Source organism: Dermacentor silvarum, chromosome 7 (assembly GCF_013339745.2).
Source record: "Dermacentor silvarum isolate Dsil-2018 chromosome 7, BIME_Dsil_1.4, whole genome shotgun sequence".
Lineage (NCBI taxonomy): Eukaryota > Metazoa > Arthropoda > Arachnida > Ixodida > Ixodidae > Dermacentor > Dermacentor silvarum.
The window spans coordinates 140,977,492-141,049,580 of record NC_051160.1 but is presented as its reverse complement, the minus strand read 5'-3'; the positions used below and the strand labels follow the sequence as shown (position 1 = coordinate 141,049,580).

General features: G+C 46.5%; 1 protein-coding gene and 1 long non-coding RNA gene across 2 annotated transcripts; both read left to right on the top strand.

Annotated features, from left to right (window-relative positions):
* The first annotated feature begins 40,391 nt into the window (after window positions 1-40,391).
* LOC125947000 (uncharacterized) lies at window positions 40,392-44,410 on the top strand. Its single transcript, XR_007468060.1, has 3 exons — window positions 40,392-40,530; window positions 42,190-42,290; window positions 44,183-44,410. It is a non-coding gene; the product is annotated as an uncharacterized LOC125947000 (long non-coding RNA).
* Window positions 44,411-59,612: 15,202 nt separating this feature from the next.
* On the top strand, window positions 59,613-62,505 carry LOC125947229 (translation initiation factor IF-2-like). The gene is made up of 3 exons (XM_049671635.1): window positions 59,613-59,684; window positions 61,287-61,446; window positions 62,144-62,505. Exons 2-3 carry the CDS (start codon window positions 61,344-61,346, stop codon window positions 62,503-62,505), a joined length of 465 nt encoding a protein of 154 aa, XP_049527592.1. The 5' UTR covers window positions 59,613-59,684; window positions 61,287-61,343.
* The last annotated feature ends 9,584 nt before the right edge of the window (window positions 62,506-72,089 follow it).

Below are 72,089 nucleotides of genomic sequence, written 5' to 3'. Positions count from 1 at the left end.
GGGGGAGTGTAAGGTAGAAGAAGAGGAAAGGTGGGGATAGAAGAAGAGAAAGAAGTTACAATAAACAAGGATGGCGACCTTGTCATAGTGATTATCTCAGTTTTATTAACCCTAACAGCGGCTGTTTATTTCTGTGCTATGCCTGAGTGTCCTGTGTGTTTCAGGAGAGTGTCGATATTACTAGCACTGTGCTTTGCTCCGGGGAACATCGAGACCTATGCCGGCCCCAAGAGTGTCCAAGCTGAGAACCGGTCACAGATTTTCACGGTATTTCACAGCATTTGCGTGACATAATGAATCAGACACGGAATTAGCCATAGTTCAAGTGACGAAGTTCGCTAATGAAGCAAGCAGACTCTGGAGGTAGAAAATAATGCCATGAATGGCATTATTTGCGAATGAATGGTGGAATAATTGTACAAGCCTGAGTTTAGAACCGCCGACCTTCGAGGTATTGAAGAAAGCGTGCACTTATTTTAAAGATTATGTGCGTTTTTGCTCGCCACAGCGATGACTTGTTAACAGATGAATGACTTTGAGGGCAGGTCTAGCAAGATGACAAAATATTGCACGACACGAAGAAATAATACTTTCACCGCGATTCGATGCTAATTTTTCTAGTGGGAGCGTAGAGCCTGCACATCAACTTGGTGGCTCATCAAAAGCAAGTCTACACCAGTGGTAGGTTGTAGGCAAATAAAAAGTAGTGTGCGGCACTCAAAGTGAACATTGCAAGCAGTTCTGCTTTCTAAGACTTTTCACCCACTCAGCCAAAAGCCCAGAATAATTACTAGAGGCATTCCGAGGAGGGCTAAGTTTCCAACCTTACCATCATAGACCAATTATTAACAACAAATCCCATATCTATGATCAGTCAACACTTCGCGTGATACCTGTTCTACGATGACACCATGAGCTAATGTCAGAACAATTCTCGAGTTAGTGATAACGCTCGTGGAAGTGCTCCGAATAGCACGCTCAAATCGAGCGGCAACGTTGCCTAATATTATTTCGCAGCGCAAGCCGTCTTAGCAATAACGGGGGTGGAGATTGCGCACACGCCGCTTCTTATTTACCTCTTGTAGTGATTTTATTGCGATAAAACGGTCGCAGTCTTGAGTAGCACTGACAATTGGGCGAGTTGGTACGGATGCATGGTCGCAGTGTTGCCCGAAAGGCGAAGCATCAATTGCGATAGCAAATTTACTAGTAGAGAACTATACGGAGTAAGGGTAGTAGTTTTATCGGCTGCATAAACTTGGAGTCAGCGCGCACAAACAAACGTGAATAGATAACACTCAATGACCGCACACAAGCGCTGTCAAAACGCTGGGGTGAGCAAGCGCGTTCAAAAAGCTGGCCTGAGCAAGCGCGCCAGCAGCAGCGAGCGAAGGTTCCTGCGGTCTATCGCTTCAACGGAAACTGAGCTGCGAAAGCACAGCACATACAAAGGTAAGAGCCGTGTTGCAGATCGCTTTCAAGATACTGTGCGCGCGACCGCCCACCGCCGCGCAAATTACAAGTGCACAGTTGCTCGCAGAGCAGAAGCCGCACACTCTCCCTCCCGCGCTGCCTTCCCGCTTCCCTCTTTTCGCCTGCGAGATTCCTGTTCCCCTTGCGCCCAGTCGCAAGATACGCATTTGATGCCGTAGCTAAACGTCGCCTCCCCTCCCTCCCTGCCTCCCAACCCCCCTCGGCCTTTCGCACGACGGAAGAAGTGCCGTTTGCTCTCCTCCGTGTGTTCGCTCTCCGTGAACGCGCGATTTCATTCGCACATACAGCATACAGCGCGCAGCGACGACCTTATCGCCGTTGGACTTTATACGGAACCTCACGGCGATGACGACGGCAGAAATGCGCTTGGAGTGTCCATATAATTGCATCGCCATAAATTTACAGATACACTCACGCAACGTATAAACGTTTTTCGACAAGCAAGCGTGCTTCGCGCTGACGCTCATCCTCGTCACCAGCGACTAGTTGAGTGAACGCTCTCATGTGCGTCTTTTTTTGGTGTGTGGCACCACCCGTGTTTGTAAGTGAACAGTTTCGGTAACTTACATGCTCATCAAACCGCGAGTCCTATTTCGTGTAATAGTCTTGTGCAATAAGCATTAAATAAAAATCTTCAGAGAAGTTCAAGTTGTCACTAGATGTCACTTTAAAGGGCCCCTAAACCACGTCAGATATTTTTTAACATTACAAGTAAACACGCGCATCGAGTTCAGAATGCCGTCACGATCAACGATGCCAAACGCTGCAGCGCTAAGCGCAGCGGGAGCGCCACAAAATTAAAAAAACAATGCCGTCCGCTTCCCATCAGCTTTCCGGTATCCCCAGAGGTCGTCACGATGTCAGCAGGGGGAATCTGGTGATGTCAACTGCGGAAACTATGTCCATTGGTCGAACAAGGACCTACGACTTCCGGTTTGTCTGCTAGCACGTACGCGCTCCCTGCTCTCCCTTGTGTTGCTCGCTTGCGCGCCCTTGCGAATCGGTAATTAGAGCCCGCAACGCAAGTGCCAAATCCCTCGCGTTCCAACACAGTCGTGCTTACCGGTCTGATTAGCTGCGCGAACAGAGTGCGACAGTGGTGGCCTTTCTAGACGAGCGCGCAACACGGTCTATAGCGGCACGCTTCGCATGAACACGGGCGGGCACCGCAGCAACAGGGGCCGAGAAGCGCTTGAGTCCACGTCCCCGTTACCGGCACGGTAACTCGCCGCATGCCGTTTGCCATTCACGCGCCGCCGTTCGACAGAATGTGAGAAGGGGTGATGTATCCCCGCCGTTCGACAGCGGTTTTCCTCGCGAACGGCGAGATTTCCTTGCCGTAGAGAGGATGAGACCAGGACCCATTTGTGCGGTAGCCTCACCGCCACCGCCGCCGATCGCTCGACGGCGCCGATATCGTCGCTAAGCTTTTTCCGGCTCACTTCAAAGCTAAAACGGACAGCGCTTCGGAATGAATTACCGACGCTCAATATTTTCTTACCGTTGTTATTGCTCTTCACAATAATTGTACACGAAGGAGAAAACACGCTTGTATTAGCGGCGCCGTCGGCTGCAGTGCGAGCACAGCCGAGCCGGTCGTCTTCCGTCGGTAGCCGTGCACGGCTGCAGCTGAGCTCGACAAGTATCGGAGCTCTCGAGTTCCTGTTTAGCGTTTGACAGTGGATATCGTTCTTCATAAAATGTGCAATTTACGCATCACTTTATCTAGGAAAAATATTTTGCTTGGAACAGAAGCTGCAGCCAATGTTTTCGTCGCCCGTGGCGGAGGCGCGCAGCTTCGCAGTCGTCGATTGGCCCGTTGATAGCGCTTCGGGCGGTGCGCCTGCCGAACTACCATCTACTTTGGACACCTCTCGCGCGGCAGAAGTTCTAGGGCACGGGAGGCCGGTTCGCCGTCGTCATATTTGCCGCTAGCGTGGACGTGCCTTAACCGAAAGTGTGAGGCGTTTTCAGAAGAGCGTTGGCGATGACGTTTGTCACGTGACATTTGGAGCAGCACTCGGCGAGAGGAGAGACCAGGCGACAAGCAGAGTAGCGAAGGAAAGAGCGAAACGAACGAGGGCCGTTTTTCGATCATCAAAGGCGTGTAACTCTGCTATTACGGCACCATTTCCAAAAATTCTCGCGGCTACGTGTTCGTTCTAGACTCATGCGCAACTGCAATACCACAACTAAATTTCGACCTCTAGGTCGTTTAGGGGCCCTTTAATGTCAGCTAGGCTGACATTAAAAGCAAGTAAAATAAGTTTATTGTCATATCACATTGCAGATTAGTCTTTACTGCCGAAACGTCATATATAAAATGTTGACACGTGTATTTGTTTATCTTATTCCGGTGACCGTCTTTAACCGGCTACCGAATGTTAAAAATTATCGCGCAGCGCAAGCCGCGCCTTTCTGCACTGGAAGTTTCTGGAATGCTATTAGCCCCGAGAACGACCTACAGGGGTGCTGCGAGCGCCGCTCGCGTGACGTCAGGGCACGGACTCGCGCCTGTCGTCTGCTGCCGTTCGGGCGCTGTCCGGGCACCTTCTGCAGTGTTTCCGTTTGTTCGCTGTCGTTCCTGTGCCTGATGACTTATGACGGTCATCTCAAATACATTTTACGACGTCTTCATTCACGCAAACTTATTCAAAGAGCTTATTTCCTTGACGACAATTATTTCTCAAGGACAACGCTGCAGTGCCAGCCGAAGGAGCTCAGACAAGCCCATTGCGTGTTTTTCATGCGCGGATGTAGACTTTGCATATTGAGGGACCAATAAAAAGCATAAATAGCACGTGACTAACAAAAGCAAACGCATAAACATAGCACATAAGAATCCAGTTAGGATACCATACCTACATATGACTGCTACATTTACCTTGATTTTAACCATTTAAAGCGTGTTTGCTTATGACGAGTAGCTCCTGATATAATATCTAATTTTTCATTTCTTCCAGATACGCTCGGCAGTAACACGACGGAACTGACAGTGCAGTTTAGATTCAACCAGCACCACTTGTTCCTTTAACTGCTTCTCAAAATTAGGCCGTTCTTCAACGGTTAATTTCAAGTGGGAGTAATTTGAAGTAAACCTAATTGAGGCTACAGCTATTTACAGAATATGCAAAGGAATGTACCAATATTTATTCACTGTTTCGTGCTACACGTTCAACTCACTTGTGCAATTTACTGCTGCTTGTTTTTTGAGGAAGAGACATCACGAATCTGTTTGGCGAACTGACACAGGCTGCTCGGCCCAAATTTTTATTGAGATATGTCTTTTGGACCGTATGGCTGCAGCTAGAATAAAGCCGAAGCCTCATTCATTATCAGTATGAGGCTTATTGAAGATATCGTTATTCCCCTGTGGAGGTCAAAATCAAGTGAATTCATTTGAGGCTTGTGGTGTCTTCCCTATGAGGCGGATATGTGAGGTTCTCTTTTATGCACTCACGAAGCAAATAGTTCTCAGTTTTTGTAGTTAGACAGCGCAGGATCGAGATATGGTGAGGCAGAAGGCGTTTGAATTTGCCTCTTCAGCGCAGCCTAAGCTGTGCTGTATAGCCTCGAGTATACCTTAGACATTGCAATTGGCTCTTGAAGAACTGCTTCATGATTTTAATCGAAGTTGTAGTGAACTGATGGGTTTCGCGAATAATGCGTGCCTCGCCATAATCACAGTCGGTAGATTTAGTTGCGTAAAGGCTGTGCCATGATGTCGATAGAGGCAACTGAGGATCACTATGAACATTTTCTCGCGTGCAATTGATAGGCTCTCGATCTTAACCACGAAACAGTTGTTTTAGGTGATCGCTGTTATGGTATTCGCGAAGTATATACATACGGCGCCGTCGTGTTAGCAGCCATGTGCAATTCGTTTTCTGGGTGCCTGTTTCACAGAGCAATGAAAGCATTAGCAAACGTTTTCATGCAAAATGCGCGCCTAACTCTTCCTTTTACGCATTAATAAGTAGCCATATTTGCCTAGTACAACTCACCATAGTAAAGAATAAGGCTAAAAGATTCGTTGTGCACTTTCCTTCTGACACGCGTTTATAATATTGACATCAATACCAATGCCAAGATTTTTCTTCCGTGTAAAATGCAATGTCTCTCATAGCGTTCATAGGTAAGCACTAAGGGAAACGGTAAGTGTTTTGCGGAGCATCATACACAACTTCGTGTGTTGAAATTGCAGACATTCTTTTTGCACAAGGTTTAGGGACAGACACTGGGCATATACGCATTGCAAAACCAGTAGACCCTTCAATGCTACATAGCTTGCGATATCCATGCCACAAATTTTCACGACTCGCGGTTTTGAAGAAGAAACTGCCGTTCAGGCATGACAGTAAAAAGAATTAGGCGCATCCTTCAATAAGTATGACTCGAGCCACGAGTACTCCAAGCATGCACGAAGAGAACGAGCCAGTGTTGCCAGGTTTGGCTATATATAGCCAAATTGGGCCACGGGAAATTTTTTTTTGGCGTCGACGGGGACTTTTGGCGTCGACGGGGCTATGTGTCTATATTTGGGCCACTGAACATCTGCGACTTGGCTGTGTTTGGGCTATAAGTGCCGCCCTAATCCACGCTCTAGAGGTGGCTCTGACGGGTAAAAGCAAATCTCGAAGGCTGTGTTTTAGCTGTCTGGGCCGGCCGCGTGGCTGTGCGTATGTGCGTGCGCGAAATGACCCCCCCCCCCCCCCCCCCCCCCCGTCTTTCTTCCTTATCTGCGCTGTTGTCTGAGCCGGTGGCTTTAATCTTTGATGCACTTAACTTACACCCTGGTTGACGCTAGGCACCCGATCTCCGGGCGTCGGGATGAACATGGGAGTAGTGGGTTTTTCGCATTACACTGTACTAACATGGCTATGCTCAGGAAGGGAGAGCAATAACATAGGGTCGGGGCCGTCGGGTGATTACGGCTCCGACATGAAAGAAGGGAAGCACGGGTGGATGACACACTCCAGTGGGTTCAAGGCCATGTCTTCGTATAAAGTATCGCGCAGGGCACCACTTTCGACCTACCCCGCGTTTCTGACGCCACACTTTACTGCCATTTTCCTTTTTCTGCTAGATGAATTTTTCTTCGTGCTAGATTCGAGATTCATTTCGATAGGTTGGACGTGAGGTCGAATCCCCCTCAGAGAGGCGAATCCAAACATGGGGAAGGGGGCCAAGTATGCGAGAACGTATAAAAAGAATGGGAGCAAGACCCCGAGCCAAAGGTGGGCTCTGGTGCTTGTACTTCTAGATAGTTTGCCCGTAACGTCAGGGATGCAGATAATCATTCTGCCAATATCGAAACATGTTTGCCACGATGACATCAGTGCACCACGTCACATAAACTTCACCCACCGTGTGAGCTTAGCTTGTGAGGTGTCGTGCTGCTGGATCGATGACGCGGGCTTGATTCCCGGCCACAGCGGCCGCATTTCAATCAAGGCGAATACAGGAACACCCGTGTACTTAGGTGTACGTAAAGGAACCGAAGTGGCCAAAAATAATCCGGAGTCCCCCACTGCGTCATGCCTCCCAATCATATCGTGGTTTTGGCACGTAAAACCCCAGCAATTATTAGAGTTTTAGAATAGCGGCCTCAAACGTATTGGGGCCCCAAATAAATAACGTCGAAGGCACTGCCCATGCGCAAGACGGAAACTTTGTTTGGGTTTTGCGTCGGGCACGCTATTTTATCGATTTAGTGGGAGGCCTAAAAGCTGCCCCGAAAGCTTTCGTCAACAAACATAGCGGTGCCCATCGAATCAACGGCTCTAACCTAGCACAAAACTGGGCTGGATTTATGGTAACGCGTGAGGTTTGTAAGCTAGAAGAAGTGATTGCGGTTATCGCTTTCTCTCAACTTACATGTGTAATGAAGATTGATTCATTATGCACCGCTGATTCCTAATTCAATTGCCGATTTCATGGCTCGTAGGCCTATCACGGATTGACTTGCCTGCGTGAAGGTGCGTAAGGTTAGTCACTCAAAACTAAGCGCAACAAGCTGCATGCTGCTAATAGAATAAGTTCTAAATTTTCATTAACAGCGAAAACACGAAAGTCTAAATTGCTTTTTTATCATAAAATGTTGTATTTTATTTTAATATTTACAAAACTTTTTCTTTGACGCCGTAGTGACGCTGCAAACGCAACACGCATCCGCAAACGCAAAACGCCGATTCCAAAACTCTTCATTCCTGCATGCCCCAATGCTAACACCCGCAAAGCTTTTTGGGGTCCCAAACTTTAGGGGCCCTTATTCCAGAACTTTATTAGCCATCAACATGGTTTGCTTTTTGACAGTAACCAGTTTTCACAGCATTACAACTGTTATTAATTTGTTGTTTACCATTGCTCTTTGTGCGCCGTCGCGGCTTTTATCATTTCGAGCGAGTTAGTTCGGGACGTGCTCGTCACCAAAAACGACTGCGCGCTTCTTACACAAGTGTGCCGGTTTGCGCAGTAATCGTTTAAAGCTCCGCTTACACCGATTCAGACAGTGAGGGGCATCTGTTGCCTGTCCCTTTTGTTATCGCATGTTCTTGGCGTGCTAGAGACTTAAGATGACGGCCAGGTTGATGTAAATTGACACTATATAGGTAGTGTGTTCCCCAGCTAATCCGCGCCGAGCTAATTGAAAAAAAAATTGAGAAAACAAGATAGGACCATGAGACAAATAACGCGAGATATCACAGCGCGAAAGACTTGTTTTAGCTCATAAAAACAAGAAGCCGTGAGCACGTCGCTGTCGCAGATCGCTGGACAGCTGAACTTCTACGCCATAGGCAGAGATAACGTGAGAGATCGATGACGCTGAACATTATTTTGTGTTCACGACAGCTAAAAAGCAGAGTTCGTAGTTAATATTACTGCAAATAACTAAAATAATAACTTGGTACTATCTGTCATAAAATAAAAGCACTTATTCGCCTTCTGCAGCAATTCGCTGGAACTTAAGACCTTCCGGGGCCAACCAAAAAGTGTTCTGTGCAAGCATGATGTCGCTATTGTTTATGTAAAAGGCCACCGTCACGGCGGCACAGACATTTTGTTACGACGGGTTGTGCAAAAAAGTCGAATGTGAAAATGTCGAATGTGAAAATGTATACAGAAATAAAATTGAAAATAAAAATGGCTTATTTGGCTACGAAATATTTTGCACTTTTTTCTGTTTGGCTACATTTGGGCTACAACTTCTCTAGCTTTTGGCTACGCCGCCTCGTCGGACCTGGCAACACTGGAACGAGCGCGCGCGGCAGCCGAGCGAGCGCCGTCCTGGCCGTGACGTCACTCGTAGAGGGCGCCACTCCAACTTCTCGCCGCTAATCGTTGATTTTATCTCTTTATGTTGCTGCCAAGCCTTGTGTGATTAAATTGTGTATGCGGCGAGAATCAAAATCAACGCAAACGGAGTTTACTTACTTTGCTGAAAGTATCACAGAAAAACGCAATCTAACAGTTAATTACCGGACTGCAAGCAATCAACAAAGATTCGCATGCGGCCTACAAGAGCATTTGAGGCGCAAATTCGCGCGTAAAATTTCGCGCTACGCAAGCTTGCTGTGCAAAACGTGCTCCATACACTTCCAACCGTGCTAAGCACTCAAATACAGTTGCAGAACCTCAAGCAGCTAGACCTGGCTAGACCTTAAAGCATATAGTTACATTGACACTAGGAAAACGCTGTTTTCACAATTACTTAACTCTTCGAACAGCAACGATCCATCTTTTTCGTCGTTCTTGCTCCCATGGGCGGCCAGGAAATCGGTATACAATTTCACGCATGGCTGGCCTTCGTTACTGTGGCAGTTTTTTACGCAGCACTACCGGCACTTGTTCCTCATCCTTTTCTGTACGCTTTCAGTCGATGGATTCGAATTAGTTGAGCTGAAGGATGACATTGTCTCAACGCCAGAAAAGAAAGACCGAACAGCACCATCGATGCCGCGCCTACGAATACCCCCGCGCGCTTTGGGCGTCTCATTATTGTTGGCGGCGCTGCGACAGATGGCGCAGCAATCGCAGCAAACTTCACTGAGCGGAGCCTATAGACGTTTTCGCGAAGGCGCTTCCGACGGTCTGGCGTCGAGAGTATGTGTCAGTGTTGCCTGTTTGGTCTGCACCGTGAGCTTCCCTTGCGCTTGCGTTGCGGAGTGGTAGCTTTCCTTCAATGTTTTCGTTTATTTTTGTCCCGAATGACTTGCGCTCGTAAATAATGACATATACTCATCAAAAGGCTACAGGTCAGCACTGTGCAGTTTATGGGTGCACAAACAACCAGCGGAAAATAACGATTTTGGGGACTATAGTGTGTCCACAACACAGCACTCCGCGAGACCACTGTCGATGTGGTATGTTCACGCTACGCCGGTTTCCTGCATCACCTGAGGACTTAGCGTTTCAGTCTAATATCACTTAAATAACACATCAGTTAAATAACGCATTTTGGTAAACGATTTTTGGCACATCTCATTATAGGTTGCGAGAAGTGTCAGCTCTTCGATGCAATATTTTCTCGTATGTAGTGGCAGAAGCTACATTTGTTATTCTTTCAAACACGACTTCATTCCAGTGCCTAATACGCGGGTCACACGGCGAACTTTTGATCGTGATCGAGCCCGATCTGGGTCAAACTTCTTGGTCGGGATTGGCTTCATTGCTCAATCTGCGGAAGGAAGCCAATCGCGGTCGAACATTCCGATCCAGATTGGGCTCAATCGCTATCAAAAGTGGCCGTGTGACACCGGTATAAGGCAAATTGAAGGACTCTGCGAGAGAACTAGTCGGTAAATACACTTCGCAACGATCTGGAAAAATCGTGTCCTATGGAAGATGTATGCAGCCCCTGTGTCCACCAAAACATTGTCTCTGCGTTCACACGCCCCCTGCGCGGCCCTGCCCATAAAGGTAATTAACTTCAACAGTGTGGTGCTGCATGGAGCTCACCCATCTTTGAGCGTTGTCTATGTGCTTGGGCAGCAAGTGAATGCAAAAACTAACGTGTCAACCTCATCAGCGCGGCCTAGCTCCAGTGCTGAAGTTCGGGAACCGTGATGCGCTAACTATGCGTGGCGTAGAAACGCGCTAAATGAGCCCGCGCAAGTAATAACGTAAAAAAAAACGGTATTCGCCTAGGTACGCGGACGATAGCATCGTGCTTGCAAGAATAACAGTAACGAAAAAATAAATTTTTCGCACAGTCGATCAAGTTAAATACTTACGCGCGTGCAGTGACCGCTTCGCTGATCAATAAACGCTTTTCACTCACGGTCAGTAGTGGTTTACAGTCATATGCATGCGAATTTATTCGACAATTGTTAAGCCTCGACATTTCTGTATTATGAACATAGCACAGTGAGACGGTTAAGGGAAACAAGAGAGAGAGAGAGCAGAGATGGCCCTAATGCCACAATATTATTGGCTTACTTCGCTTCAGAGATAGCGCACACGAACAATTCTTGCCGTACGCCATATCTTCAATACAAACTTCGCGCGCGATATACGTTAAGGCTCATCGTGAGCGAAGCTTGTTTCAAATTCAGACTTACGAAAGAAGAGCTCTTCCAGGTAAACAAACGTAAACAATAGGTAAACAAATATATATTAAAACAAGTCTTGTTATAATCTCTATTGGGATTGACAGTATGTATAAATAAATAAATACTAAATACTAAAAATAAAAATAAAAATCTAGCACCTGGGCTGTATCAGTTGCGCTGGAATCTGTGATCACTGTCGCGCGTCGGTTCGCTGCGGTTACCGCGCTGCTCGATCGCCACGCTTATGCTTTGATATTTGGTTATAAGCACCCTGCACAGCACCAGATCCAATAAATTTTGCATTATTGAGCTGTTCAGTTGCGTCGGAAGCGTATGGAGTAACCACCGCGTATCTACCAACCACTGGCACGCGTCGTCGGGTCGCCGGCGCCTGGTTCTAAGCATTGCCCGACAGCTACGTATACGCCTGCTTTCGCTAAATGAGGCAACCCTCAACCGCGAAACGTAATGGTGATCAGATTCAATCGACGATACGGTCACATGTGCCCAGCAATAACAATGAAATATACCGCTGATTAGCACGCCAGGTCTCGACGAAGCAGACGCGGCTGCCGCCGCTACCGACGACGAAACACTAGATCCACTGGCTGGGCTTGTTGTTGCCATGGCACACCACATTGAGCGCTCACGAGAGCACGTGAAGCATGTGACAAGTCAAGCGGCACAAGACAAGTGAAAAGGAAGAAAACAATCGAAATAATGTGCGGCGAAGATCACACAACTGAAGTGCGGCCAGCCTGTTCTCGCAAGGCTCACAGTCCACAATGGCAGCATAACATGTTCTGACGCTAGACGTCGCCCGTGTCGGGCAATGGCGCTACTCAAACGTCGGTTTGTGAAAAGGTATATAGGCCAGGCAACATGGAGGAAGGAAACAAAACAGGAGAGGCCCTGACGTCACTTTTTTGAAGCCGGAAGTGCAGCCATGTTGGTGTGCCACCTCTCTTTGCGCCTCCAATCAGGGGTTCTGCAGCTCGCCGGAGCAGATGGGCGCGAACTTTGAACTTGCATTGTTACGACCCGCCTGAAGTGTGTGCTTCTGACGCGCGTCAAAACAAAGCCTACAAAGCTTCTGTAGCAGTTTTAGTGAAGCAGACGCGCTCCTGTGTATTTCCGTGGCACGTTGAAGAAGACAACGAAGACCCGCGCCGTGATTGCTTGAGTGTATCTGTTGCTGGCCGACACTCACACTCACAGACCCAAAACACAACTTTCAAGCTTACACACCACACTCCAAAGTCAGCTTTTCTCGCGAACAAAAGGTGCTGCGGGAAAGGCACCGGCGGAAAAATCTTCCCACTTTTCAGAGACCAAGAGCAGCAGCGAAAGCTTCAGGAGTGCGGTTGTCATGGCAACCTTGACATTTGGGGCACCCGTCCCAGTGCTCCTTTGCGAAAAACAGCACGTGACTTCCGCCACACCCTCTCCAATACGTTCGTGCTGGCCAGGGCCTCTCCTGGGGTTTTCTTCCTCCATGCCAGGCAACCTAAACTTTGCCCGCGCGGCACCAGCGCCAATACTCCCCTGGCGGAAGGATAGAAGTGTCGAAGGTCGCCGCTGGGCCAGCACGCGCCCTTGTTCTCTACGGCGCGAGCGATCGTGCGCGTTTTCGCAACGGCGAGCGCGACCTAATCAACCAGGAAAGATGGCGCGCAATACTGCTGTGTTGTTGATTGCCACAAGAGCCTCGAAAGGTCGAAAGCCGCCCGTGAAGTCCTACAGAGGTGGTCCAAGAAGGACAGACGACAAGCGTGGATAACTGCGGTGCGCCGAGTCAAGTAAGTGACGTACTTTCGCATTCGCGTGCAACATCACGGCCGCTCGATTAAAACGCAATAGTAATGTGCCTGTATTTAGCGCATGGCCGATTGTTTAGACGTGTCGCGTAGTTTAATCGTACAGTGACATCCGCCATACAACGTGTAGCGCCGCTAAGCTCGACGACGCGAGATCGATTCCCGGCCACGGCGGCCGGATTTCGATGGGGGCGAAATGTAAGAATGCAGTTATCACCATGTACTTTGATTTTTGTGCTCGTTAAAGAACCCCCGGTGGTCAAATTTATCCCTGAGACCCTCCATTACAGTGTGCCTCATAATGATTCGTGCTTTTGGCGCGTAAAACCCGCAAATTTCATTGATTGTACTATTCGTTCACTGCGATCGGCAAAGACGAGCTCAAGATAATTATATTATTTTTCCAAACGCTGTAACTTAAATTCCTAGTTGTGCAGGCAACAAAAGGGGCTGCACGTTACTTGTCTTTTGTGTGGTGGCAATGCGTATTTAATGCAAGCTGCGGTCATCGCATGCTTCGGTAAGCGGGAGTTCGCAAAGCAGCTGCCTGAGACGCGCGCGTTGTGTTTGTTGCTTGGCCATGCTTTCTAGGTTCACATGATGATGTGTGGTGTTTTATGGCGCAAGGGCGAGTTATGGCCAAAGAGCGCCATGCCAGTGTTTGTGAGTTTGCAGTGGGGCGATGAATTCTGAAAAGTAGATGAGCGTGGCTGTAAAGGGGCTTAAAAATACTCGCTGTAAACTGTGTAAAATATACATGTACTAAGATCATGGCAATGACTAATGAGGTGTACTATGAAATGAAGAATGCATTGAGAAAGAATGACACGATATATAAATATTTAAGATGCAGTAATTGGCAAGAAGCACTACTGCTTAAAACAGAGCCCTTGAACCACAAGGGCCTGGCGGCATGTGCTGTAAGAAACTACTATCACAGCGGCATCCTCTGGAGAGAGGATGCGCTACGAACTTATTGGGCTAATAACATGCAGGACCACCTCGTTTAAGAAATCGACAACTGCTTTGGCATTAAAAAGCGGTTCTTCACCAAGAAACATAATGGGATGAAGAGGAAGATGATATTGGTACGCTTGTGGAAAATATTTCTTTCTCTCTGTTTCGACTTCCCGACACTCCAAGGACATGGAGGACGGTCAGCCTCTCACCACATCTACCAGAAGTTGGTGGTTCAGCGCCAGTCAGCAAAAAACTGTGGGTGCCATATGTATGCCCTATTCTTAGACGACAGAACACGACATCAGTTCGTCGTGTTTTCGTTACGGGAGGGCCAGAAACCTAACTGTGGTTTAATCAAGTGAAGCTTATTATTTTTTTCAGCGTCCCACAAGTGCTGCCAGTGGGCTCGCAGTTTCCTTCGCAAAAAAGGCTTCAGATGTGTGGGAGGAATAGCAGCCGCAGGATTAATAGTTTCCGGCGTAGTTGATGTGGCTAACTGGTCTGCGAACTCATAACCCTCAATGCCTCTATGGCCAGGCACCCAGCATATAATCACATGCTGGTTAGATATATACGCTCTGCATAAAATGGAGTAGAGCTCAGTAAGTACAGGGTTTCTATGTTTACACAGTGACTTCAATGCTTTCACAACACTTTGGGAATCTGTAAATATGATAGTCTTTTGAAGTGTTGACTTCATTATATACTTCACTGCCGATAATAGTGCATAGGCCTCAGCCGTAAAGATACTTGTCTCCGCGTGCAGTACACCGTATTCCGAAAATGATGGACCGATGGCTGCATAACATACCCCGGCATGTGACTTGGAAGCGTCTGTGTAAAACTCTGTACATGAGTATTTAGATGGGAGATCTCGGAAATGCATTTTAATGTGTGCCTCTGGCGCATGTTTCGTGACTTCTATAAATGATGTGTCACAATCTATGAGCTGCCACTGCCACGGCGGTAACAACTTTTCTGGGGGCATGAGACGTTGTTCAAGGAGTGGTACACCTACTTCTTTGCTGAGGCTCCGCACACGCAACGGGAAAGGTTCTCTCGCTGCAGGTCGATTGTGAAAGAGTGTGGTATTAGTCGTGTCATTTATGGTCGAATATGCCGGATGTTCATAATTGGCGTTTACCTTTAGAAAATATGTGAAGCTGGAATATGTGCTTTGTAGGTGTAGTGACCACTCATTTGCCTCTACGTAGAGGCTTGCCACAGGACTTGTCCTAAAAGCACCTGTGGCCAAGCGGATGCCTAGATGGTGCATGGGGTCCAGCATCTTTAGCGCGCTCGGCGTAGCAGACTGGTACACAATAGCCCCGTAGTCTAATCGTGTATGTATAAGGCTCTTATACATACACGTACATATAGGTTCATGAGGCATTTCCTATCACTACCGCACGTTGTGTCCGACAAAAGTTTGAGAATGTTCGTTCTCTTTAAGCATTTGTTCTTCAGATACTTTATGTGTGGGATGAATGTAAGCTTGGTGTCTAGTATTATGCCTAAAATTTTGTATTCGGTACTTACAGGTATCCGCTGTCCATACAGTTCTATGTCAGGATCAGCGTTCAATCCTCTGTTTCATGTAGAAAGAACACAAGAGCTTTTATTCGGGTTGAGCTTAAAGCCATTTTCATCAGCCCATTTGGAGACTTTGTTGAGACCAAGCTGAACCTGTCGCTCACAGATTGCCAGGTTGCACGACCGAAATCCTATCTGTACGTCATCTACGTATACCGAATAAAACATACTGCGTGGAATGAATGCAAGGAATTCTTCTTTACAATGAAGAGCGTACAACTAAGTACTCCACCCTGTGGAACCCCGGTTTCCTGAATAAAAGGTCTAGACAGAGTACTGCCAATTCTAACTCGAAAAGTAAAGTTAGACAGGTAGCTTTCTAAAACACTAAGCATGCTTCCCCGAATACCCATCTAGGACATATCCCGCAATATTCCAAAGCGCCACGTTGTGTCGTAGGCCCTTTCCATGTCGAGGAATACGGACAAGAAAAACTGCTTATGGACAAAAGCGTTTCGGATATTTGCCTCGATACGTACTAGATGGTCAGTTGTTGAGCGGCCTTCTCTAAAGCCACACTGATATGGATCGAGCAGTTTGTTTGATTCGAGGAAATGCAGGAGACGGCAGTTAATCACTTTTTCGAATAGCTTACACAGGCAACTTGTGAGCGCTATTGGGCGATAGCTTGTCACTAAAGAAGAGTCCTTCCCCTGCTTCAGAACCAGAACGACAATTGCTTCTTTCCATGTAGAAGGAATGTACCCAGCAGCCCATATTTTATTAAAAAGTGTGAGTAGAGTCATTTGGGTGTCTGTGTCAGGACCCGGAGCAGAGCTCTGACATTTCTTTATGGAGGCTCTTCTTAACTCGGCAATGGTAAAAGGGCTATTGTAGGGTTCGATCCGTCTGCACTTACGATCTAATGGCATGCGTTCTATTTGTTCCTTGCGTATAAGGAATGACCGCGTATAATTCATTGAGCTAGATACGTACTCGAAGTGCTCCCCGAGAGCGTTAGCCTGGTCTTTCAAGCCATTTCTATAGTCATTTACCAGAGGCAAAGAGTGCGTTGATTGCCCTTTAAGCTTTCTGAGTCCATTCCACACTTTTGTTTCCTGTGTATAGGAATTAATACCCGAGACAAACTTCTTCCAGCTGGCCCTCTTTGCTTGTCGCCGCGTCCTTCGCCCCTGTGATTCAATCTGGTGGGCTTGGCAGCAGCGCTTCGGGAACGATGCTTCAAAACCCGTTCTGCTTCTCGGTGCAGGTTCTCGCTGCCCTGGTCACAGTATGGTCACCGCACCTGGCTTATGCATCTGACGGATTTCACTGCCACAATCTTGGTGACAACGTCATCAGGGTATCAGTGGATGGTGACATGTGCGAGATCAGCGAGAACATCACGCCTTTCATCCTGACATCTGCGCTTGCGCCTTCTTCTGTGACGTCTCATCACGTGGGACTTCCAGCGGCTTTAAAACGAGTCGCAGTGCAAGTTACCTCCTGTGGGCTTGGCAGCAGCGCTTCGGGAACGATGCTTCAAAACCCGTTCTGCTTCTCGGTGCAGGTTCTCGCTGCCCTGGTCACAGTATGGTCACCGCACCTGGCTTATGCATCTGACGGATTTCACTGCCACAATCTTGGTGACAACGTCATCAGGGTATCAGTGGATGGTGACATGTGCGAGATCAGCGAGAACATCACGCCTTTCATCCTGACATCTGCGCTTGCGCCTTCTTCTGTGACGTCTCATCACGTGGGACTTCCAGCGGCTTTAAAACGAGTCGCAGTGCAAGTTACCTCCTGTGGGCTTGGCAGCAGCGCTTCGGGAACGATGCTTCAAAACCCGTTCTGCTTCTCGGTGCAGGTTAGTTCTTACTTACCTACGAAGTGCTATCGTAGTGACAACCGTTTCCTGATGCTGCTGCCGTGCCCACTGCTGTTGTCTGATATGCTTCCTTTTGTATTGAATCTTTTATCATGTGGCGATATTGAGGCAAACCCAGGTCCAACTGAGAAGGAGCTTTTGATGAAGCTACTTGATGGGCAGAATAACATGATGGCCACTATGAATAGCCTATTATCGAATCAAAATAGAATGGAATTAGATATAACAGATATGAAGGAAAGACTAAGCGGTTTAGAGGCTAACTCGTCTGTTCTGCAATCTTTGGAACAAGAATTTAAAAATATGAAGTCATCCGTCGCTACTTTGCAAACACAGGTGTCATATTTACAGAATAAGTTAGATGACCAAGAAAACAGAGGTAGACGAAACAACCTGATCGTTTACGGGATACAGGAAGATGACAACGAAACATCGGATAGCCTAACGAATATGCTAGAAAACGATATTTTCAAGGATAAGCTGGGACTCAGTGTTAGTGGCATAGAGAGGTGTCACAGACTAGGCAAAAAGAGCGGAAAAAACCGCCCAGTGATAATTAAATTCTTGGATTATCGTGAGAAACTAACCATTCTCAGATCTTGTTCAAAGTTAAAAGGAACAAAGCTTTCCATAACAGAAGACTTTTCATTCAGAGTGCGTCAAATAAGAAAGAAATTATGGCTAAGTGCGAAACAGGAAAAGGAAAATAATGCTAAGGTGAAGTTGTTCTTTGATAAGTTAAGCGTGGACGGCGTAATGTTTGGATGGGACGAAGCCAAAGATAAGCGCTTTAAACTTACTAAAAAGAAATGAATTCACAAGATAAGCAGTAGGCCCTTCACAATTCTTAACATGAATTGTCGCAGTGTCGTGAATAAGACTGTCCAGCTCGAAAGCATGCTTTTTTCGCTAGACCCCGACGTAGCCGTACTAACCGAAACTTGGTTAAGCGAATATGTATTTGACAGTGAATTCGTACCAAAGAATTATAAAGTGTTACGTAGGGACCGGGATAGAAGAGGGGGGAGGTATTGCTGTACTGTATAAATCTTCCATTATGCTGCAGACAATGCCTGATGTTCCCGATGTAGAAAGCGTATTTTGTAAATTATACGTGAATAATTTTAGATATATCATTGCAGCTTTGTACAGACCTCCTAACTCCACTGTTGATAACTTGGAGCGCTTGTCAACTTATATGCATTCATATGTAACGCGAGAAGATAAATTAATACTAACCGGAGATTTCAACCTGCCAAATATCAATTGGGAAGCTTTTTCTTCGTATCCAATTCAGAGTGCAGAAAGTGTTATGACTGATATAGCTTTTACCTTTGATCTACTACAAATTGTGAAGGAGTTCACAAGAATTCAAAATGATTCAAGGTCCATTCTTGATTTGTTTTTTGTAAGTGGCGCCATAAAAGACTGCGTCTCATGTAAAGTAACATCCGGTATTTCTGACCACAAAGCAGTTGTCCTGACGTTGAAAAGTGCTTTAGTCAATCGAACCAATAAGGTTCAATATTTTCCAAATTTTTCAAGAGCACAGGATGACTGTATAATAGATGTGCTAGCTTTTAACTACGATCACTTTCAGGGCCTTGCTTGTGACGTAAACGACCTCTGGCTTTTTTTCAAAGGCCTCATTCTTGATTGTGTGGAACGTTTCGTTCCTAAAATCGTGAAGAAGTCCGAGCGCCGTAACCCATGGATTACGCGGGAGACGTTACAGATGAGGCGGAAACTTAAGCGATTAAAAAAGAAACGCGCCAAAATAAAGGACGGCGAAGAACTGAAAGCCGATATTGATAACTTGTCCGAAAAACTCCACGAAAAGATTGTCAACGATAAAGAGTATTATCACAGCACATTACTACCAGACTTTATCAGATCATCTCCCGAGAAATTCTGGAGGGTTGTGACGCCGGCCTCTTCATCTTCCGACACCTTTTTATAAACGGTGAAAGTGTGCGGGATGAGAAAACAGTGTGCTCTGCTTTCAATAACCATTTTAAGAGTGCTTTCACAAGTGATGACGGCTGTTTGCCATGCTTTTCTGCTGAGCTGCCTTCCCTTCCCGAAATTGTTGTTTCAGAACAGGGCATTCTAAATTTATTGTTAAAGCTTGACATTAAAAAATCTCCAGGGCCAGATGATATTCCGAACTGTTTTCTAAAGCGTTATGCTGAATGGTGTGCCAAATACCTGTACATTCTATTTGCGAGGTCAATCAACCAAGGATCATTACCGGAAGACTGGAAAATTGCTAGAATAAAACCTTTACATAAGTCAGGGGATAAATCTTGCATCAAAAATTACAGACCGATTTCATTAACTTCAACATCTTGTAAGCTCTTAGAACATATAATTCATAAACATATAACTGGTTTTCTAGACGAACATAACGTTTTTACAAACATGCAGCATGGTTTTAGAAGTGGCCTTTCGACGACTACTCAACTAGTTGAAATCATACATGACTTTGCTAGCACTGTAAACAAAGGGAAACAAACAGACGCGATATTCATGGATTTCAGCAAGGCGTTTGATAGGGTGTCTCATGTTAAATTGCTTCATAAGCTAGGAGCTGTGTTTAAAAATGATAAAATATTAGCATGGATTAAAGCCTACCTTACAAACCGCCATCAGTTTGTTACTGTAAATAAAACAACCTCTGATATTGCTGCTGTCAATTCCGGCGTCCCACAGGGATCCGTTCTTGGCCCCCTTTTCTTTTTGATATATATAAATGATATTGTCACTAACCTCTCTGTTAAAATCAGGCTTTATGCTGACGACTGCGTTCTGTACAATGAAATAACAACGGAAGAAGACCAACTCAGGTTAAACAGGGACTTTAATAAGGTAGTTCAGTAGTGTAAACAATGGCAAATGTGCATTAATTTCGAAAAAACAGTATATATGCGGATAACTTTAAAAAAGAAGCCACTGCTATATCGCTATGGCACAGACAACGCTTTTTTGTCAGAGGTAACGCAATATAAGTATCTTGGCTTGTACATAACAAAGGATCTTTCCTGGTCAAAGCACCTTGACACAGTAATAGCAAACTGTCGCCGCAAATTGTTTTTTCTAAGACGCGTATTAAAATCCTCCACACCAGCAGTACGTCTATTGGCATACAAAACACTCGTCCGCCCCGTTTTAGAATATGCTGTAGTTATATGGGACCCGTTCACTAAAAGCGATATTGAAAAGCTAGAAAGCTTCCAGAAAAAAGCAGTCCGATTCATCTACAATACATATGGGCGTAGTTCTGTTACTAACCTTTTATCTCGGAGCGGCTTGCCTTCTATAAGTGCTAGAAATCGTGTATGTCGTTTAAAATTCTTTTACCAAATAATCAATGGTCATTACAACATCGACACGTCTCACATTATCGCCTATACAACAGGTTATGCTACAAGACAGCGACACTCACTATCTGTAACTCCATTTACAACACGTGTAAACTGCTTCAAGTATTCATTTTTTCCTAGAACAATAGTAGATTGGAATAAGCTGGCCGATAAAACTGTAACACAGGACTCATTATCACTTTTCGAAACATATCTTTAATAAAAATCATTTTGCAGTTGCTGAAATTGTTAGTGATAGCACTGTTTCACTGTTTGATTAGAAAATCGCTGAAGTAACGTTTCTCTTTCCGTCTTTTTTTTTTCCCTTTTATCTGTTCGCTTGTGTGAAGCGCTTGTTTTTGCGCTTGTTCTTGCGCTTGTTTTTGCGCTTATGTGAAGCGCTTGTGTGAAGAAACTTTTGAGTGCAGTTCCCAATTTTTGTACTTATTTTCTTTTGTATGTAAAATTTCGTGTACCACGCTGCTAAGATCTTGCTTAAGATCGCAGTATTTATAAATAAATAAATAAATAAATAAATAAATAAATAAAATAAAATACCCGAGACAAACTTCTCCCAGCTGGCCCTCTTTGCTTGTCGCCGCGTCCTTCGCCCCTGTGATTCAATCTGTTTAAATTCGATTAGGTTTCCCGCAGTAGGACATTTCCGTAGTTTGCCCCAGGCTTTATTTTGTCTCCTTCGTGCCTGTCTGCAATCGTCATTCCACCAGGGAACCCGTCTTTTGAATGTAGTCCCATTTGTCTGATGAATGAACTTCTCAGCTGCGTCAATGATACAAGCGGTAAAATATGATACGGCATCATCTATACTAAAGTTAGTTATAAAATTTTGTGATAGGTAGATGGATTCCTTAAAACATTTCCAATCAGCTAAGGCTAGTTTCCAGCGGGATACATGTGGAGGGGAGTCACGTTGCATTACCAAGTTTAGACTTAATGGGAACTGGTCACTTCCATTAGGATTTTTGATGACATGCCATTCTAAATCAGAGAAAAGGGAGACAGAGCCATCCGATAGGTCTATTGATGAGTATGTATTGTGATGGAGATTATAATAGGTTGGCTCCTTCTTATTGAAGAGGCACGCACCGGAGTTTAAAAGGAAGTTTTCTATGAGTCGACCTCGCGCGCCGCATCGCGAGTCTCCCCACATCGTGTTGTGGGCGCTAAAATCACCCACGAGCATGTAAGACTCGTGAAGCTGATCAGTAAGGTTATGAAGGTCTGTTTTTTCAAGATGATGGTTCGGGTGGTATATAAATGGAACATACCGTGACAAATTTGTTAAAAAGGATAGCCCGAACAGACACTGCTCAAGGGGCGTACGAAGGGCGACGTGTCGACAAGCTACGGACTTGTCGGCAACTATTGCTACACCGCCGGAGGCGTTAGCCTCGTAACGGTGTTTTCGGAAGATGGTGTAGTTATGAAGAAAGTTTTTGTTTGTAGGTTTCAGAAGTGTCTCTTAAACACACAGCAACTTTGGATTATGTTTGTGTAGGAGTTCTCTTATATGGTCGAGGTTGTGAAAGAGTCCTCTAACATTCCATTATAGTATTTGTGTCTCCATAATGAAGAAAGTGTTTATGCTGTGTGTTCAGAAGATGAAGACTAGCTCACGGTGCCCTTTCCAGGCGCCGTGACACGAGGTTTCTCTTTTCTGGAGCGGTCGAGAGATTCCCGCCGCTCCGTAGGCGCTGGCGGCGCCGTCTGGCCGGTTGTTGTGTCCATCGCCTCTTGCGAGACGCTGAACACGCGCTCTTGCGAGCGGTTTGTTTGACGTGACGGCCTCGTCTAGTGGGACGAGACCCTTGATGCCACCAGCCCGGAGGTCGATGGCCCCATGTTCTGAGATAGTGGAGCAGCGCTAGCTGCAGCCGCCGAGGGGGCGGATGGCGTCGCTGGCGGCTCACTGCGTGTGGGCCGGCCAGCCGCCGGTGGCCGTTGTGGCGCTGCCCCCTGACGCGCCACTTCGGCAAAGCTATTCTTCGGCAGGTAGAACACCCGCCTTCGCGCTTCTCTGAATGATATGTTCTCTTTGACTTTGATCGTTACAATTTCTTTCTCTGTCTTCCAAGATGGACAAGACCGCGAATACGCGGCGTGCTCCCCATCACAATTCACACAGTGTGGCACGTTCTCACAAGATTCAGACGGATGTTCATCGGCACATTTGGCACAGGTCATTCGGCCTCGGCAGTTCTGAGAACTGTGGCCAAAGCTCTGGCATTTGAAGCAGCGGAGGGGATTTGGGATATAGGGCCTGACTCGGATCTTTACATAGCCTGTCTCGATAATTTCAGGAAGCACACTTCAGCCGAATGTTAGGATTAGATGCTTGGTTTGAATCTCTTTACCATCACGCCTCATCTTAATTCTGTTCACATTGATGACATTCTGGTCACTCCATCCCTCCAAGAGTTCAGTCTCAGTTAGCTCCATTAGATCATCATCGGAGATGACACCACGAATGGTGTTCGTAGAATGGTGTGGGGTGACACTCACTGGAATCGTCCCGAAAGACACAAGATTGGGTAGGTTTTCGTATTGCAATTTATCACGGAGTTCAAGAAGTAGATCCCCGCTTGCCAACTTGGAAACTTTGTAGCCTGGGCCCAAAAGCTTCCATCAGTGATTTCGCAACCAGGAAAGGTGAGACGATTCTTGCTGACTTTTCTCCTTTCTCAGAATGTATAACATGAAATCTTGGGAAATTATCAACTTGGCAGCCAAAAAACTTAAAAACTTCGGTGCGCCCTCGTTTATGGGGGCGATCAGGGAATCGGGGGAATGACGAAAAGCCATAAAGGTAATGATAATTTCGGCAGCTATGCCAGCCGTCCACCCCCGAACCCAACAAGGGGACGCTACGAGACCCGAAGGAGACGCAGACGCCAGCTGTACATAGCCAGTATAACCTAATGTAATAGACCCAAGGTTGGATAAATTTCACCAGGTTAACCCTTGCTGCCTGGAAAATTGGAAGTAAAACGAAGCGAGGAGAAGACAGGAGAGATGGAAAGAGAGAGAGAAAGACGAAGGTTGGAGAGAGAGAGAGACAGGAAAAGGCAACTACCGATTTCCCCCGGGTGGGTTAGTCCGGGGGTGCCGTCTAGGTGAAGCCGAGGCCAAAGGGGTGTGTTGCCTCCGCCGAGGGTCCTAAAGGTCCACACACTCAGCATTGGCTCAACCCCCAGGATCCACTTTTCCCTGGACACGGCTAAGCCGCGCAAGGTTAGACGCGCTAGGGTCCAACCCTCGTGTGCTCGGGTACGTAGTGGCGCAACTCACCAAACGCCTGCTTGCGCAGACACCCCTGCGGGGTTCTAGGTTCACAATATCCAAGCATATTTTAAAGTAATTGCCACCTTGCACATTCTTCCTGCTGGAGTCTTCCTGCCAACCATCGGTGTGAGCTTACTTTAGCTGCGGCGGGGCCATTCGCCCGACGAGAAACTAGATTTGCTGTGATGAGGCATGTACCGCTAATTATTGCGACCGTGCTGCTTGTCCCAAGGTAATCGCCGGCTACCGTGATCTGGGTTCATTTCGCGGAGCAGTTTGTACGAGTGATTTCTCGTGACCAGTGAAAAGATACCTTGCTCAATAATGCAATGAGTTGCCATGACTAACATCTGCATTGAATAAGGCATGATATACATTAAATATTTATACAGGATGATATAAGGCATTATGCACATATGTAGTACTTACATCGTTAATAAATTTTATTAGCTTATTGGTGCCTAATGCATGCGTTCTTTCTGTTCCGACAGTGCTGATGCCACTCAGAGCGCTCAGCGACCAACGAAACCAACCGCAATCGTCACCGTCGCTACACATCTCTGCAAGTATGCATGACTTTGTGACTGCAACCGCTTTGCAGCCGCTTTGTGACTGCAACATAGAGAAATAAAAGTGACTAAATCACTCAACTCGGTGTGTACCTCTAACTCGATGTCGTATAAGATCTTGTTGGAGACCTCCGACACGCAGTTGGCTTTCACTGTCACATCACCGCCCACAATTTGTTGAACACCATACACGTGCGGAAGCAGACGCCACTCTTTCTTGAGGTTGCCGCCATGAAAAAAGCTGTTGGCGTCGGCAACCGTCTTGAAACCGCACTGCAGTCTTTGCATCGCTGTTCAGCAAGCAGGCGATCTGCCGCCGTCGAAAACCGAGCGCCGTGAGCACGAGCAGCGAAGGAAAGCGCGGGCCAAACAATGTAAACAAAGCGGAGACTGCACCACGGCGCGACCGCGCTGCTTGAAATTTCCACATTGGGGGCGCTGTCAGTAGGTGCATCAGCGCCTTCAGGCGATCGTTTTCTCGTCTATTCGCGACTCCAAGTAGTCGGTCACTAACGGGCGGCCGCGCCGAGAAACAGCCGATCCAGGTTCAAGCTTCAAGCTAAAGAGGGTCTCCTATTGCGGCATGCGCTGAGTGCCTCGTAGTTCTGAAATCGCCGTGGTGCCGCCGCGCTCAAGCCTGAAGGTGAAAAAAATATGGAGGCCTCTTGAGCTTCGCATTTAAGAGTGGAACGCGATAATGTTATCGGGCCCCGTTCGCATCGCATTTTTCTTTCAGTAGGCTTCACTGCAACACAGTACGTGGGAAAGCCAGCTTACAAAGATCAAGCTTACACCGATCCCCTTAAAGTCGGCTTCACTTTTAAGCAAATGCATTGCTGGGGAGACGTTTTTCCAGGAGTAATATCAGTCGTTTATATTGAAATGTGTAGGCCCTAGCACATTTTTTATTATTTTATTAATTGTTTGCGATAACCTCGACGCGCGCGCGTGTCCAAAATGCATTAGGCAGGTGAAATATCAATTTAGCCTGCCAAGGATGCGAGCGCCATCTGTATAGCATTTTCGCGAGTAAACTACCCGAGCGCGCCGCTATTGGTTTGGTAGAAATGCTGGAAAAGGTGTTTGTGTTTGAGTTTCCTCGTAACAGAATTACGTTTTCTCTTACATTCAAATTACAATCCAACGCCACCATATCTGTCGACTGTGGTTAAGTCGTACTTTACTATTTTTCTGACGGATTTCACTGTCAGAAATTCAATTTTTGTTCACCAAAACCTTGCGCCACGCGGAGGGCCTGCACGGTCGCGGTGGTTGGGGAGTATTTTCTCCGCCACGGACGCCGAAGCCGACGCCGGATTTTCTGCGACACGGGGCCCTTAACGCTTTCGCGTTAAAAGACGGATGTCGAAAGGCTTTTAAGGCGAAAGTCTTACATGCCCCATGAAGTGGAAAATCCGGCGAGCGCCCAGAACTAACATCCGATGACTAGAAAACCCACGTGACCAAGCGATCGACGACGTCACGTTCCCGGCGCTGGACCTGCTGCAGCTCGCACTGCGAAATCCCACGGTGAACAGCCACGGCGTCGCACAGACGCCATTGCCCAAAACCCCAAAATTGGCGTATGCCAATTCGAAAATTGAGTTGACCCCCGTTAAAAACTGCTCTGGCCCGCTCCAGAAATTTACTTGGCCCACTCCCCAAAAAATTACCCACTTCAAAATCGACCTTGCCCACTCCCAGAATTGACTTGATCCACCCTTAAAATTTGGGTAGCCCACGTTTAAAACCGACCTGGCCCACTCTCAAATTTGACTTAACCGACCCCTAAAATTTGGGTGGCCCACCCCCAAAATCTGCCCCAATTTGAAAATTGAGTTGACCCACGTTCAAAACCAACCTGGCCTACTCGCGCAATTAACGTGGCCCACTCCAAGATGTGGGTGGCCCATCGACAAAATTGACTTTGCCCAATTCGAGCCCATGACCAAGTGATCACGTCATGGGATAGTCGCATGACCACCGAAGGACCTTAAGTTACAAGGCCACATGACCAAGTGATGACGTCATGTGACAATGCCACGTGAGATGGACGTCTATATAGTCGACACACCCAGAATTCTTTCGCATTCAATGCACATAAGGAGGCTCAAAGGGAGACTAAAGGCAACTACGAAGTCGACGTGAACTGTTTAAATACCACTACAGAAACCTCGCAACGCCTGTTTCGTGCAAAGAAAAGACTTAGTTTACGAGAAAAGTTCATCTGAAAGGTCCAATTACATTTATGGAAATTCAAATATCCCGCGACGCCAACTGGGGAGTTGTCCCGCGAAGCTGCATACGCTATCAACGCCCTATGCGGTCGTGTGTGAGTCAAACGGCGCCCGACAGACGGCGGTGTGTTGTGCCGCTGCAGCTGCTTTTGGTCAAGTGGCTTGAACGGTTCGGACATCCCGCGACATCACATGGAAGCGAAATTCTCTGCTACTTGCAGTTTGTGCGAGTTTCGCGAGCCAGCAAAGCCAACGCAGCACAACGCGATAACGGAACTACTGAAACGCGAAAGCGCGGGCGGCGCAGAGTCGAGCGAAAGCGAAGCCTTTCGACCAGCCGCGTCGTTGTCAACGGTGTATTGTAAATGAGTTCTATACCTAAAAATGAAATAGAACTGGTCAAGTAGCATTTTATTTCGTCTTATAAAGAATACAATGATCTTTTTTACGAGTGGGTGAGTAATAGTGACAGCATTTAAATGAGGAGTGCCTTCGTCATCGGGCAAGTAGTTGAGTTTCCCGGGTGTGTCTCTAATCGTGTCCTGCATTTGCCTCAATTTCTCGATTACTAAGGCTCTGTTCGCGATAATATAGGTGCCTGAGAGATACTCGAGCACTAATCCATCACTTTAGCTTGACTCAGTATTCTCCTTTAGTGTCCCTTTAAGTGCCTTTGTAACTTTTCGCTCTGCACCATTATGCGTGTCATCGCGGTATAAGGACGGCAATGTATGATTTCATCTTCCCGAAACAAGCAGACGCGCATCGGAGAGCTACTTGGGTAAGAAACTTCTGCATTGGGAAAAGGTGACTGCTACTAAACCGGTTTGTTCGAAACTCTTCATTCGGGATGACTTGTTTCGTCTCGGCTAGTAGAGCATTGCTTTTTTTTTATTTATTTTAAAAATCTTGCTGGAGTTTCAAATCGCTGAGTTTGCGCTGCTGAGCACGAGGTTGCCGGATCAAATCTTGGCCACGGCGGCCACATTTTTTTATGCGGGCGAAATGCGAGAACGCCGGTGTACCGTGCATTGGTCAAAATTAGTACGGAGTCCCCCACTACAGTGTGCATCATAATGAAATCGTAGTTTTGGCACGTAAAACCCCAGATTTCAAGTTAATTCAAATCGCGGAGTGTACTTTGTTTAGGCAGGCGATTTAATAAATTATAGTGATGTACGCTTAAGCTCCATTTGATTTTGCTTGTTTGCAGTTTTATGTCCCAGCATCAGTGTTACCCATGCCTTAAGCAGCAGGAATATCCTCGCTAATGAACTTATGTCTGCAGGCACGCTAGCAGGAAGGATAACTACCTCGGAATGTCTGACTTGATAATGACACATGTTATGCCGCGAGGCAACATATCGTTTTCATAGCACGCTTTAGCTTAGCGGTGCAAGCAGAAGATGCTGTTTTCTCACTCAACGCGTTGAGTTGGCAGTTTATTTACTCGCAGGAAATTTAGAAGCAACAGCAAACAGCGCTCCTTCTTGCTTTGGAGCGTTCGGCTTGCGCAAAGCGCCGCTAGTTTGTTTTCTGACAATGTGCACACAGCAATATTCCATTACAACTGGTTCGATTCCTTTCCAAGTCCTGCATTTACAGTAATACAAGCGACTATGCTCAAAAGAAAACGTTCCTTAAGTTTGCGAAACCTGTTGGAAGAAGCTCAACTTGACCTGATTGGTTGTTATTCATCTCTCGCGTTTCACCAGGCTTGATTATTTCTACGGGCGGCAGGTGTCTGCTGTATTCACAAGCCGGGGCCCTACCTCGAACACATTGCGCGTACTACGAGTACGAAAAAAGCGCCAGTCAACGAACGCAGACGACCTTGTCACACGTATCAGCTAACTATAAAAATAACCGCGCACCCCGACTCGCAAAAGGGAACTCTCATTTGTTTTTATCCCAAGAAACACTGACTAGCTAACTTGAAAAATTTTAGCTTCGTCCTATCAATGCAGAATGTGCGTATTTTTAGTTCCGAAAGCACGACGGATGTTAATGCGAGAAATGCCGTGTGTGATATACCACAACACGAGTCGCAGCGGGGAGTTGCCTATGAAGGTCAAAACACTCAAGTATCGTACCAGTGGATCAACGCCGCGAACAAGTGCTTTCGTAGGCCTACTACGCACAAACACTTCATTTTTTTAACCGCCGGCTCGCTTGAAAGGCTCTTGGTCTTTAAATAAATCTGATGTGGCCCGCTGGGAAGGTCGGCCGTTTGCACGCACAGCGCAACTATTTCCGTGGTTTCAACGCTAAAATCCGCGAGACCGATCAAAATAAGGTGATCGGCAGCAAGGAACGTTCCGGCTTCCACGAAACACCTCGAATCAACATCACAAATTAGAAACGTGGGCGCAACACCAAGCAAAGCAGCCGCCGTGAACCTGGAGGTCTTAGCTATCGTTGCGTATTTGGACAGTGTTGCCAGCACAAGTAACGGATTCTGCATTTGCCAGCTATTGTTATAAGTGTTACTTGTTCTGCTGGGCAAAGGTTCACCCAATAAAAAGTTGAATTTGTAACTCACATTACACGTTCTGTCTTCACCATCACTACAACCTGACATTATTCGAATTGTGTTACAATACTCTTTCCATGACAGAAGGCATGCCAAAGAGCGGTTAGAAGCTTTTGTAAAAAAATTGAATTTTATTGTATGTTTACGAGGAATCTGTGCTTTTGGAAGCCTTCTCTGTCCATCGTCTACGCCTCTTCGTGCCGTCAAACAGCACATGAAATATTCATATTCACATTATGCCTATTTTTACCTAGGTCAACGCTAACAAACAATTAAAATTTTTCATAAACAGTGGAATGTGCTAAAAGGTACCTTAAGACACCGAATAAATATGTTCGGAATTACGGGAGCTTTGTTTATTGAGAAAGATGTGCAAACGTACAGAACTTCGTACACCGTCTTAATGTGGAATGTAGCAGCTAGGTTGTCAGATTCGTTTGGGCGTGATCGACGGCTACTGGATGACTATAGTCTTCACTAGTTTGTTTTGAGGAGCCGCGGGCGACGTATAAAAACAAAAGCATAGCTTTTACTGTTTCCAGTCGATGGCCCAATAAAACGCGGTCGTGCAGGGGAAGTTGGAATTACTGAATGGTGCTAGAATGCGTCCGAAATTTTGGTGCTTCTTACTTAGGTCGCCGATGGGGCGTGTGGCGGTTCCGCGGTGATTTCAGGTCCGTACCTGCTATGAAGTAAAGATCTATGAAATTATTGCCCTATTGAGTCATTGTCGCAGCCTTTGAAATATGGCTTTCTGATTACAAGACAGGGGCGCTATAACGTAAAATGATTCCAAACTCCTGACATCAAATTTACGTAACCACCGACGCAAGCATCCGGCGTTGACCCGCAGCGTTGTCTGAACATCCCAATGAAACACTCTCCTCATTTATAGGAGGTCGCCTTTGTTCGCTTTCAAAACCAATAAAATTGTCTACACTCAGCAGTTTTTTTTATCTAATTGGCTGACAAGAGGTGATGAGCACGCTCTAGGGGAGAGGGTATCGATGGGCCGAGCCAGCACAAAATAGATAACCGCATGGAGAAGCTGTTATTGCTTCTTGGTGCCGGCTTCTCCGATTGGTCTGCTTCGCCTTACTTAGCTTGCGGTGGCTGGTCGAAAATCGCGGCGGCGTGCAACGGAAGGATAATAATGCCACTAAAACGCATCCTCAGCAAAGAAGAGTTGGCAGAGCGGTGTCGTATGCATGCCGAAAGGGCTCGATAACGTTTTACTGCCACGCAAAAAGGTTTATCATGCGCAAGTAAATACATGCTCACCGGCAGGTGCGAGTAGCGAGGGCCTGAGCGATCGGCGGCCAGCCATCTTCTATTCCTTTCGGAACAGGGCAGTCTGTGGCTATTCAGAAAAATTTTCAGTTTCGTTCCGCATAATAATGCATTTTTTCGCATACACGTCACTTTGACGTGGGGAGTTTTTGCGGTTTTGTGAGGTCGTGTGACAGACAGGAGAAGTGGGCGTAGCCAGAAAACATTGGACCAATAGCAGAGGGCTAATGGTGAAAAGGCGTCGAATCAGGAATGATTATTTTTTTTGTGTGGTTTAATCATGCATAATCAGTGTGTACACGTTATATCAGATGGGGAGCTATCGCGGTTTTCATGACGTCGCGTGACAGACAGGCGAAGTTGGTAGTGGGCGAAAATCTTTTGACCAATCCTTAAGGCTCATTGCAGAAATTGGAATCAAAACAGTTTAGAATCATTTTACGTTATAGCGCCCCAGGTTCGCAAACCAATAATTTAAGATCCAGCACCTTTCTGAAGAAGTACCTTTGTGCTGGCTTCTGTGGTTCCATTTACAGAGTGTTGGGAAAACATTTGTTCCTATTATGGAAAGCTTATTCGCATTGCCAGAATACAGGATTAACTAATTTAGAGACTGTTGTTTCATTTCAGTGATTTTCCTTTACCGAAATTCTACCGTATTACCTATATATCTTAATTGGTTAGTACTATGGTGGACTGTATAGCTAAATATCAGTGAAATGTGAACATTTTGTTTTTGCCGTGATACGGGCAGTTTAAAATCAGTACAGTTCTTGTTGCTCAATGCAGATCATAGTATACGAGTATTCTTGAATCTGGCATTTCGCGCAATTCATTATGTAGTGCTTGTAGTAAACATACCGAACGGTTTGACGTATGGATTCTGCGCTCTCCTGGAATAATAGTTATACTTGTAATTCTGACGCTCCGCAGTCAACGCAGCAAGCTCCCACTTGTTCATGGCGTAGAAGATGCGCCAGGCGTCTTCAACAGGATGAACAAATACCACGTCCGTATCAGCGTAGAGGACAGCATCAGTCTCTCGTAGTATACTCTGCGAAAAATAATAATTCCGTAATTATGCACAGGTGTCTTCACGCCGATCGCAGAGCGAGGATACTCAGAACACCTGCACACACTTTTTCACATGGCTGGAGCATAGAGCTTACCACCCGAGTGAACCATATCATGTATTTCGAGTACCGATGTCTCAGTTATGAAAGACCATATACAGGGTGTCTGAACGATCATGCACCAAGATTGAAAAATATGCAAATGCCACGTAGCTGGACAGAACCAAGGTAATATTTTTTGCCGTCGCTTGGAGATAGTCCCATTATTTTTTTAATTCCGCCTATTTACATAATCAGTCTTATTTATTCAACTTCTCAAATATTATATATAGATTAAAAGTGTCAATGCGAAAATTGTAGAGCAACATGAAAAACTCCCGATACAGCTTTTTGTTGCTCAAAACGTGCTACGCAAAAGTGTTTTTCCGAGCGTGAAAGAAGCCCGCGAATACACGGAAAATTGCCGCGCGACTGGCTGCTCAGGGCACTTTGCGTGTATTGGCTGGCTTATTTCACGCTCGCAAAAGCACTTTTATGTAGCATGTATTGAGCAATGTATTACCTCCAAGCAACAGCAAACATCATTACCTTGGTTCTGTCCAGCGACGTGGCATTTGCATATCTTTAGATCTTGATGTATGATAGTTGGGACACCCTTTATTACAACGATCATTCCAGTTAGTCGAACCGAAAGCATGACACGGCATATTTTCTACGTGAATGCCTGGTATGTTTTTGGCGATGTGTCTACTGGTGGGTGCACCTAGTAGGAAGGTCGTACGGGGTGCTTCAATTGCTTTTCAACGTACCTCATGAGAAATTACGACTACACAATGAAGGAAAAAACAAGACGGGAACACAGGGAGGTAACAGTGTAAATGGCTATAAGCGAAATGAAAAACTTGTGCTGCAACTAAACAATCTCGCATGCTATCGTAATTTCTCATGCTTATTTATTTATTTATTTATTTATTTATTTATTTATTTATTTATTTACTTATTTATTTATTTAGGTACTCTCAAGGCTGTGAGGCGTTACAGAGAGGAGTAGGAGTGTGAACAACAATAGAAAAATTGGGAGGACGCTTAAGCTTCGCCTTTTAAGAGTGGAACACGATAACATTCAAAGATCCCCGACTGTTTCTCACGCTTCTCGTCAACAGCAGTTCATGTAACGGTAATGTTTACCGGGACACGCTGGCGTCGAACGCTATGCACGATGGCGGACTTTCTGGCAGAAACGGGCCCTCTTGCGCGGGCCGATCCCGGAGGTTGTGCACAGCCGCGCCATGAAAAATTACATAATTTTCAGGTTTCTGTTATTGTTTCGAACTTCTATATTTCAGTCAGTGAATATTTAACATAAACAGCATGCGCTGTCGGTGTTTAATTCCATCACATTTGTTGGTGGGCTGTCATTCTCCAAATTCCGAGGAATAACATTGTCAAGAATGTAAGACAAGGTATGAGCAACTTTAGTGATAGAATGGCGTGTCAATATAACCCGCATAGGACGCATGTCATGTAGCAAGGCGTGTCATATACATGTACCTAAACATATGGGGGAATTTTCGCTCACGGGACGCCGACACCGGATTTTTTGCGATTTGCTGCTGCCGCGCTTCTTTCAGCGTTTTGACTGCGAGTGTGCGCGGTCATCGAGTGAAATATATAGTTGAGTTAAAACATTACTTGAGTTAAAACATTACGGTTACGTGAGCTGCAGTTGCCGGGAAGCATGACATGTAGTCAGGGATATTTCAATGCTGTCGCGTTCGACTCTTAAATCCGAAGCCTAAGCATCCTCCAAATTTTTGTGTGCGATTGTGCAAGAAACACCCTGTCCATAACATAACATTGACATCAATATTAAGCTGGTTAAGTTTGAGGAGCAGAACATTATGAGACGCAGTGTGAAAGGCTTTAGCAAAATAAAAAAATCACATCATCTTACCCTACGGGCAACCATGGTGGGGGGTGCGCATCGAGTTTCCGTTTCGTTTCACTTGGCAACACAACCCAATGAAAGTTAGAGTGAGAGAATGTATTGAGAAGAGAGGAGACGTTTGTACGGGGTTGCGTCTTTATTTAGAGATCGTACGTGATTCCTAGCGTCTCGCTGGCGTTTCCCACATCGTTGCACAGAGAGAGAATGACGGAAGCACAGCGAACGCGCGCGTTATACTGCGCCGCGACACTTGCGCCGCCTACCGGCGTACCCTTAGAGGGAGAGGGGGAGAGTGAGAGAGAGAGTTATATGCAATGATTTGCTGCGCCGCACCTGTGGCGGAGAGGAGAAGAGGGGAGGAGGAGAGCGCGCAACTGCGTAGGAGAGGAGAATGAGGGAGAGTTGCGCATGCGCAGTATGGGTGCGGACGCCGCAGAACGGACACTGCCCCGAGCACAAGATGCTCTCGCATTAAAAAATATAGAATCCACATCTATTGAGCAGTCCAAAGCTGATAGTCATTTGTAAGCAAACGCTAACGATATTTTTCACAGGAATTGTATTGCCGAAAACCATACTGGTTGTCGGCAGTATGGACTGCCGAAAACCTGGAAGGACGAAAAACTGGAAGGACGAAAAACAGGTGATACTCTATAGTCGGGTACAACTTAAGAGGACAGGAGAGGCCCCGCCCAGATGACCGAAGCGCAGCAGCCGATTTCCTCCGCGACTAGAGAAATAGTCCCGCTGACGCGACTCGCCCCGGCTTGAAGCGCGGGCTGCATGCTCTCCGTCGGCGGGGACACCGGCCGTCCGACTCATGACGCAAGTCATTAGTGCGCGCCCATTGGTGGAGGCTCGTATGCATCCGCCTTTGAGGGGGCCAATGCCGCTGCCTTCTAAAGTTGTACCCGACTATAGAAAGGCAACTAAATGGCAATGAACTACGTGCTCCGAAAGTTTACAAGGTATTGATCTTATAGACCTTTTCATTGGGCCAGGAGGAAAGGGCGCGCGCCGAGCTTTCCCTCCTCTGGCTTTTTCGAGCCGAAGCGGCGCTGCTTGAATGTGTTACTGTCCCAGGCTGCGGAACAGTTTGGAGATGTTTCAGCTCGTTCTTCGTGAAATTTATGCATTTCCAGTTCATACAAGGCCGTCGGGGAACCACTGTGTAGCGTTTCGGTGCAGCAGCTAGTAACTACACTATGAGGAAATTGCTCGTGGCTGCGCAAATAAGCGACGTGCATCATCAGCCGCGGTGTGTGTACGTGTTGTGAACTATTTGGGCTGTATCGGTTCTCAACTAGACGAAAAGGGCCTATATCTCTGAATCGCTAGCGTGAATTGGAAAATATTCTCACTGTCTGAGCACTTGGCGGGGTAATTAAGAGCCGAACAGTGCATGTACGTGTGCGGCCACCCCGATGCAATGCCGGGACATCAAAGCGCAAATCGTTATAACACACTTGCGTCAGCCACCGGCATAGTTCTCACGCATATAAAGTCTGGCCGACTTGAAATCACTACGGTGCACGTGTGCTTAAGCTAGCCTCCTGTATGAGGTCCATGTCGTTACTCAACAAAGCGATCACTGTGGTTGGTAAAGGAGCATGATACATATGTTTTGTGCCTCGGCATTGCCTTTTTGTCTTATAAAGCAGTAATATCCAAAGGGGATCGCATCAAAAGATTGCGATAGATTTTTGCGATGACGCAATTTCCGTAAAACGGGCGAGTGCGTCGTAGAGAACGGCACGAACGAGATCTAAAAAACTTCGGTTCTCAACCCTCCTGTCGCGAGAAAATGAAATAAAAGTAATTTAGAGAGCATGCTAACGCCGCAATCAGACCTCCCATGGCCATGCCGCATGCTTGGAGAATGCGCTATATAGAACAATCCCAGTATCTACCACAGGTTCAGAAACAAGTGGTCACTGTACGGTACGCTGTTATTACTAACCGAAACTATTTTATTCGTGAGCGGAAACCTCGTCCAACAAACGAGGTAGTCGCGCAATGTATCTACAGATAACAATTTGAACATCGCTCAAGGCAAACAGCACTACTTGGTAGTGCATCAAGTTGGGCTAGTTGGTTGAAGTTCATGTTGGAAAGATTTTAACTGCGCTAGAAAAAGGGACATGGTCATGTGATGTCTTTTTCGTCCTCCTTTGTCCCTGTTGCTAGCGCAGTTAAAATCTTTCCAGCACTACTTAATTTGTAGCAGAATATATCGCCATATGTTTCAGAACAACTCATAGCTGCTAAACCACAGTTTAGAACTACAGTGAGAATGCTAAGTAAGGTCACATTAGTGAAACAAATTTTCAGAAAAAATATGATACTGATCTCCGGGGCTGATTGTATAGGCTCAAACACGCGCGCACACATCGCGCGGAGTACTCTGTCCACCTCAACGCCGCAGAAACTCTGGCCATGCATGCTGACTTAAACCCCTTCAGTACGTCTCACAGAGCCATTTCCCATGTAGAAGACGCCAGTTCATACTAAACAGATCGCGCGGCGCGAAGAGAACATCCAGAAGCTGCCGCTGAGCGTATACCTGGCATACAACACCGAGCGCTCGCCCAAGCCAGCATGCCGACTACCCATAGATGGCGCCACTGCATGCTCAGTATGGCGGCGCCCGTGAAAAAAACGGTCTTTAGACCATCATCATCATCAGCCTATATTTATGTCCACTGCAGGACGAAGGCCTCTCCCAGCGATCTCCAATTACCCCTGTCTTGCGCTATCTGATTCCAAGTTCTACCTGCAAATTTCCTAATTTCATCACCCCACCTAGTTTTCTGCCGTTCTCGACTGCGCTTCCCTTTGCTTGGTATCCATTCTGTAACTCTAATGATCCACCGGCTATCCATCCTACACATTACATGCCCAGCTCCATTTTTTTCTCTTAATGTCAATTAGAATATCGGCTATCCCCGTTTGCTCTCTCATCCACACCACTCTCTTCTTGTCTCTTAATGTTAGGCCTAACATATTTCGTTCCATCGCTCGTTGTTCTCGAAATTCTTTGTTAACCTCCAAGTTTCTGCCCCATATATGTTAGAACCGGTAGAATGCAATTATTGTACACTTTTCTTTTCAACGACAGTGGTAATCTCCCAGTCCGGATTTGGTAATGCCTGCCGTATGCACTCCAACCCAATTTTATTCTTCTGTAAATTTCTTTCTCATGATCAGGGTCCCCTCTGAGTAATTGACCTAGATAAACGTACCCCTTTACAGACTTTAACGGCTGAGTGGCGATCCTGAATTATCGTTCTTTTGCCAGGCTGTTGAACATTATCTTTGTCTTCTGCATATTAATCTTCCACCCCACTCTTACACTTTCTCGATTGAGGTCCTCAATCATTTTTTGCAATTCGCCCCCATTGTTGCTGAATAGGACAACGTCATCTGCAAACCGAAGGTTGCTGAGATATTCGCCGTTGATCCTCACTCCTAAGCCTTTCCAGTCTAAGAGCTTGAATACTTCTTGTAAGGATGCAGTGAATAGCATTGGATAGATTGTGTCTCCTTGCATGAGCCTTTTCTTGATAAGTAACTTTCTACTTTTCTCGTGGAGAACCAATGTAGCTGTGGAATCTTGGTAGATATTTCCTAAGATATTCACGTATGCCTCCTGTACTCCTTAATAACGCAATGCCTCTATGACTGCTGGTATCTCTACTGAATCAAACGCCTTTTCATAATCTACGAAAGCGATATAGAGAGGTTTATTGTACTCCGCAGATTTCTATAGATCTCCGCACGTATATAGAAAACAAGGTGGGCTCTGTGACTGCACCTCAACGCAGCCATCTAACCCGCTAATCTTTGCGATGCAGGCGATCGTTCGTGTGTTCACCAGCCTGCTACTACTGACCTCGGCGCGCATCCTTACCGGTGCGTCAACACAGTGCACACTGCAGTGCTCTGAAGCGGCGTCGGGATGCTGCCAGCTGTTGTGTGTCGGCTATCGGCCTGAGATGACCATGCCACCATGGGAACAGTGGTTAGCAGAACCAAAAGCATCATGGACGGCCACATCATCATCGACATCCACAGTCTCATCGGCTATAAAAGCGCACCCACCACTGGCACCGCCCCGTGGGCTCTGTGACTGCACCTCAACGCAGCCATCTAACCCGTTAATCTTTGCGATGCAGGCGATCGTTCGTGTGTTCACCAGCCTGCTACTACTGACCTCGGCGTGCATTCTTACCTGTGCGTCAACAGAGTGCGCACTGTGCAGTGCTCCGAAGCGGCGTCGGGATGCTGCCATCACACTAAACATTTTTACACCCTTAAGGGTGTTAAAATGGGTGTTTTCCGCATTTACACCCCCATACACACCCTTTTAGCACCCATTTTGTTAAAAACTCTCTATCATAAGGGTGTATACCACACATAAGGTGTGAAGTTGCTCAACGAAGGGTGTTAAATCGACGTCTGAAGGGTGTTGAACACAAGGATGCATGCATAAATCTGGCCATAAGAACGCGTACACGTCCGCGCAATGAGCCATGTGCCTATGTATAGCATTTTTTTCTGAGATACTGATGTCACTGGTATGACGGGCACTCCAAAACGTATTACCTTGAAAAGTACACACATTCACTTGCAATTTCATGAAAAATCATTACATTTAGTGCTCGCTGTGATACTACAGTGCAATTAGACACTTTTAATACAAACTGCACTAGTTGAATGAAAACGCGCAAGCAACTTGCAAAATTTTGCTGGAATTTAGCGGTTCCCTTAACAGCCCAAAAAAAGTGGCGAACCCTGGTGAGATGTCTTTTTAAACGATTCGAGGTAGTAATTAGACACGCAGGCATAAAAATTAGGCTAATTCACTTCTCTACCAACGAAGTCAGACGATCCTTTTAATCATTGAAGCCCATCATCGATATAGTTCATAAACGGTTCTTTGAATGCCAAGAACTGATGCCGCTTATTGCTTCAGTGTAATGAATTCCGGACTGTGTAAATATGGGAAACCGAAACATGTACTGCGGAAGAGCACAACTGTCACTCTTTTGGCAGACGCCCACGAGTGATTTGAATGCTTGCGCCTCACACGTGGCACGGCCAATAATGTAGCGCTCTTATCGAGCCACGATCTCGCTGAAACTTTATGCTTTGACCTGGCATGGTCTCCTTGATCGGACGCAGCCGGTATTTTGATCGTACCTGTAGAAGCGCGCTGATCGGCTCGCTCACGGGCACGATTTGTGCGCTGCACTCACAGTGATGCAGCCCAGACATCGTCGAAAAAATAGTGTAACGCTCGACACGAAACGTATTCGCAACTCCCAGCTCACCGCTACAGCTAGAGACCACAACGAAGTGGCAGCAAGCAGGCGGCCACGCTAACAAGCAAACCTGAGAGAATAAACGGGCAGCGGCAGATAATTTTTGTAGTTCGACTGAGTTCGGCGCAGCGCGATTTACGCGGCTGCGCTCTCCCGACTGAAAAACGACCGGAACTGACGCTATGACGCTGTACCGTTGCCTAGACAACCCGGCGCGCGGCAGGGCGGGAAGGCGGAAGCTGCTTCGTCATCTCATTGGCTCATGCTTCAAAAGATTGTCTCTTTTTGTCGTTGTCCGTGTCCGTTGTCGTTGTCCGTTGTCCGGAAATAATTTTAAACGTGTGATTGTTTTATGTGCGGTCTAATCAGAGACGTGGTCCGTGCGTTTTGTATTAATCGTGCCCCACCTCAACTCAAAGCCTTGGCACGCTCTGGAAGATGGATCCACGGAGGCGGATACGAGCAGTTGCAACGTGCCCGGTGTCGGCGGTCGGTATACTACTATCAGTATGGAAAGTTTCAGGCAAGTGTCCGTTCATTTGATGTTTCTTTATTTGATTAAGTGTTATTGTTGGCTGTAGAAGTATCTCATTGTGATCCCATAGCATAATTCACTAATGTAAGCGCAAAAGCAGTTGCACGCAGTACTATGGCAAGATGGTTACCTCGACTGCCCCCGTGTGACAAACGTTTCTGTGGCCACGTCAGGCGTGGTGCGCCTGCATAATCCCGCTTTGTTTCTGAGCGCTTGAACTATCGGAAATGTGGTGTTCTTGCGAGTTCAGTGCGGCTTATAACACGGTCGTTCGTTTTGTATCGCGTAGAAAAAGAAGTGAAGACTGGCTTCGCCTTTCGAAAGTACCGGCGCAACATTGCCTCTCCCTGGCGCGCTCGCGTACTGCTGCTGCTGCTTGCCGGACGCCTTCCTTCAGCGTGTTTTGGGCTATCTTTCTCTCTCCGTTTGTGTGTGTGTGAGCGCGCGCGTACGTGTTTTGTAAGCGCTTTACGTGTGCGTGCGTGCGTCCGTGTGTTTTTTCTGAGCGCTTTGTATGTGCGTGCGTGCATGTTTTTGAGTGTTTTGTATGTGTGCGTGCGCGCGCGCGCGTTGCTGTATTGTGAGCGTTTTGCGTATGCGCGCGTGCTTGTATGCGGGTATCTATGTGCTTGCGCGTGCGTGAGTTCGTGCGTGTTTGTGAGCGCTTTGTATGTGCGCGCGTGCCTGTTGTGTGAGTGCTTTGCATGTGTGCGTGCGCGTTGCTGCTTTGCGAGCGTATTGCGTGTGCGCGCGTGCTTGTATGCGGGTCTCTATGTGCTTGCGCGTGCGTGCGTTCGTGCGTATTTTGTGAGTGCTATCTATGTATGTGCGTGCGTGCGTGTTTTGTGAGTACTTTGCCGTGCGTGCGTGCTTGTATGCGGGTCTCTGTGCGCGCGCGTGCGTACGTCCGTGCGTGTTTTGTGAGCTTTTTGCGTGGGCGCGCGTGCTTGTGTGTGGGTGTGTATTGCATAAGGTCGGTCGTTTTACACGCAATAAACCTCTTCAAAATTGGTGCAGAGGCTGTCCACGCCCTGAAAATCGAGTTTGGTGTCGAGTCACCCTGGAAGCCACCCTGGGATATATGGAGGCGCCGGAGGACCAGTGGAAGGTGTAAGTTTCCTCCTTTTCCCCTCCTTTCCCTGATGAATCAACTTCTTTGACTGTTATTGTGAAGTAAACGTTTCATCAACAGCATAAATACATGAATCACAAACTCGGAAAGTGTGTTTCACGATTGCACTAATTTCGGTCGTGAAACGTGTACCTTGGTTTAGCCCACATTTCCTTGAAGTAGGCAACTGCTTATGGAGGCGGCGGCGGGCGCAATGCTGCCGCCGCTTTTCGCCCACACAAAAAACGTTTTGCCAACAAATGCAAAAACGCCCGTGTCCCGTGCGTTGGGGGCACGTTGAAAAGCCCCTGGTGGTCAGAATCAATCGAGTCACCCGCTATCGCGTGCCCCTTAATCAAATTGTTGTTTTGACACGTAACACTCCCGAATTCAAGGAGACAACTGCTTAAATTGTGAATATCTGGTTATTTGCGATGTTCCGCGTATGTAGCAATTGGTTTCAGCAGGTTTTAATTATTTGAAGATATGAAGTGCTAAGCTTTAGGTCGCTCTGGGTGGTTCGCATGTCCTTCGAAAATTGTCCCCTATAGCCCAATTATAATTCGTAAAACAGGAATTTATACGGCATGCCCTCGCACTCGAGAATGTGTTTGAGCTGGAGGTTTAGATTGAGAAACTTGCTGTGAGTCCCATAAAATTTTTTATGCTTTATCACAGTAGCGTACCCAGGATCTCTGCCAGGGGGGGGGGGGTGTTGACAGTTTGCCACTACCATCTATATAGCACTAATTTCAATTTCTTCACGGGAAATTGTCAAAAATGCGCTTTTTGTGAGTGTGCAGACGATTGCGAGTCTTACACCTTAGTTGCAGTACTCAAATGCGCAAGGAAAGAAAAGGGGTAAAACAAAAGAGGGGGATTAAGCCGGCCTCGGGGGGGGGGGGTTACAACCCCCCCCCATCCCCCGTTGGTGCGCCACTGCTTTATCAGTAGGAGTGTCAAAGTGTAAAAAAAGCGTATGTGTGTGTAAATTGTTGAAAGCGAGCCATGTGGTGCATGTGTGCGTGTGTAAGACTTCGCTCCTAGAAAGGGCAGGACTTGAGTAAAGTGACTTGTTGAACACTTTGCAATGTGGTGGACATGGTTTAAATAATGGATTTGAGCCCTGCAAGGAGTTGCGACATTCTGACGCATTCCTCTTGCATTTACCACGCAGTTGCCACTGAATTGTATGACTGACTGGAGCTGTTTGGCCAAATTGGCAAGGAAACACAATTATTAGTCAAATTTGCTTCATTCACACTATTTATAGCCAGCATAGTAGCACATGTCACTAGTGTGATCGAGTATAGATTTGCAATGTGGCACTAAGATTAGTCATAATATTCAACTTAGCCACTTTCATAGCTGGTAATAAACTTAGAGAGCACTAAAGAATATCAAACAATGGAAATACCGCTGGCACAGCACTGGCAAAAGTGTATGAGCAGGCAAGCGTATATGTGTGTGGAAATTTCAATGCAATAAACTTTCACTGCAACATCTGTGGTATGAGGTTCTTTTTTTTTCAGTAAGCTGCACCGAGTCCATACTTTGATTTTTCTCTTGCCAACCAAAATCAGCTTTATTGCCAGTGATCTTGTCTCTCGTTCTGGTAGCATTTGTTTATGCAGAACTTAAAATATCATTTCTTGTAGGTCATCCAGATGACAGCCTCACAATTCCCAGCCTTTGTGCTCTCCATCAGAAACCCATCAGGGGCAAGCCACTTATGTTTGCCTTCAGACAAGACAATATTGTAAGTAGATATCGGCGTGTAGTCGAATATTCTAAACCAAGTTTCCATTTAATACTGTGAGGCTCCTTTGGTAGCCCTAGGTTGATATTTTGTGCAGTTGTGTGTGCAGTTTTTATATATTGCCGATGGTACAGTGCACATTGTAGATATGACGACTCCGAAGTATATACTTGCAATTTAATCATTGCCTTTCATAATGAAGTTTTTGTTTTGTGCAAAGATATTCAGAGATTGGGGCATTTCAGCATCATATTCTGTATTGTGCATTCAGTGCTCATTTCAAGTTACCCTGCTCCTACCAATGTATTTGCGGGAAAGGAATATTTGTTTACCCTCTGCAATGCGCTTCTTATTTGCTCATTGCATCAAACTCATCTACCTTTAATTCTCAAATAATTATCACAACGTCAAAATTTCGGCTGTTCTTATTGTTTTGAAAACAGTATCCACATCAATGTGCTTGATTGCTATCTAGACTGCAAGGGAATTCAAGAAATTGCAAGAAACCGTGGCTTCTTATGGTAATTGAAAACCTCTTTTCAGCAAACCATGTGCCTATTTCGTTTACTGAGAGCTGCTCATGAAATTCGCGAAAATGTTTGATTTAACACAGCCCTTACAGGAGAAGAGAAGAAAAAAAAGATTAACAGGAGCACTTTTAACGTGGATGCAATGCTTTTGTATATTCTCCAGGTGGCAAAATGTACATTTAGGAGAGAGAGTGACCTGGAATCAGAGTGGGTGGGGTGGGGAGCCAATTTGCAGCCATTGTGACTCGTGCATATAGTGGCAACACAGGATGAGAAATAGTTGTGGCACTGCGGTCTAGTAAATAGGTCAGCCCTTAAATAAACTCCCCCACAGTGAGGGGAAAACATAGGATATGTTATCCAATAAAGATGGTGCTTTTAGGAGACAGCAGGAAATGTTTGGCTCTAGTTGAGCAGCTACAATATGAAGGACCACGTAAATTGTAGGAAGCCAACATAAACAGAGTAGAAGGACGTACGTCACTGTTCAGAGCACCAAGTAGGAATTCGGACCATCACGAAGGATTGTAAGTATAAATAAGGGAATAGTACTTGTCACTGTATTGCCGAGCTAATACATTGGACCAAGGGCAAAAATAGTTGACAAGACGTATATTTTCCAGGGAAATGTGCTGAAAAACTGATTCTTACTCAGTCAGTAAAGAAATATAGAATAAATAAAAATAATTAAGTATACAGAAAAGGCCTTATAGGCTGCAGTGGAGAGTTGGACATTGTTGGGTTAGATGCAAGTACTGCTTTGCTACTGTAATGCAGGGCAGGTGAGAATGCAATTGGGGGTTTTCTCATTTTCGTCTGTTGTGAACTCTCTCTGTACAATAGTGCTCTTCGTCTCGTAGTGTATAAATGTTTCGTTAAAACAATTATTTTCTTATGCCTTGAACATAGCAGTCTCATTGTGTCTTCTCCCATGAAGTCTTCTGCTGCAGTGATTCTGAAGTGTAATGCACAACTACATTGCAGATTTTATATTGTGAGTTTTATATTGCGGTCACATCCATGCTCCTGGAGAAATTCTCATTGCTGAGAGATGTCGTTGGTAGAGTCTTGACATTTTATGCTCTTTTTTCCATAGTGAAAAGGCTACTGTATATTCATTTTTGCTTCTATGCCATATTGTATTCACGATGACTTAGTGATCATGGTTTCTAAATTTGAAAACTGAAAATTTTCCCTATGTTTCATTTGTCATGCCCAATTAAGCTGTGCCTTGTGTTCGGCCACAATAATTTGGAGTGTTGTTTTCAGAAGCTTGTTGCCTTATCAAATTCCCCGCAGTGTATGGGATCGTAATGAAATGTAGTCAACTCTCATGATTCTGTTCTTATTTTGCTAATGCAGGAAGCAGGATTCCAGCACAGCCATCTCCTGCACTTATGGTCAAGATGCTCAGACAATGGAGTCCCTGTTCCTTGTGGTTAACCGTGAACAGTATTCTCGCTTTTATGAAAGCTAAAGGTGATTTCCTGCATAAATTACAATTTTGCAGCTCAAATGTGTACACTTTATTCTAATTTGAATCAACTAATATATGCTGTTTAATACTTTTATACTGTTTGATACAATCATTTCTTGTTGTAGAATATTCAGCGTGATGTTTAACATTTATTTATGCGTGACTGGCTGATGCATGATGGCATGTGTTTAAAAAATGTGAACTCACACACTTGAAGCTTCATTCAGTAATCAGAGTATGGCTGATTTAATAGACATTATTTGCTCATTTATGTACTCATGTGCTACAAGCCCTAATCTGCCATTATCGCACCAAGTACAAATAATTTAGAAATTGGCAATGTATATTAACTTCATCCGCATGTGGTCAGTAGAGTACCTTAATGAACAGTGGTTTGTTTTTATAAGGCCGCCATTGATACGGCACTTCGCACCTAAACAGTATTAAATGTGGCATATTTAGGCTTTTGTCTTGCAGTAGAAAAAAAGCATTTTCAAGCAACATACTTTATAACAGACCATGCAGTGCCTTCGCATTACAAAATTTAAGGAAACCAGAATTGTAATTGGAAAATCTGCTACACACCATTTTTAGCTCAGAGAACTCTATTTATATTTGAAAAAAATTATTTAGGCGGGAAAAAAATTTGCTTGCTCAAGGAACCTTGTTGAGGAGCGAAAATTCATCTCGATGCTCCTGAATCAAACCTTATTTAAAGAAAGTTCATGTGTGAAACATACGTTGTTTCAGTATATCAAAAATGTGGGCCAGTCAAGCTTTATATTGACTTTCCAAATCAGCTTTTCACAATGATTTGCCATGACATTGGTGTACAAAATAACAGGTGTGTTTCTTGTGTGCTTGCTCTGCATTTCATGTACTTCCCTAATTGACCTTTGCAAACCAAAACTAGAAATTTTGTACCTGAAATTTAATATTGAAAATTTATTCCTTTAAGTGGCACCAAACTCGGGCTGTTTTAGTGTTACCATATATACAGGTTGTTTCAGTTAACTTAAGCTAAACTTTAAATATATGCAAATGCTACGTAGCTGGGCAGAACCAAGGTAATGTTGTTTGCCGTCGCTTGGAGATACTCCGAATATATTTTGTATTCCACCTAATTAGATAATTAGACCTAATTGTTTATTCAACTTCTCAATTATTATAATTAGATGAAAAGTGTCAATGAGTAAATTGTAGAGCAACATGAGAAACTCCCAATACAGCTTTCCGTTGCTCAATACGTGCAACATAACATTGTTTTTCCGATCGTGAAAGAAGCCCGCGAATACACGCAAAATTGTCATCTGACTGGCCGCTCGAGGCACTTTATGTGTATTCGCGGGCATCATTCACGCTCGGAAAAACACTTTTGTGTTGCACGTATTGAGCAACAGAAAGCTGTATCGGGAGTTTCTCATGTTGCTCTATACAATTTTCTAATTGACACTTGTCATCTAATTGAAATAATTGAGAAGTTGAATAAACAATTAAGTCTAATTATCTAATTATGCGGAATACAAAAAATAGTCTGACTATCTCCAAGCGACAGCAAACAACATTACCTTGGTTCTGTCCAGCTACGTAACATTTGCATATTTTTAAAGTTTGTCCCAAGTTAACTGAAACACCCTGTATATAGGACAGATTTGATCAGTTATATTGAAAAAAAAAACACTTTGTAGGAAATGTAAATTTTCATGTACTTACAAATGTATTTGGGGATTGCATGTTTTAGGTTGTTATATATGTATCATGTAGTTATGTAGTCTAGCATGGAATAAATATATTTACTTTCCTTGAAAATGTAGTATCATATATGTCTGGCTGGTCTGTATTACATTTTCTATGGATATGTAAATCGTAATAACCATTGATGTAGATATACACGCTCCGAAGTTATAGTTTGCTAGGTTGCATTGGTGTAGTGAAGACAGGTTTGGCCCTGAATTACTAATATATATTGTGATCCACACGTATAAATGTTGTGTATTTGCCTATCGAAGCTTCAAGCTTGGCTATCAGACGCCGTGTTTGGTAGCTGAACTTGAACCTTCTGGCACACACGAGTTATGCGTGGATCGCTCTATATAGTCGTAATTCAAGGCATGTACAGCTGAGCCTGCCTTCCGTATACTGTAGAAATAAAAGGGTGTACACCCTTTCAACACCTATGAAAATGGATGTTAATGAGGACTAACACCCTAACACCCTTCATAATTTTTGCTGGACACCCTTCCTCTAGGGTGCTATAATAGCACCCCAACTGTAGGGTGTAGGAAACAGCACCCTTAGGGTGTCCGTCTGGCGACAAACTGATTTACACCCTTAAGGGTGTTAAAATGTTTAGTGTGCAGCTGTTGCGTGTCGGCTGTCGGCCTGAGATGACCGTGCCACCAGGGGAACAGTGGTTAGCAGAACCAAAAGCATCATGGACAGCCGCATCATCATCGACATCCACAGTCTCCTCGGCTATAAAAGCGCACCCGCTACTGGAACCGCCCGTGGGCTCTGTGACTGCACCTCAACGCAGCCATCTAACCCGCTAATCTTTGCGATGCAGGCGATCGTTCGTGTGTTCACCAGCCTGCTACTACTGACCTCGGCGCGCATTCTTACCTGTGCGTCAACAGAGTGCGCACTGTGCAGTGCTCCGAAGCGGCGTCGGGATGCTGCCAGCTGTTGCGTGTCGGCTGTCGGTCTGAGATGACCGTGCCACCAGGGGAACAGTGGTTAGCAGAACCAAAAGCATCATGGACGGCCACATCATCATCGACATCCACAGTCTCCTCGGCTATAAAAGCGCACCCGCCACTGGCACCGCCCGTGGGCTCTGTGACTGCACCTCAACGCAGCCATCTAACCCGCTAATCTTTGCGATGCAGGTTAGTAAATGCTATACCCTGTTTGCCAAAAAATCAAGCAATTACGTTTTGGTGCAGCTCCCGAGCCCACGGTGCTATGTTGCCATTGCCGCTGAGTGCACTTGTGTTATTCACTCTTTGCTCATGTTATCGGAAGATATTGAAACTAACCCTGGTCCTGACGGAAATGATGCTGGCGGAGCTTCAGAAAATAGCCGTAGGCCAAACCAAGTTAATTTCCGAAGCACAGGGCCTCAAATCCCAGTTAGGTACTACTGATAAAACAATAACCGACTTATGCAGACGAATTACCGATCTAGAAATGCACTACCAAGCCCTCCTTCCCCTCCGAAACGACATTGAAAAGATAGGGGCAGACACCACCAGCATGTCTCGCACGATTGAGGAACTAGAAAACCGCTTAGACGATGCCGAAAACAGATCACGTCGAAACAACCTCATCTTCTATGGTATATCTGACCCTACTAACAGCGCAACATGGGCCGAATCTGAAAAAGTGATCACTGACTTCCGCTGTAATAATCTCGGAATAGCTGTGGAACCACCTGACATAGAAAGAGCTCATCGGCTCGGTCGTCATTCAGTCAGTAAAAAACGTCCGATAATCGTGAAATTCACGCGTTCGAAAACCAAAGACGCAATTCTATCAAATGGCCGTAAACTAAAAAAATACTGACTTTGGCATTGGCGAGGACTTCTCTCACCCCGTTCGACACACGCGGAAACAACTAGTTGCTTTTGCGAAAGGTAGATCTGCAAAGTTTTCCTTGCGATTCAAAACCCTGCACATCGGCACGAAACGTGACGTTTTTGATACCTCATCCAACACCGTTAAAGAAATCGCATAGCAACCGCTCCGTCATCATGCTCCAACAAAACGCCAACGCGCATCCCTTTCCAGTCTTCTCTCGCTTTCCGTGATATTCACTAACATCCGCAGTTTCCTTCCAAAGCGTGAACTCATATCGAACATAACTTCATCGTCCAGGAGCAACATACTGATACTAACTGAAACTTGGTTGAACGACAACATTTCAGATGCTGAAATTCTATCTGATTTACCCGAATTCCACCTGTACCGTAACGACCGAAGAGGATTACGGGGGGGGGCGGTGTTCTTGTCGCAATTCACCGAGGTATACCATGCTCTGTTGTATGCGTCACATCCGACATTGAACCATTATGGCTGATCTGTCATACTCCCCCCCTAACAGTGCTTCTTGGCGTCTGCTATAGACCACCCCAGACTAATCCAGACTACTGTCGACATCTGAACAATTGCCTAAAGCAACTTGCTGCCACTTACCTAAATGAATCCAAATACTTCCTCATTAACATGTCATTTAGAAGCCAAAAACTTCATTGATGTATGTTTAAACTTTAACCTCAGTCAATTGGTCTCAGAACCAACTCGCATTACGCAAGAAACAGCCAACATCCTAGACCTAATACTAACCAATACCCCTGAGAACCTATCATCCATCAGTTACCTCCCGGAAATAAGCGACCATAAAATCATACATGCTATATTCTCATTTAATTCCGCCCCAAACCACACATCCGCGAAAACAATATGCCTTTACGATAAGGGGAACTATAATGCAATAACGGAAGATCTTAACACCTTTTTTTCCGAGTACAAATCCCTGTTTAACACTCGCACTATTCATGAAAACTGGTCATTTTCACAAATAAGTTAAATCTGCTCACTAACACGAAGCTGAAAAATCATACTTACTTGCGATCCAGAACGCCAAGCACTCATTTTATCACAATGACCTACCAAAGCTACTAATCAGCAATCCCAGACAATTTTGGCAAGTTCAATTTTGACCCTAGACACATTCATGATATTACACTTACTAATGACTCTCACGAACCTGTCACTGACCATGAGTGTGGGGAAATATTTAATTATGCATTTGCATCTGTGTTTACTAAAGAACTTGACGCGCCTTTACAGTTACCATTAGTTAACATAGTAGCAGTTATGCCAGCTATCACATTTTTCAACGAAGGCATTGCATCCATAATTGATAACATGAAACTTTCTTCATCAGCCGGTTTAGACTCGATTAATTCAAAACTTCTGAAAAACGTTACATCAGTTTGTGCCGCATATTTATCCTTAATCTTTTCACAGTCACTCTCCTCGGGAATCATTCCATATGACTGGAAAATGGGGAAGGTAGTTCCAGTTCTTAAATCAGGTAACAGAGACTCACCCCTGAATTACCGCCCCATTTCATTAACTAGTGTGCCCTGCAAAATCATGGAACACGTCATCTACTCTCACATTATAAGTTTCTTGGACTCATGCAGTTTCTTCCATCCTTCACAACACGGGTTTCGTAAAGGCCTCTCTTGCGAAACACAGTTAGCGCTCTTCCTTCACGACCTACACACTAATCTTGACCGCAACATGCAGACTGTCATCTTTCTAGACTTTGCGAAAGCGTTTGACAAAGTTGCTCACCGCCGTCTTTTACTAAAGCTTTCACAACTGAACCTACATCCTAACATTTATCAATGAATTGAACAGTTTCTACCTAATCGTTCTCAGTCAGTCTTTGTTAATGGTCACCTGTCTAACACTCTCCCAGTCACTTCAGGCGTTCCGCAAGGATCTGTACTCCGCCCACTTCTATCCCTAATATATATTAACGATTTACCCGAGCATGTTTCCTGCAGCATTCGAATGTTCGCCGACGACTGCGTCATTTACCACACCATAAGTAACGTTCATGATCAATTTGATCTTCAGACAAATCTTAACAACGTGCTGAATTGGTGTAACAACTGGCTAATGTCCCTAAACCCTACTAAATGCAAACTCGTCTCCTCCTCGCGTAGCCACAGTCCACATCGTTTCCAATATTCTCTCGCTAACACCCCAATTGAATTAGTACCATCATATAACTATCTAGGATTAACCTTGTCTTACGATTTATCATGGCGAACCCATATTGGTAACATCATTTCAGCATCAAACACTCGGTTTTCTCACGCGCCATCTCCGTCTTGCCCCCCCCCCCACATGTAAAATTATTAGCATATAAATCACTAATTAGACCAAAATTAGAATATGCATCTGCCATATGGAGCCCGCACCAAGCGTATTTAATCAATGCATTAGAAGCCGTCCAAAATCGTGCCGCCAGTTTCATTCACTCTTCCTACTCATACGACGTCAGCGTTTCATCCCTGAAAGCGAAATTCAGCCTACCACCCCTTTCTTTTCGTCGCCGCATTGCAAGTCTCGTCCTTTATCATAAATTCTTTCATTCTTCTTTGAATCAGCCACCTTATATAAGAGCCGAAACACGCATATCCCACCGCACCAGTCATCCACTTCAGGTTACCCGCCCACCATCGCGCACTAATACTTTTGCTGCCTCATTCTTTTTTGGAGCAGCTACAGACTGGAACTGCCTGCCACGGGACATCGTCATCATTGCTTCATCCTCTACTTTTCAAGACTGTATTAGTGATCACCTAGGATACTAAAACAATTTTCACTGCTTGTTGGTAATATAAATAAAATCCCACCTTTTATGTAATGCCCCCCAAAAAGGGGCCGTTAAGGAATAAAACGGAGCTGAACTGAACTGAATAAGTCTATAATTCAGGGGCGAAAAGACATCACCAGACTTGTGCACCGGAATAACCTTGCCTACCTTCCAGTCGTTCGGCAGCGTGTTCATCTGTAATAACTGAGTGAAAAAAGAGGAAAATATAATAGAAGAAAATGTTTCAGTGTTTTTATGAAATTCGCAGTTGAAACCATGAACCTCTGCAGAAGACGGCACTTTTCCATGACGGATTATATATTTCGTATCCCGACCCAGCCAACAGTGATACGTTCCATTTTAGGGAAATCTGGAGGATGAAATGGTGGAATGGCAGATAATACTTTATTATTGAAGGACAAAACATATGTTGTTTAAAAAACACTGCACTCACGATTTGGCACAAAAGAGCCACTATCAGATTTCAGCCGTATGTCGATGGCTTTGCGCATGCTTACAACACTCCAGAACTTGCGAGCGTTAGTACACAACACATTTGGTAAAGTCTTCTCATGAAACTCGTGCCTGGTGTCTCGAATGGAGCGTTTGTACTCCGATGTGATAAAAATATAGGCAGACTAACTGCGCAAACCGAAGTCGGCCTTAGATTGGAAAAAAAAAACGTTTTTCTCTGTTTAAAAGGCACTTTAATGATGCACTGAACCACGGCGATTTCCTTGCACTGGGAAAGATGACTAATGATACGTTATATGCACTACTGATACTAATATATACTGTGAGCACAATATTCATTCTTCATCTTCTCCACCTGTTTATAATCATCATCACTGTGAGCGTCAGCTTCGTTCAGCATGTGGCTCAGCCGAATAAAAGCGTCGAGACAACAGCTGTACTGCTGTCTTTCGACCCCCTAGACCTCTACGACGTCGAGTTCCCCTGGAGCTTCGTTCGGGTCGCGGTTTGCTCCGCCTGTCCACTGCCATGACCCTAGCACCGCAACTGGGAACCTCCGGCATCACCCCCTCTGCCCCCCAACCAGCCGCCTCCGCATGGACCATTACCCCCCAGGAGCGTGACCCCACTGAATTCTCTGGTCTCCCGCGCGACCACGTCGAGGACTGGTTGGAGAACTATGACCGCGTGAGTTGGTACAAGCACTGGGACGACCCTCAAAATCTTCGCTACATCGCCTTCTATCTGTCCGATGTAGCGAAGACTTGGTTCTTTAACCATGAGAGAGCTTTATCCGACTTGACCACCTTCCGACAACAAATCCGCAATATTTTCGGAGCACCAACCATCCGTTCGGAAGTTGCAAAGAGAAATGTCGATGCACGCATGCAACAACCAGGGGAGACGTACACTTCGTACATTGAAGACGTCCTTTCCGATTGCCGCCGCGTCGACGCGGCAATGAGCAAGCCCGATCGTGTTCGACACATTTTAAAAGGGATTGGGCATGTTGCGTTTAACGCACTGGCGGTCAAAAACTACTGTGGGGTTTTGTCGCGACCTGCCAGCATCTGAATGCACTACAAGCCATCCGGTTACAGCCAGACGTCTGTGACACGCGACCTTCTTCGGACGCCGATTTGCGCACGTTTATTTGGGCTCTGATCCACGAAGAGCTTCAAGCACAAGGCCTGTCGTGCTCAGCTGTTCCTCAAGCTCACTCTTTGTCCACTGGTCTACGCGACATCATCGAAGACGAGCTGTCCTCCATGGTTTACGCTGTGAGCCCTGACACTCCGACGCTGCCAGCCACGTTCGCGAGAGTTGCTGCCATGCAACCCACCGTCGCTGAGCGAGCCCTTCCGGTTCCTCAGAACAACGCAGCAGAATTTACAGCCCGTGCACCTGTACCTGCATTTTATGCCCCCTGGCGCTGGTTTCCCCCAATCTGTTTTTATAGTGGAATTAGAGGCCACTGCTCGCGGTTTTGTCGAAAGCGCCAGCAGGGCGAACGCCGTGGTTACGATGCTTACGACAGAGATCTGGTGTCCTCTCCGAGTCCAAACCAGCGCCGCCTTTCAACACGTTCCTTCTCCCCGCTCGCTCCACCCGACGCGCCTCGAAACAACCGTCCAGGACGCCGCCGCTCTCCTTTCCCTGTCCGACGGTCAACATCGCCACTGGAGCCAGTCACAACTCTGACGATCGCTCGGAAAACTAGATGGTGCAGTTTGTGGAGGGAAAGCTGCATCGCTTGGACAAACAACACCTTCAGAGTGCCCGGCAACTTGTTATTAGTGTATGCTGAAGGTGTGCCTGTTAAAGCATTAGTTGACACGGGAGCCGCTATTTCTATTATTCATGCCGATTTCTGTTCTCTTCTACGCAAGGTCACTGCACCTTACACTTGCACTCCTCTTCGTAGCGCGAATAACCTAACGATACGGCCATCGGCACAGTGCACCGTTCGAGTTTTCATTAATGGCATCCGCCACCACATTCAGTTCGCAGTGTTGACTTCCTGCGCTTATATGCTCATTCTTGGTTGCGACTTCCTTTCTGAGGCTGCTGCTTTCATCTCCTGCCGACAACGCCTTGTCCACATGCGCGAGACCGATGACACCGTCCAGGGGTATCAGTCCCGCCGCCGTCTGCGAACCGTAGCCGATTGTGTGGTGCCACCTGGCCACGAGCAACTTCTTGTGATTGCTTCCGACCTAATGGACCATGGCGACGTTCAAGTCGCCCCATCAGCCCGTTGCCTATCCAAAGGGATTGCGCTAGCGTCGAGTCTCGTTCGCTTCATCAGTGACACGTCCATTCTCGCGGTATCAACGTCACAAATGAGCCGATTCTGCTTCCCAAAGGTGCTGTTGTGGTTTGTGGTGTGGACACACAGCCTGTCTCGATGATGGCTGCGCGTACTGGTGCTGCACAACCACGCCCACCTGCAGATGCTGCTCCTGCTACTGCTTTCGCTAACGCAATCAGTACGTATCTGACTCCGCAGCATTCACATGTCTGGCTGGCCTTGTTGTCGAAATATAAATCTTCCTTCAACGTACACTCGCCTCTCTTGGGACAGACTTCAGCGGCAACTCATCGCACACACGTCGATGGAACTTCTATTGTACGCCGTCGACCATATCGCGTCTCTTCCGCCTAACGCGAGATCATCGACAAGCACGTTGCCGACATGCTCGAGGGAAATATCATCCGACCCTCCGAAAGCCCTTGGTCGTCAGCCGTCGTTCTGGTGCGCAAGAAAGATACCTCAGTGCAATTTTGTGTTGATTACCGTGCCTTGAACAAAATAACCCGAAAAGACATATGTTTTGCCTCGCATTGACGACGCCTTCAGATTCATTGCAAGGAGCGGAATACTTTTCCAATCTTGACTTACGCGCGGGTTACTGGCGAATTCCCATGCACAAGGCCGAGAAGGAAAAAAACGCTTTGTAACACCTGATGGACTTTACGAATTGAACGTCATGCCTTTCGACCTCTGCAATGCACCAGCAACCTTCGACCGGATGATGGACGCTGTTCTGCGGGGCCTTAAGTGGAAGTCTTGCTTGGGGTTCTTTGACGACTTAGGCATATTTTCTTCAACCTTCCAACAGCACTTGCAGTGCCTAGACGAAGTTCTGACGTGTCTCTCTGCTGATGGCCTTCTGCTGAATACCAACAAGTTCCACTTTGCAAGCAAGGCTACTAAAGTACTGGGCCACCTCGTAAGCAAAGATGGCATTCGGCCTGACCCGGAAAAGATTACCGCCGTCCTCCGCTTTCCGAGGCCCCAAAGCTCCAAAAAACTCCGCAGCTTTCGCTGCCTCACGTCTTACTTCCGGTGCTTCATACGTGACTTCGCCACCATCGCGGCTCCGCTTCACCGACTCCTTCCTTCGGGAACTCCATATGTATAGTCAGACGAGTATCAAACGGCTTTTGCCGTTTTAAAGCGTGACCTCAGGTCTGAGCTAGTGCTTTGTCATTTCGATGACACCGCGCCCACTCCATACTGACGCCAGCGGCTATGGAATCGGCGCTGTTCTTTTGCAACGACAACGTTTTGAGGATCGCGTGGTCGCATACGCAAGTCGAACGCTAACATCGACCGAGAAAACTATAAATCACTGAGCAGGAGTGTCTCGCCGTTGTTTGGGCCATACAAAAATTCTGACCTTATCTAAACGGCCGCCACTTTACGGTCGTGACTGACCACTACGCCTTGTCCTGGTAGTCGACGTTAAAGATTGGTCTGGACGTCAAGCTCGCTGGATTCTTCATCTGCAAGAATATGACTTTGACGTCACGTACAAATCCGGCAAGAAACATAACGATGCAGATGCTCTCAGTCGCTGTCCGTTGCCGCCGCAGTCCAACGTTTCCGGTCTGCTTCCATCCGCCACCGAGCCTGTGAATGCGTCCTCTGCAGTTCTTTCACTCGCCGCTCTCAAGAGTCTTCCTTCTTTCCACCCCGAGACGTTTGCGTCCCACCAACGCAACGTCGCTTGCTGCCACTCAATTATGCACGCCTTCTTAGCTCATCTCGTCCTCCTAAGGCTCGAGACTGTCGCCAGTTACAGAACTTCAAGAATGAAAACTCAATCCTATACCGGTATGTCTTCCACCCGGAAGGACAGCGTTGGGTTCCTGTCGCTCCTCAATCACTCAGTGCACAGATATTGGAGGCATTTCATGATGATCCCACGGCTGGGCATCTCGGCTTTCACAAAACCTATGAACGCATCTGCAGTCGTTTTTCCTGGCCTGGACTTCCCACCTGCGTAGCAAAATACGTCGCTTCTTGCACGTTCTGCTTGCGCCGCAAACGACCCAATTCACCTCCGGCTGGACTGCTGTAACCTCTGCCCTGTCCTGACGCTCCCTTCGCAGTCGTCGGGATTGGCCTTGCAAACAACCGAGGGGTTGCCGCGGACCGCCCCACCAAGAGGACGTGCAGAGGACGTCCTTGCACCGCTAGCACGTGCCGCTCAACTTTATTTTCATCGGCTGTCAAGCCGAGAGCCCCGATCCTGGTGTCCCTGCGCTGCAATGTCGGTTGGTGCTACAATGCCCCCACCCACACGGAACGGTGAAAAGTGCGCGATTCACTGCGGTGGTCTGGCGTGGGAGGGCAGCAGTGGACGAGGTTTTGGTGGCGGCAGCTTGAGGAACGCGGACCCGATGATCCCTGCATCGCGAAAGGCGCAGGGGTGATGTCATTCGCATTCTAAGTTGCAGATGTAGATGTTGCATGGTCGGTTTGCATGGACCGACCGGTCAAGCCCAGAACGGTGCGGGGAACGTGGCTGACACGATGACATCGTCCCAGTTTGGGCTGGCCAAGCGATGAAGGCCGCGGTGGGGCACGTCGGCGCTGACAGCAACATCGATTCCGGCACCTGCCGATGCCGCGACCGAGGTGACAAGCCCGCGACGACGGGACCCGGCCCACTAGATCGAGGTTAGCGTGGTGCCAGCGTCTGAATGTTAGTCAGACCTATCAACATAGGTTCGGTGTTGAGGGAGGTCGCTTGCGAAGTGCGCGGTAGCAGCGTCCGGCCTGGCACCTGTGTAAAATCTGGTGGTACAGCGACGAAAAACAGGCAAGCAGTAGGGCTGCCGGCCGCGCTAGGCACGAGTTCTCCGACGCCGAGCACCGCAAGCGAAGGAGGCATCCTTGTAGCCGGGGCGTTGAAGAGACACTGAACATGCGTTGTGAAAGGGGGCATGCGACAAGGGCTCCACGGGAAAGACACTGGCCTAGCTAGGAAGTACAGTGCACGTTATAGCTGGCGGACGAGTCTCACTGCAGTGTTGCCGCAGGATCTCACTCGGAACAGGCGCACTGATATGCGTCTCGACAGCCGTCAAGGCACGGCTCACTGCTGTGTCATCTCCAAGGCTTGGACTGGAGACGCCATTTAACTCGGGTGGGGGTGAAGGGCATGCCGACTCTTTGGTATGCTCAGGCGTGGATGCAAGGTGGTCGTTGCTGAGCACTAGCGGGCTCACCAGTTGTGTAGTTGATGGTGCGGACAGTGTGGCGGAAGGTTGTTCGTCGGCGGGGAACGAACGAGACGCGAGAGGCGTAGTTGTCGTATTGTCTCCCTACGGTGGCTTCCATGGTGTAGGTGCGGCGGAATATTCGCGAGCAATGGCGCAGCTTTCACCAGGCGCCGATGGCGAATGGGACGACGTAGGTTGAGCCACTCCTTCAGAAGCGTCAATCGTTGAAGGAAACTGTGGCGTGCTGCGTAGTTGATCGGGAACTGGTAGGCCAAAGTGTTGAAAGAAGCTGGTCTTGAGGCCCTCGTACATGTTCTCGTCTGGTGGCGGAAGGTCAAGACAAGAGAAGACGTCGGTGGGAATTTCTCGCTTGAGGAGTAGGTACCGCCAGAGCTGCGACGACACGCCATTTACATGTAGCTGTGCGTCTTCTACCTGCGCGAACAAGACGATAGGGCTGTGCGGACGGTAGGGCCACAGTTGCAAACGCCAAGGGTCGTCGAGCGTCGGTGGGCGCCACTCTTCTTCCAGCTTGTCCATGGCCGCAAGCGGGGCTTGGTAGCTGGCGATGCTGAATCGGTCCTTGTTGATACTCTGAGGATCACGTCCGGGTCACCAATGTATGAAAGGTAAGAAACCGAGGTATCGCCGCGGGGCGCCGTACCAAGAGGACCAGCTCAGCCGGCTTTTAGAACGGACTGGCGTGTGCCGGGTTTGCACCGCTAGCGCGCGCCGCCCAACTTTATTTTCATCTTCTGTCAAGCAGAGAACGCCGATCTTGGTGTCCCTGCGTTGCGGCGTCGGTTGGCGCTACAACCTCTACGGACCGCTGCCAGTATCAGCTAGCGGTAAGCGATGGATAGTCACTGCAGTCGACCACTTGACGAGATACGCCGAAACAGCTGCGCTACCTTGAGGATCCGCGGAGGACATTGCGACTTTCTTCTTGGAAGCCATCTTTCTCCGACATGGAGTGCCACGCGTCCTTTTGAGTGACCGTGGCAAATCGTTTCTGTCGAAGCTACTTGAGGACTTCCTCCGCACATGTAACACCATCTATAAGACGACTACCAGCTACCATCCTCAGACTAATTAATGGCCCCACAGAGTGTTTTCATCGAACCCTCTCTGTCATGATTTCTATGTACATCAACGATGACCACACCAACTGGGATACGATCCTACCATTCGTGACTTTTGCCTACAATACCGTTGCACAGCGCATCACTGGCTACTCACCGTTCATTCTTGTTTACGGTCGTCAACCGATCTCTCCCCTCGACGTATCTTTTTTTGTGTCCCCGTGAACTAGTCGGCGTCACTGAGTGAGCAGTTAATATCTCGCCTTGCCGCGTGTCACCATCGCGCCCGCCTCAACACCGAAGCAAGTCAACAGGACCGGAACACACGCTGCGATGAATTTCACCGCGTTGTTTTGTTCAGTCCCGGAGATGAAGTATTATTGTGGACACCAACTCTAGTTGCTGGCATGTGTGAGAAGTTTCAGTCACGTTTCATAGGGCCTACACTGTTGTCGAGCAAGCTTCTCGAGTGAACTACCGCGTCACTCCCGCTGTCCCGCCTTCAGATGGATGCTACCGTGGCACAGAAATTGTCCATATTTCGCGCCTAAAACCATTCCTACGGCGTACCACACCCGGCGCACCGCTATAGACAGCGGGCCAGGTTGGCCGCTTCTGCGCTAGCCGGAAATTGGTGTAAGCACTATATTCATCCTTCATCTTCTTCACCTGTATATAATCATCATCACTGCGAGCATCAGCTCACACGAGAAACACGAAATCAGAAGAAGCAGCCTGCAAATATGACAGTAACAGCGTGGCGAAATCAGCATGAAGTTGAAATTGAAAAGTAAGGGCAAAACACGAGAAACACGAAACAAGAAGAAATAACCTGCAAATATCATAGTAACAGCGTGGCAAAATCGATTTTGTGATCCGCTTTATATGGCGGATCAGTGTGGACCCGGCAAACTTTCCACATTAAGAACAATGGTATAAAAAGCTTAAGCCACGGTGAGTGCCCAGGCAGATCCATTTCGCACGACTGCTGGCTTGGCTTCCAGTGGCCCGCTGTATGGCCTCCAAGATTGGGAGCGCGCACTATCCTCGTTGGCAAAGGCCATGTCTGCACTTCCTTGGCTGATAAAACGCTCCAGGGGACTGCACTTTTTCCGTTTTCTTTCTTTTTCTTTTATTTTTTTCTCGGTCAGCACTATTGTAATAACCACTTATTGCAGGTCATAGAGGTTCTCGCCATATTAATATATGTGGCGAGTTCCTTTTTCTTTATCACCGCGTGGCAGCACGCAGTTCAAATTAATGGAGAAGCTGATGCGCATGCACAGTATTGAGTTGGTTTACCCATAGACGCCTACACTGCGTGGCCGGACCGTGACAGTCAGTTCAATTATCCAAAGGTTCGAATAAATGAGGTACGAATTAACAAGCATTTACTGTATAACTTTTTGTGTTTATAGTGCAATGAGGCTATTTAAAGTGTTTTGGAAGTGTTATAATAGGAAAATGATACACGGGATGCTGCTCTGCACACTGAAAAAAGCTTTGACGCGGCCTTGAAAGCATTTGAATACCTATGAATTTCTGCCACCGAGACCTGTACAAATCCTGATATTTTACATTCACCAGAGTGCTCTGAAACAAGCAATCAAATGTGCCCTAAATGTACCGCTTCTGCTATGAAGTAAATATTTTTGTGTTTCAGCGGTGCTGCTGCGGGTGCAGCTGGAGGTGCGGCAGCACAACAGGGACGTCTTGCATGAGCTCCAGCAGCTGAGGCATGAGGTACGGGTCGTGTCCGAGAGGCTGGATGAAATTGAGCCTCTCGACAGGACCCGTGCAGTGTCTCAGCCTGCCCTGTCGACGGTGCCTCCAGTTCTTGCGCGGCTACCTGCCGACAATATTGAAGAATTGGAGGCAGCAGAGGCAGCCGTGCAGGATGAGGCTGTGGCTGCCACCTTGGTTTGTACTGCCCTTTTATTTTTAATTATAAGGCTATGTAACATGTGGAAGTTCTGTGCATGTTTCATGAAACATGCTGTGAGTTTTATGTGAAGGAACTTTGCATCGCACACACAAAAGAGTTCATGGAAATAATTTGTTCCCTGCTGTATAGGTTCTAATGATATATTTCGACTGGACCTTAGTTTCTTTAACATGCATCTTAATCTAAGCATACACTAGTGTTCTTGCAATGAGGCCTCATCGAAATGTGACCATGAATGCCAGAATCAAATCTGTGACCTCGAGCTCAGCACCGCAACGCCATAGCCACTGAGCTAGCATAGTGACTTGCTGAATCGTCGATTTCCAACAGCTCTCCGTAGAGATACATTCATGAAGCAAGAGTAAGTCGTTAAGGTAATAAAAATCCATTGCTGATACAAAGTGCAAACTGGCAGCTCTCTGTAGAAGGACACAATGCAGAGCACTTGTGCGTAAATTCTTTTTGTTGGACAAGTTGTAGATACATCGTGAATGATAAATAGCAGTGCAAACAAGTGGGACACAGTACAGGAAAAGGGGTGCAATGATCTTCTGTATATACTGTATTTACCTCATTTCAATCTAGTTTTATTTACCATGAATAAGAGGCCTATCATGTGGCTTTCTATTAGTGTATGAGGTTCATGGTATTGTTATTTAAATGCAGTCCACATTTTTCTGTTATTTTTTTAACTTACAATATGCTGATAAGCCTTCATTTGTAGTGAGCAGGAAAGTGGCGCACAGCCTTTGTTTTTGATGAGTTGGCTTGGTAAGTCTATCGACAGAATGATAACGGGCACCAGGCAGCCATGATGTAGGCGTGTACTTAGGGGAAAAACGCTGTACAAATGTAAGAAGGTCTGTATGACAATGCAAACTTATTTTACCAACTTGATATTTTCAAAAGTGGTTGAAAAGGCCAAAGTGTCAGCAGGTAACTGCAGTTCCCCTCATCATGTAAAAGCAGAATGATGGGCTGCTTTCACAGTTTGCGAAGCTGCAGGTGTAAACACTGCTGAGGGCTAGCTTTTGGTTACCACAAAACTAGGTCTTTAAAAACTGGTTGTCAGTCCCTTTAACATAAAATTTGAAGGTCTGAAAATATCGTGTCGGTATGCCTTTAAGCTGTTTTGTGCCACACGTGTGTAGATCCGACTTTTCTGCAGTCTAATGTCACATCTCTTAATTATGCATTGGCAATTTGCATACAAGTATAATTGGTGCACTTACATTAATTTTAATGACGGTGAAAGCTTGGAGAGGTAGTTACTATGAAACACAGTTACAGTGCTAAGGGTTACGAAACACAAACATGAAATGCACAGAACAGACAAGATCTGATGCACTTCGTGTTTGTGTTTCTTCCACAACACCTGGAACGGTGTTGTGGAGCACATTTACAATTAAAGAGCATTGCGTCACAAACCTCTTGCAGCAAAAAAAGTCTTGCTTTGCACTTGGCTAAAAATTCACTTCTCTTGGCAATAAATTATATTCTAGTAGTATTGGGTAGATTTTTCAACTTGAAAACGTTGTCACGTACCATGCTCATTACCACATTTTTGTCTTTTGCAGCGCAAGCACCTCCTGCAAATAGGAGGGAAGTCGCTGCGCGAGGTGGCATCGAATGCCATGAAGGCTGTAATGGCACACCCCGTCCAAGTGCTTTACAGCCTTCATGGCAGGAAGGGGAAGAGGGCTTTCGTAAATCTGAAGTTATGCCGGATAGTCACAGGTAAGGCCTCCTTAGTCATCCTTTTGCATTTGCAAGTATTGTGTATACAGCTGAACTCCTCTACAGCGAAATGGCTTGCCAAAATCCTGTCTTTCATATAAATTGTTAACTTCTATAACGAAGAAATTTAGGTGTCCCTGTTGGCTGATTTCATTTTTTACTATGAAAGCCACATACTCGGCCACCACTGCCCTTGAAGGCGTTGCGAAGGTGTGCTCTGCACTAGCGCCAATGGCAGTGTAGGTGAATTGCTTGACGAGCATGCCGATGAATTGCATCACACCAGGCAGCTTACACGTTTAGCATCAGCGGGTGAGATAGTTGATGAATATGTCTCGGTTGGTAAAGACATGGTGTGATCATCACTGATGATGTTAACGCTATGTTAGGGTGGAAAAACAGGAATGTCAACGAAGGCAACAGGGATGAAGATCCTGTAAATGGATCAAGAATTTTCATGGCGGAGAAGGCGATAGCAGTATTTGATTCCCCACAGCATTACTTTGCGTATTCTACATTTCGTTGCTGAGCATGCTGTGAACCTCGATTCAATATGGTTGGCTGCGGTTGCAAATTCTGTCAGATGAACTGTGTGTAAAGACTATGTTAAGGTTTTCTTTTGTTGAATGTGTTTGCCTGCTCTATTGTGCGTGCATGTTGAATGTACTAATTGTGGTCTTTGTATGTTTGTGTGCAGATGTCATCTGTGCAAAAGGGGGGGCCGACCTGACAGAAGCTCAGGGCTTCATTAAGAGGTGGTTGCCAGGGTCTGTGGACAGGGGTGGTGGCAGGAAGAGGCGTTTTGCAGAAACGTTAGCAGCAGAGCAGCCCGATGATCCCTCCCTTCGGGACAGGGATCATTGCCTGCCCACTGCTGCCCTCTCCCTGCCCCACCCTTGGCCTCAGGGCCCTGGCCAGTCCACCGTTGGCCCCTCCTGTCCGGCTGCCCATGCTCCTTCCCCTGCTGCAGCCCCTCCTCCTGCCGCTCCTCCTGCCCCTGCTCCTGCTCCTGCCGCTCCTCCTGCCCTTGCTCCCCCTGCCCCTCTATGCATGGATTGAGGCATTGCCTAAAATAGGCCAAATAAATTATATTTTCGTTTATGCTTTGTGTGTTTCCTTCCTGCACTTTTTTACATCACGTTTTCTTAGCTACTAATTTTATAGGCAGTAAGCCAGCATACAAGCAACAAAATGGCTGAGTACAGGCTATGCTTGCAACACACTGGATAGAAAATGGCTGAGCACTGGATATGCTGGAAACTGTTAGGCCAATCTTGGCTCGAACAGTGGGTGAACCTTGGATCGGGTTGCACTTTGCCATGATGCCAGGATTGGGCCAAAGTTCGTACCAATTTCTGCGAGCATTGGACCATGCTTGGCCCAGTGTTGTTGTGCTGCCTGGGATACATTCACCGCGGGGCCTAAAAGCAGAGTCGCTGTACAGTGCGTAAAACATAAATGTATTAAAATTATGGCAATGGCTTTAAAGTGTCCTGTGAGACGTAAAACATGCTTTGAGAGGATGATTTTCTAAAATTTGTAAGTGCCAGTGGCACTGCTGCCTCATCAAGAAACTTGTGTGCAAGGCTTTGGAGGCACGTGCCATACAAATGGTAGTATCGCAGCAGTAGCCTCTGTTGAGAGGTCATGCTACGAATTTATCGGGCGTAGAACTTGTAGTGAATCAACATCATGTAAATAGTTTAAAAGTGATTTGCTGTTCAAAAATGAGTCCACATGAAGGAACATTGCTGGATGAAGAGGAACGTTCTCTTTTTAAGCTAGAGGAAAGTGCTTTTTTCTTTCAGCTTCTGATTCGCGGCACTCTATCAGGACATGTAGGACGGTCAGCGTCTCTCCACATTTAGCGCAGATGGGAGGTTCAGCACCAGACAGCAAGTAAGAGTGGGTCCCGTAGGTATGGCCTATCCTAAGTCGACAAAGAATTACTTCAGTTCGCCGTATTTTTGTTGTTGGTGGCCAATTACCCAACTGAGGTTTAATTAAATGCAGCTTATTCGACGTTTCAGTGTCCCACATTTGCTGCCAGTATGTCCTAATTTTTCTGCGGAGAAAAGGCTTCAAGTCTGTCACAGGTACAGATATGAAAGTGTTGCTAGCTTTCGCTGTAAGAGATGTGGCCATCTGGTCTGCCAGCATGTTCCCTTCGATGCCTCTGTGGCCTGGCACCCAGCAGATCACAATAAGCTGGTTAGATAAGTACACAGTGCACAGAAGTGAGTAAAGCTCGTTGAGTACAGGGTTATTGTGTTTGCGGAGTGACATTAAGGACTTTACTACACTCAAGGAGTCAGTGAATATGATGGCATTGGGTAGATTGGTTTTCCTGATGCATTTAACAGCCGACAGTACTGCGTAAGCCTCCGCGGAAAAGATGCTTGTTTCCGGGTGCAAGACGTCAGATTCTGAGAAAGACGGACCAACGGCTGCATAAGACACGCCAGCATGGGACTTCGATGCGTCAGTATAAAATTCTGGGCATGAGTACTTTAGCTGCAGTTCGAGGAAGTGCATTCGGATGTGTGCCTCTGGAGCATGCTTTGTAACATGAACAAACGATATATCACATTTAATGAGCTGCCACTGCCACGGGGGTAAGAGCTTTGCTGGGGCTTTTAGACGAGGTTCTAAAAGTGGGACACCCAGTTCATCACTGAGCTTCCTCACACGCAGTGAGAAGGGCTCCTTTGCTGTGGGTCGGTTACGGAACAGTGTGGTGCAAGTCATATCATTTATGGTAGCGTAACACGGATGTTCAGGGTTTGCGTGTACCTTCAGAAAATATGCAAAGCTAGAGTATGACCTCTGCAAGGTAAGTGACCACTCGTTTGATTCTGCGTATAGGCTTTGTATAGGACTTGTCCTGAAAGCACCTGTGGCCAGGCGGATACCTAAATGATGAATCGGATCTAGCATCTTCAACGCGCACGGTGCGGCAGAGTGGTACACAACGGCACCATGGTCTAAACGTGTACGTACAAGACTTTTGTACAGGTCCAGTAGGCACTTCCTGTCGCTACCCCATGTGGTGTGGGACAGAAGCTTAAGGAGGTTCATTGTTTTCATGCATTTCGTCCTGAGGTATTTGATGTGCGGTATAAACGTTAGTTTTGAATCCAAGATGATTCCTAAGAATATATGGTCACTGCTGACAGTGAGTTCATCTCCATTAATAGAAATACCAGGGGTTGGCGTTGCGCCTCTCTTCTTGGAGAAAAGCATGAAAGTACTTTTCATCGAGTTCACTTTAAACCCATTTTCATCCGCCCATCTACATAACTTGTTTAAGCCAAGCTGGACCTGGCGTTCGCAGATAGCAAGATTGCAGGATTTAAAACCTATCTGCACATCGTCGACGTGTACAGAGTAAAACATGGTGCGTGGAATGACTGTGTGAAGTGAATTCATTTTTACGACAAAGAGCGTGCAACTAAGCACGCCTCCCTGTGGCACACCGGTCTCTTGGGTGAATGTTCTAGACAAACTGTTGCCCACTCTTACACGAAACGTGCGGTCAGAGAGATAGCTTTCGATTGTGTTCAACATGTTGCCACGGACACCCATTGAAGAAAGGTCCCGAAGGATACCAAAACGCCATGTCGTATCGTATGCCTTCTCTAGGTCAAGAAATACTGAAAGAAGGAATTGTTTATGTATAAAGGCATCCCTGATGTTGGCCTCGATGCGAACGAGGTGGTCTGTTGTCGATCTACCTTCTCGGAAACCACACTGGAAGGGGTCTAGAATTTTGTGATTTTCCAGGAAACAGATTAGGCGTCTGTTTATCATTTTTTCAAAGAGCTCACACAGACAGCTTGTTAGAGCTATTGGTCTGTAACTACTGGCTAGAGAGGGATCCTTGCCTTGTTTAAGTATGGGGATAACAATAGCTTCTTTCCCAGCAGATGGAATGTATTCAGCTGCCCATATAGCATTGAAAAGGGATAGAAGTGTATTTAGTGTTTCTGAGTGTAAGTGTTTGATCATTTCATAGATGATGCGATCACTACCTGGCGCCGAGTTGTTGCAACAATTCAAAGATGCGTGAAGTTCAGCTAAATTGAATGGGCGATTGTACGCTTCATTTCTTCCACATTTGCGTTCAAGGTGTTGTCGCTCTGCGCGTTCTCTGAATCGCACGAAAGTGCGTGTGTAGTTTGATGCACTCGAGATTTGTTCAAAGTGCTCACCTAGAAAGTCTGCCTGATTTTCCAGGCTGTCACCTTGGGTATTTACTAGTGGTAGAGGGTGAGATTGTCGGCATTTTAGTTTATTTACTCGGTTCCAGACTTTTCTCTCATCAGTGTACGAATTAATGCTGGATATATACTTCTCCCAACTATCTCTCTTAGCTCGTCAACGTGTTCTTCTTCCCTGCGACTTTGCTTGTTTAAAATTAATGAGATTTTCGGCTGTTGGGCAGTCACGTAGCAGCCCCCAAGTTTTGTTTTGTTTTTTCCTTGCCTTTTGACATTCGGCATTCCACCACGGAATGCGGTGTTTACTAGACAGTCCATTTGTTTGTTGGATGCATTTTGTGGCAGCGTTTATTATAAAACTTGTTAAGTAAGCCACATCATTGTCGATATTGATACCAGAAATGTCCCTGTCTAAACGTGTAAGTTGTTTGAATAGTTCCCAGTTGGCAGAGTCAACCTTCCATCGAGAAAGATATTGGGCGCATTCATCCTGTGTTGTATAATTTAGAACTATCGGAAAGTGGTCACTTCCATAAGGATTATTAATAACGCGCCATTCGAGGTACGGCAGGAGAGTACTGGATACTATGAACGTATTCGTCCGTCAAGAGCCGTGGCTAGCAGGGGGTGCTGGTTTCGATTGTTTGTTCTATACATTATGCTTAAGTCAATTGAGGAGTAGGTGTTGTGTGCAACGCTATAGTACGTCGGCTCCTTCTTATTGAGCAAGCATGCACCAGATGAATAGAGGAAGTTTTCTATTAAGCGCCCTCGTCCATCGCAACGGGAGTCTCCCCATAGAGTGTTATGCGCATTTAGGTATCCGGCAACAATGTATGGCTGAGGAAGTTCATCTATGTAATTTTGAAATTCGGTTTTGTGAAGTTGATAGTTAGGAGGAATGTATACAGAGCTGATTGTAATTAGCTTGTTAAACAACACCGCTTGCACAGCAACTGCCTCTAGGGGCGTACAATAGCTGTACCGCCAGATGACACGACTGCATCATCACGATCTTTACGAAAAATAGAATATTGTGGAAGAAAATTTGTTTGCGTATGTTTGAGGTGTGTTTCCTGAACACACAGCACCTTGGGACTGTATTTGCGAATGTGTTCTTTAACGTCATCAAGATTGTGAAGTAGACCCCTGACGTTCCATTGAATTATTTGCATCCTCATATTGAAAAGAGATTTGTGCTGTGTGCTTAGGTGCGCAATACCTTAGATTACAGAGCCCTTCTCAGGCCACGTAATGCGCAGTTTCTCTTTTTTGGAGCGGTCGAGAGACCCCCGCCGCTCCATAGGCGCTGGATGCGCCGCTTGGCTGGACGTTGTGTCCATCGCCTCTCCTGAGGCGCTGGGCATCCGCTCTTGCGAGCGGTGTGTTCGCCTTGAGGGTCTCGCCTCAAGAGATGGGACCCTGGAGGCCACCAGCCCAGAGGTCGATGGCCCCTTCTTGTTAGTTGGCGGAGCAGCGCTAGCTGCAGCCGCCGAGGGGGCGGATGGCGTCGCTGGCGGCTCACTGCGTGTGGGCCGGACAGCTGTCGGAGGCCGTTGTGGCGCTGCCCCCTGACGCACCACTTCGGCAAAAGTGTTCTTGGGCAGGGATAATACCCGCCTTCGTGCCTCCTTGAATGAGATGTTTTCTTTTACTTTGATAGCGACAATTTCTTTTTCTTTTTTCCAAGATGGGCACGACCGCGAGTACGCGGCGTGGTCCCCGTCACAGTTCACACAGTGGAGAGCGTTTTCACATGATTCAGCGAGGTGTTCATTGGCACTACATTTCGCACACGTTTGTCGACCTCGGCAGTTCTGCGAACTGTGGCCGAATCGCTGGCACTTAAAACATCGCAGAGGGTTCGGAACATATGGTCTTACCCGGAGTTTCACGTACCCTGCCTCAATAGTTTCAGGAAGCACACTTGAACCAAATGTAAGTATTAGATGCTTTGTTTTCATCTCTTTTCCATCGCGCCGTAGCATGATTCTCTTCACATTGATTACGTTTTGCTCGCTCCAGCCTTCTAATAGTTCAGTTTCTTCCAGATGCATCAGGTCGTCATCGGAGACCACTCCACGGGTGGTGTTCATCGTGCGGTGCGGGGTAATTGTCACTGGGATGTCCCCAAATGAGGCTAGGTTATGGAGCTTGTCATGTTGGTTCTTATCGCGGAGTTCCAATAGGAGATCGCCGCTAGCAATCTTTGATGCTTTGTAGCCTGCGCCAAATGTTTCCGTTAGACATTTTGAAACTAGGAAAGCTGAGATCATTCTCACCGTCTTTTCGGGTTTTTCACAGTGGACAACGTGGAACCGAGGGAAGTTTTCAGTTTGGCGGCCAAAAAATTTGAATAAGTCTTCGGTGCGCCCACGCTTAAGGGGGCGATCGGGTAACGCGGGGAAAGAAAAAGCCATGAAAAATAATGATCTTTCGGCAGGAACGCCAGCCACCCACCATGGAGCCCAACGAGGGGACGCTGTAGGACCTGTAGACACAAGACCCACAAACGCCAGCTGTACGTTCCCGCTATAACCAAATACGCATAACCAAGGGTGGTTATGACACACAAGGTTAACCCTTGCTGCCAGGAATGTTGGAAGTAAATGGAAGAGAGAAGAAGACAGGAGAGATTGAAAGTGAGAGGAAAAGACGAAGATTGGAGAGAGAGACAGAAAAAGGCAACTACCGATTTCCCCCGGGTGGGTCAGTCCGGGGGTGCCGTCTACGTGAAGCAGAGGCCAAAGAGGTGTGTTGCCTCCACCGAGGGGCCATAAAGGTCCAAGCACTCGGCATCGGCTCAACCCCCAGGATCCCCTTGTCCCCGGACACGGCTCAGCCGCGCACGGTTAGACGCGGGAGGGTCCAACCCTCGTGTGCTGGGGTACGTGGTGGCGCAACTCACCAAACGCCTGCTTGCGCAGACGCCCCTGCGGGGTGTCCCTTAATTGATATGCCGTAAGCAGACATCGGCTTCCTGGTGAATGTGGCATTGCGCACTTTGCACATTAAATTTCAAGTCCTTGTTGACGAAGGTAGCAAGATGTCATTGTGGCTGCCTTCTGAAGCCGAGCGCGAAGCTGAAGTGTTACACCTGATGTCCAAATGCAGATTTCGTACACATAGATGGAAAGTCGTACGGTGCTTAACAGGTTGTCATCTAATCCAATGCGGGTTAGATTGAAAAGTGTCAGGCTAAGCACTCCGCCTTGAGGCAATCCTCGGCTACCGTAATGCTCAGATGTCGGGCCATTTTCTGTGTGCACGTAGAATGATCTTCTCTGTAGGTAGCTGCACACCCACATATATATCTTGCCACCAAGTCCTACCGCTTCTAACGTGCTAAGGATGGCTTCATGGATGACATTATCATAACAAGATCACTGTTCTCACAATCCTACTTCTCACTGTGTTCTTTATCACACACAGCTGCGCAGGTCACATTGATGTCAAATGCCCCCATGCAAATAAGATAGCCAACAAAATCGTTCCAGAGGTCCACTTTTGCACTAATTTTTTGCACAAATTTTGCACACCTCTGCATGGCACGGTCACGCATTAGGCACTGCACTAACCATGCTAACCAAGCAGCTTGCGCCACTTTATTTCTCAAAGCTGTTTCTCATCAGCAACATAGAGCATATTGACAGTCTCCAATGGCTACTGATTGCGAACTTGTTTTTTCAAACGATGAGGCATCAAGCGACTTGCCAGAGAGCATGCAATTGTTACAAGCACAGTTGCCTGCACCATCACACCACATGGGTGAATTTTCAAGAAACCTGCAGACTCGCATGCGAGAGAAGTACCTGGAGAAATGTCGAGCATATAATGCATTGCAGGAGCACTATTTAATCATCCAAAATGAACTTCGAGACCTTCAAGCAAAAAGAAGTCCAGAAGTGAACGGTGCTGCTGCTGCATGGGGATACGCTGCCATAGGCGGGCACTTTGAAAAGGTTGTATACTACACAGGCATGCCAAATAAGGAGACATTTGCATGTGTTGTGTCTGTATATAGAACTGCTTGCCCTTCTGTGGAAACGATGAGCCATGAAGACCAGGTTGTGCTCGTGCTGATGAGGCTACGCCTTGATATTCACCTTTGCTTTCTGGCAGATCTCTTCAAGATAAGTAAAAATTATGTGTCAACAATATTTGAAAGTGCCCTCACAACACTAGTGAGTGAGCTAAAAGGGCTTGTTGTGTGGCCAGACGATGTGGCATTTCACGCGTGGCAACCGAAAATATTTCAATGAAAGAGGTTTCGTCACGTTCAAGTAATTATTGATAGCACAGAGATTCGCCTTGAAAGGGCAAGTGCCTTAATGGCACAGAGCACAACCTGGTCCCACTACAAGAACTCCAACACCATAAAGGTACTGGTGGGGATCACACCTAATGGGCTAATCTCGTATATTTCGGAGTGCTGGGGCGGCAAAATTAGTGATAAGCAGCTTGTTCTCCAGACAGATTTCACTAAGTACCTCGACTACGGTGATGAAGTCATGGCAGACCGGGGCTTTAATGTCACGGAAGAACTGGCAGTGCTAGGCATTAAGGTTATGATCCCAGCCTACACTAAAGGGAAGAACCAGCTTTCCCAAGCTGAAGTGACAGCATCCAGGGAAATTTCTTGCCGGCGCATCAGAGTCGAACAAGTAATTGGGCGCATGAAGAGATTCCACATACTAAAGAACACTGTGCCTTACTTTATGAAGGATTATTTAGATGATGTGCTATTGATTGCAGCACTTACAAATATGATACCACGGTTTAGTTAGTATCTTATGTCAGCCCCACCACTAGATCAGGGTCAGAAAAAGAGGACGGCGATAACCACAGCTATTGGTTTACATTGACTGGATAGCACTTGCCTTACTCAAGGAAACCTTCAGTGACTCTAGAAACAGTGCCCAAGGACAAAATATCAGTGTGCTGGTCGGGAACAATTGGCCTTTTTCATTTTCCTTTGCTGCCCTCTGCCGCTGGAAACATTTTGGAAAGGTACCGCAGGTTTTGTCTGTTTTTTGTAGCTGTGCCCATGTTTAGTGTGCTTCAATTGTGCGTCTCATGAATAGCACTTATGATTTATGGCTTCTGCGGGGCAGTATGTTCCTGGAAGCCATGCAGCACTCGCCGACTACTGGGTGAGAATTGCAGGCCTGATTGCGGTGTTGTGTTAACAGTGCACTCGATAAAAGTACACTGAGTTCCGTCTGTTGACACGGCTGTCTTGGAATTTGTTGCAGATTTCTGCAGTTGCAGCTCGCTTGCTGTATTCATCTTACACATTCTTTAGACATTTCACATATTCGAAGAGCCTTCGAGTGCAACCTTCTATATTAAATTTATCTAAGCGGTGCATTTGTTTACATCGACATCTATAGCCACAGATCGTTGTTAGCTTCAGATATTGTAGAAATAGTGGATCACTGATATGAAATAGTGTAAAAATGTAGCAAACCATATATATATATATATATATATATATATATATATATATATATATATATATATATATCTGTGCAAATGAGCCACATTGGTCCACCCTGAGACGAGTCAATATGTGCGGTTGAGCCCCTCAACAACTGCGACTGTGAACCAGATACATCTATATTAGATTGTTATACCCGATTCTCACTTTTCTTTCATCATAGTTAAACTTTGAGCGTTTCATTTATTAGAGAAAACTATGCTCACACAAGAGCTCTTTGATAGGTCGTGTAGTTCTCTTGCAGAAATGTGGGTGCCATCGCCGACAGTGTAGGCAACTGAGCGAGGAGTTTGTTTCTGCTGCTGTACTGTGTGCACCTTGTCTTGTTTACCGTTTCATGTAGCGGTAAAGAGTGCATCTTTGGAACTAATAAATGTCTGCATAACATACAAACCCACCTATCTACGCAGCGAATGCGATTGGCAGCCTTCGGAAACGGTGACTCAGCGCAGCGCTGTGCAAAGAGTATTTCATTTCAAATCGCTAAGGCCAGAACTAAACTATAAAAACAGTTCCCTTTATCCTAACTGCTTACTTTTCAGTTCATGTCTGCCGGTAGCGGGTGCACAAACTCGACTCCACTAGGCCTTGCCTTCACTAAGCAATATCAACATTGGCTGCCTGTCGTTTCATGTACATGTTGTTGTAGTTCTTCAATAAAGTTTCATGCTTGCAGCCTGATGGTGCCGCGTGTGCTTCAATCTGGATCACCACCTTTTGCATTGAGCCCCTGCAGAGAAGTGTAGGCTCCAGGTTGATTTTCCACCAGCACAACTGGTTTTTCCTTAGCGGTGCCAACTGCTGGTTCATCCCCATTGGCATGCCATTAGCCGATTTCCCAAGCTGAATCGCAAGCACTCCAGAGCATTAATGATTAACAAGTAAATGAATTCATCCCTCAGACTCCAAGCATCACGTATTGT

Excerpts from the sequence above, each read along its gene's own strand:
- LOC125947229 (XM_049671635.1), top strand. The coding sequence starts at position 61,344 with ATGAAGGCTGTAATGGCACACCCCGTCCAAGTGCTTTACAGCCTTCAT. Across the intron at positions 61,447-62,143 it reads GTTATGCCGGATAGTCACAG|ATGTCATCTGTGCAAAAGGG; the intron begins GTAAGGCCTCCT and ends GTTTGTGTGCAG.